Source organism: Rhinolophus hipposideros (genome assembly GCF_964194185.1).
Source record: "Rhinolophus hipposideros genome assembly, chromosome: 9".
In the NCBI taxonomy this organism is placed as follows: domain Eukaryota; kingdom Metazoa; phylum Chordata; class Mammalia; order Chiroptera; family Rhinolophidae; genus Rhinolophus; species Rhinolophus hipposideros.
Genome location: NC_138055.1, coordinates 9,116,805 through 9,172,621, shown reverse-complemented (window position 1 = coordinate 9,172,621; position 55,817 = coordinate 9,116,805). Strand labels below are relative to the sequence as shown.

General features: G+C 54.6%; 5 protein-coding genes across 8 annotated transcripts in view; all 5 read left to right on the top strand.

Annotated features, from left to right (window-relative positions):
* The first annotated feature begins 5,474 nt into the window (after positions 1-5,474).
* SH3BP1 (SH3 domain binding protein 1) lies at positions 5,475-18,202 on the top strand. The gene is made up of 18 exons (XM_081059947.1): positions 5,475-5,631; positions 6,773-6,815; positions 7,054-7,158; positions 8,779-8,855; positions 9,160-9,271; positions 9,362-9,438; positions 9,978-10,122; positions 10,639-10,707; positions 10,859-10,949; positions 11,390-11,535; positions 12,256-12,367; positions 12,679-12,760; positions 12,849-12,929; positions 13,439-13,555; positions 14,261-14,358; positions 14,686-14,845; positions 15,861-15,955; positions 17,370-18,202. Exons 1-18 carry the CDS (start codon positions 5,573-5,575, stop codon positions 17,780-17,782), a joined length of 2,082 nt encoding a protein of 693 aa, XP_080916073.1. The 5' UTR covers positions 5,475-5,572; the 3' UTR covers positions 17,783-18,202.
* Positions 18,203-19,682: 1,480 nt separating this feature from the next.
* Positions 19,683-25,685, top strand: PDXP (pyridoxal phosphatase). Its single transcript, XM_081060285.1, has 2 exons — positions 19,683-20,480; positions 24,285-25,685. Exons 1-2 carry the CDS (start codon positions 19,907-19,909, stop codon positions 24,599-24,601), a joined length of 891 nt encoding a protein of 296 aa, XP_080916411.1. The 5' UTR covers positions 19,683-19,906; the 3' UTR covers positions 24,602-25,685.
* Positions 25,686-33,181: 7,496 nt separating this feature from the next.
* LGALS1 (galectin 1) lies at positions 33,182-36,420 on the top strand. Its single transcript, XM_081060263.1, has 4 exons — positions 33,182-33,273; positions 34,513-34,592; positions 35,751-35,922; positions 36,218-36,420. The coding sequence occupies exons 1-4, from the start codon at positions 33,265-33,267 to the stop codon at positions 36,362-36,364; spliced, it is 408 nt and encodes a 135-aa protein (XP_080916389.1). The 5' UTR covers positions 33,182-33,264; the 3' UTR covers positions 36,365-36,420.
* Positions 36,421-40,895: 4,475 nt separating this feature from the next.
* Positions 40,896-48,245, top strand: NOL12 (nucleolar protein 12). Of its 4 annotated transcripts, none has more exons than XM_081059531.1 (6): positions 40,896-41,045; positions 42,428-42,533; positions 42,795-42,843; positions 43,369-43,511; positions 44,402-44,499; positions 44,935-48,245. In XM_081059531.1, exons 1-6 carry the CDS (start codon positions 40,963-40,965, stop codon positions 45,098-45,100), a joined length of 645 nt encoding a protein of 214 aa, XP_080915657.1. In that variant the 5' UTR covers positions 40,896-40,962; the 3' UTR covers positions 45,101-48,245. The 4 variants fall into 4 exon arrangements, with proteins under 4 accessions (XP_080915657.1, XP_080915658.1, XP_080915660.1 ...); XM_081059532.1 differs by having other exon boundaries at positions 40,920-41,045; positions 44,405-44,499; positions 44,935-45,248; XM_081059534.1 differs by lacking the exon at positions 40,896-41,045 and adding an exon at positions 41,156-41,259 and having other exon boundaries at positions 44,935-45,248.
* A 1,706-nt stretch (positions 48,246-49,951) lies between these two features.
* TRIOBP (TRIO and F-actin binding protein) overlaps positions 49,952-55,817 on the top strand; it is a 51,650-nt gene continuing 45,784 nt past the window's right edge. The window contains exons 1-2 of the mRNA XM_081061543.1: positions 49,952-50,075; positions 51,030-51,190. Of these exons, the coding sequence (XP_080917669.1) occupies positions 51,077-51,190 (114 nt within the window). The 5' untranslated portion in view covers positions 49,952-50,075; positions 51,030-51,076. The remainder of the gene's footprint in view (positions 50,076-51,029; positions 51,191-55,817) is intronic.

The following is a 55,817-nucleotide window of genomic DNA, read 5'->3' as shown; positions in this document are numbered from 1 at the left end:
TGGCCGCTCAAGGCCTGCCAGGAGCCCCAGCTGCTGTAGACCCTGAAGGGGAGGCCCCTGGCGCCTCACAACTTCCGCTTTCTGTGCTGAGCCCGTAAAACACAACTAGGGTGCAGCACTGTCCTGAGGCCCCATGCCTCAGCTTCGCCTTTCCCCAGAGGCTGCTCCCAGGAAGCAGCTAGTTTCTGGAGAAGCCGAGGGACCCTGCACTGGGCCCCCTGCCTCTCCCAGCTGCAGCACACTTCCCCCTGGCTCTAGGAGTGTTTTCTCCTAACTGGGAGGCTGGGGTCCAGGCCTGGGGCGGGGCTTAGAGGCTGTAGCTTTGCCAACCAGTGCTGCGCTGAGCAGAGCAAGGGCAAGTCAGTCCAGGGAATTGTATGGTGGTGTGGAGCCAGCCCTGCAAGCTGCTCTGCAGGAGAGGGTTCCTGCTCAGATACGTGGGGAAGGCTGCCCGCCATTTCTCCCTGGCAGATGATGGGAAATCCTGCACTTAAGAAACCGCTTTCACTTTGTCTAACGTAGGGTTCCCCAGTCCGAACCTGGCCACAACCCCCTTTTCATAGGTCCTATTGAGATGTGCTAGAGAACAGCCTAGCACACCTGACTCCCCAGCTTCCCTTCAGCAAATGAGGGTGACTTCTGTGCCAGGAGACACTGACGTGCAGGAGGAGAGTTTCTCCCCATTGGCCACACTGCTGAGGGGACAGGAGCGGGAGCAAGGCCAGGGAGCCGGCACTTCCAGCTCTGCATCTACTGGAGTCTGGTGGCAGCCCCTGAACACTGCCTTCCTGTTCCCTCCCCCCTGGGCAGGATTCCTGAACACTTGTGATGTCTGGGAAAGACAATCTGTAGTTGGAAGTTTCTTCCTTCCAAGTGAAACAAAACCCCTATTCCCTCTAAGGTCCCCCTGGGGCCCCAGAAGTACGTGGAACACAATCATACTGACCAGTGAAGGGCTGCAGGTAGGTGTAGGAGTGTGCAACTGCCTGCTGGGAGTCAGGGCTGCTTCCAGTGGGGTCCTAGTTGGGAGTAGGGTGCTTCCTTCTCTGGCCTTTAGGTTCCTTGTTTGAAAAGGTGGGAGGAACCGTGTGAGCTGTAAGGACCCTCAGGCCTTCTGAAGAGTCTGGGCCAAAGGGTCCCCCCAGCCTGTCAGCTCCGAGTGTCCCAGAGGTTACATGGACAGGGAAATCCCTTCAGTCTTTCAGACCTCCCGTCTCCCGGGTTCCTAGCCTGTCCTTCCATCTGGCCACTCTGCCAGTGCTTCTTAAGCACCCCCTGTGCCAGGCACGGCCCACAGCCTGCTGGAACCTGAAAGCCAGGAGCTCAGCAGGACACGCCGAGAGCTGGGAGGGAGGGGGCCTGAGGTACCCAGCAAGCCAGGCATCTGTGACGGGCTGGGTCGGGGGTCTGATCAGAGGAGGGGACCCTTGGCCTCTGCTCCCTGGAGGAGTCATTCCCCAAATACAGTGTCGATCCAGACGGGTCTGGGGCCCTGTGCAGGAGACCTGGAATCCACAGGCTGGGATGGGGGGCAGGGTAAGGAGTGTTCTCTGCCTCTTGAAGGGTGACCCCCACACACACACCCCACCCCAGGAACAGTGGGACTTCCCAGACCTTGAAGCCACACTTCCACTTCTTTTTGTGTGGCTAGAAGCAGCAGCTTTATTTTGTTTTATTTTTATTTTTTTTTAGCAACCGCAGCACACTGCCCATCCGTCCAAGGCAGCCAAGAGAAACAGGCCACTGCTCGCCCGGGGAGCCTGTCTTTGCAGTTCTCTTGCTGCCCCTGTCACCAGTCTCTGTGGACCTGGCCAGGGAACAGGCACAGCCAGGCAGGTAACAGGAGCCAGCCCTAGGCCTGGCATTTTGCTAGACCTGCATGCAGCCTCTCCCTTAATCATCAAAACTGCCCCGTGGAAATGGGACACTGAGGCTGAGAGAGCACAGACAGGGCATTTAACTGCCATGTACTTTAGTGAGGTTGGTATAGGCCCCATTTTAGGGCCCAAGTCTGAGCAGCATTCCTGTGAGGTGTCCTCTGAGGGCATGTTGCCCCCTGCCTCCCCAGCCTATACCCTACCCCACCCCTACCCCCAGCCCTCTGTCAGCTGCCGTCCTCTGGGGCCATCAGCACTGTGCTGCAGTCCTTGTGCCTCAGCCCCACGCCAGGGTCTCCCAGGAAGACCTTTTGGCTTGAGGAGGGCTCCTTTGAGAGCCCCAGAAATCACACCACATGCCTCACTGCTCTGGGAGGAAGCCTCCACTCAGAGGGCAGCACCGACATGGCCACAAACAAGCAATGTGTCCGAGTGTCTAAAATGGATGTTGTTGCTCAGTCCTATGGCCCCACAGCTGACCCCTGCTGTGTCCGCCTCACGGCCCAGCCACTGGCCACCTTGCCCACATCCTGCTTCTGCTTCAGCACACACTTTACAACTGTCACAAGTTTTCACAGCCTGTCCTGAGGCCTCTGGGCCCCTCAAAGCAGCCACGGGGATTAAGATGGGGGCAGGGACCAGCATTTCTGGGTCTTCAGGTAATGCCATCTGGCACAGGAGGAGAGGTAGGGGCTTTGGAGCCTGTCAGATCCGCTTTCTATCTTCTACCACTTAGTCAGCTAGGACCCGTGGGCCAAGAGCCTCAGTCTACTCACCTGTAGAATGGAAACAATGATGCCAACCTCACTGGAGAATGTGCTAAAGCATGACAATAGTGCCATTGTCTCACGGCAGCAGGACACATTTAGGTGCAACTGAGGCAGGAATGGGGGTAAGGAGCCCTTCCATTCCTGACTTTGCAGGCTAAAGAATAAGAAACAGCCAGGCACTGTTCTAGGCACTTTACGCATCAACTTTTCAATCCTCACAAAAGCAGGACGTTATTATCATTAGTCCCATTTTACCGATGAGGACACAGGCTCAGAGAGGTGAACTACCTCACCAAAGGTCACCCAGCCAGCCGGCTCCATCCACACCATTAAGCTCTGTTCCTGCTTTGGGGTTGGGAATAAATGTCCATTGAGGTAATGTCTCCACTTGCAATTCCAGTCAGCTGTGGATTTTGAGCCCCTGTGACAATGTCCCATTGCTAGGCCCGGGAGGATTCAGCATGAGCCAGACAGGACCCAGGCTGTCCTGGGGAGGCGACCCAGCAAGGTCAACAAGCCTTCGCAGTGCAGTGTGAAAAGGTCTTGGGATTGGAGTAGGGGTTGGCTGGTGACTTCGGAGGTCCCCCTTCTGCATATGCCGTTCTAAAACTGCCATTTCAACATCCACAGACTGAAACAGATTCTGAGTCCAAAAGTCTCTGATTACAATATCCTTTGAAGGAACAACCTATGACCCAACCTTTGGGGCGTCCAACCTGTTACGATTCCAAATTCACGTGTGCTCGAGCTTCAATATACCCTAAAATATATCCCTCGCCCAGCCCAGAGGCACAGCAGCCCCACCCGGGCAGGACAGAGAAGAGCCTGTGACTTTCCTGTAGAGGCTCTTGGGTCTGGCTGGAGGGGACTCTGGAGCTCCGGTGGCCTGATCTACGGCTTGGGTTGTTTGCACAGCAGCTGTTGCTGCAGCCCCTGTGGACTGACCCCGCCTGAGGCTGGAGCTGGGGCTCAAGCCTGGACAAGCTTAGAAGGAACAGAGGTAGAAGCCAGGCCTTACCCTCAGGGACCTTCAGAACAGCTGAGGAAGTGGACAAGCCCAGACCCAGCATGGTCTGGGCTGCAGGCAGGGCTGAAACAGGGTGGGGACACCATGGAGCCTGGACATTTCCCAGACAGCAGGATGGTAGGAACCTGGTGTCAAGCTGCTGGCTTGGGAGTCTTCAGTTTCCTAATTCTGCACACAGTAGGTTGTGCCCATTGCAGAGATGGGAAAGTGAACCACCACGAAGTTCTGGAGTCTGGTCAGTGAGGAAAGTGGAGAGGAGAGGACTAGAACCCAGACATTGCAACCCCAACCCCACATGTTAAGAAGCCAGGGCTACAGTGGACTCTGGTGCCTCCCTCCATGGAGGCATTCTTCAAGCCCTGCCCCCCTTTCTAGAATCCCCACCAGGGGCCTTCCACTTTGGGGAAGGGGGTTGGGCAAGGGAACCTCCTTGCCTGGGACCTCCTCATCCTGGCCTGAGCTTTTGACCCAGGAGCCTCCCAATTTCTGGCCAGGACTCCACTCAGGTGGGAGCCTCTGGCTCAAGCATCACAGCTCGGGGGGGTCCCTTCTCCACCCCTTCCCACCCCTCTGGGGCCTACCTGGCTCTCCCTTTGGAAGCCAGAGACCAGCCAGTGCCAAGGCCCGTGCTGGGTGCTGGGACACTGAGATGCCTGATGCTGAGGTCCTGCCCTCAGGAAGTGCCCAGTCTGCCCACCCACACAAGTAGGTCAAATAATGCTCAAACTGTACTGAAACTCCAACAAATCAAAGTGCGGTGTGTGGGGCAGGATTTTACCCGACACCTCTCCCTCTCCCCCCACCCCTGGGGCTCCTGATACCCAAGGTCAGGGGCTCAGAGCAAGGAGAGCCAACTGTTTCCCAAAGGTTCTCTCATCTTGTATTAACCAGCAGTTATGGAGCACCTACTGTATGCCCAACTCTGGTGTAGGTGGATGGCCTAAGAGATTCCTACTGAGTTTGGAGGACAGCAGTGCCCACATCACTGTGTTACAAAAAGGAAGGGCAGGGACTGAGGAAGTTTGGCAGAAGGGGCTTTACAGATGGAGGAAACTGTCAGTGCTGGGGTTGGGGGAGAGCAGAGTGTCAGGGAACTGCTCTGGGCGTGTTCCCTGTGGCTGGAGGGTGGCAGACACCCCTCCCGCCCTTGAAGGGGCAACAGGAGCTGGAGCATGGCTGCTGGAGGAGTAGGCAGGGGTATCCACTCTGCGTCGAGCAGGGCCGGGACAGCTGGCGCATCGGGCCATTAGAGACAGCAAGTCCAGAGTTCCAGGGACTTGTCCAAGGGCACACAGAAGCAGGGTGGCCCCAGGAAGCCAAAGCCCCCAGCCAGTCATCCAGCAGGGGAGCAGGCCAGGCGGTCCTTTGAGGAGGGGGTCCGGAGCAGCCTTTGGCAGGCCCAGACGGGCCTGTCTTGGCCTCTGCCTCCGAAGCATGGAACCCTCTTTTCCTTTGAGAAGGGTGTAAAGGTTATTTATAATCAGGGCTGGCAGGTCGGTGGGTGGGGCAGGAACCCGGGGCAGGCGCAGTGGCAGGAGCGGGCTTACCTGCTTCCCGCCACCGGGACTGGGCGGGGCGGACGGGGAGGAGCTGCGCACACAACCTGTGGACAGCCCGGCGGCCGGCCGACAGACTTTCGCGGGGACGGGCCCAGGGCCGTGGGGGTCCCGGAAGACTGGGAGAGCGAGAACTCAAACTTGGATAGAGGAGTGACCTGGGGGCCGGGGGCGGAGCCGCGAGCGGGGAGGCGGGAGCGAGCGGGAGCGCGCTGGCCCAGGAAGCGGAGAGCGCCGCCCACCCATCCGGGGCGAGAGCGCTGCAGGCAGAGGCAGGCTGGGCCGGGGGCTGCCGGCCCTCGACCCCTACCGTGACCCTGCAGCCTCCAGTCCTCCCCCAAGATGATGAAGAGGCAGCTGCATCGCATGCGGCAGCTGGCCCAGACGGGCAGCTTGGGACGGTGAGTGCCCACCCCATCCCTTCCAGCCTTAGGCTCACCCCCACATGACCCGAGGGAAGGCGGAGGGGTCGGGGAGGCTGAGGGCAGCTGGACAGCTACCCTCTGACTAGCCTGAGCCCTGCGGCTCTTCCTCCCCTCTGAATGCCACCCGCACCTCCCAGCCAGAGCTGGAGGGAAAGGCGCTAGCTTTGGGGCGAAGAGGAACCCTCACCCCTGATCGAAGGGGGGTGCAGGGAGGATCAAGGATGCTGAGTCTTCTCTGACTCCATGAGCCTCTGAGTGAACGCTCCTTCCTAGCCTCATTTGTCCCCTCTGTACAATGGGGACAGTTAACCATCTCTGGTTGTCTGGGGGGAGGGGCGGTCAGGGCCCCAGACCTTGGGGGAGGGAAGGAGACTGGGTCCTGCCCCTCTCCTGCTGTGTGCCCCTCCTCCACCCGCCCGGAGGCCTTCTGCTTCTCTGTCCTGCTTCTCCTTTCCCAGCCTCAGGTGGACACCTCCCTAGGCCTCCCTGTACCCACACTCAGAGCTGGTGGAGGGGAGGACGGAAGTTTGGGGAGCTCCCTGGGCCTGTCTTCTTTCCTCTTCCCTCTACATTGGGATTTCCCAGGGGATGGGCCCAGGATCCAGAGACCTGGTTCTAGTCTCACACTGGCACAGATGCTTGTGTGGGCCTGGGCAGTCAGGCCACAGTGTCTCCCTGTGTCCCCAGGCAGGGGCCCAGGGCCTGCCCCCATTAGGTGCAGAGTCCTATGTGACTGACAGCCCCAGAGTCTGAGCTCAAACACTTCCCGTTCTTGGGGCCAGCCCAGGCCTCCTCTCCCCAGGGTCAGCAGGAGACAGGCTGGGTCCTGGGGTGCCTCCCACAGTCCTCCTTCGATTTTGTCCGCCCTCTTTCAGAAGTCCTCTTACAGAACACAGCCCTGGGTGGAGGAGGAAAAAGCCATGTATCCTATTGCCACCCCCATGGAATGTGCTCCGACTGGGATGAGGCAGGAGGCAGGCGGGCGGGCCACCCAGGGCGGGCCCCAACTGGGAGGGGCACTGGAAGCAACTAGGGTCCAGGTGCCCTGTTGGGGGGGCAGGAGTGTTCCTAAGCTGGACCAGCTCAGCAGAAGCTCTCTCTCCCCCACCCCCCACAGCACCCCGGAGACGGCTGAGTTCCTGGGTGAGGATCTGCAGCAGGTACATGCCTGGGCGGGCCAGCCACGGGTGGCAAGGCAGGCCTGTGCAGGCTGTCAGCAGAGGGCCGGGCGGGGGTGCCAACCGGGGGCCCGGCTTGAGTCATTCCCCAAGCTGTTGGCCATGGAGTCCCCAGGAAGAGGGAAGAGAAAGGTGGTTCCTGCTGTGGGGAAGAAAGAATAGGGTAGTGGGGTATAGGGAACAACAACCAGGCATCCATAACCCCCTTGCTCCCTCCCAGGTGGAGCAGCGGCTGGAGCCAGCCAAGCGAGCAGCCCACAATGTCCACAAGCGACTGCAGGCCTGTCTGCAGGGCCAGAGTGGGGCAGATATGGACAAGCGGGTGGTGAGTGGGGGTTCCAAGGAGGAGGGGTCCTGGGCAGGACACCTCTGTCCAATGGGGGAGTGAGGTCGGGGCTGGAGTTTCCCTGCCAGTCCGAGCCACTGGCCCCAGGAGAGTGAAGACTGCTCTGTCCCAAGCCCCCGTCCTTCAGCACCCCACTCATAATCCCTATGTCTTCCCCATCACCTTTTTTCTTTTAACCATTTTTTAAAAATATTTTTTTGGGGAAGGGGTATAGGACTTTATTGGGGAACTGTGTGTATTTCCAGGACTTCTTATTGGGGAACAGTCATGTGTTTTTCCCAGAACTCATCAGCTCCATCCAAGTCAAGTTGTTGTCCTTTCAATCTTAGTTGTGGAGGGCGCAGCTCAGCTCTAGGTCCAGTCTCCCATTGTTAGTTCAGGGGGCACAGCCCACCATCCCTTGCAGGAGTTGAACCGGCAACCTTGTGGTTGAGAGGACGCACTCCAACCTACTGAGCCATCTGGCTACCCAGGAGCTGAGCGGCAGCTCATTCATTTCATTCTAATTGCAGAGGGTGCAGCTCGCTGGCCCATGTGGGAATCGAACCGGCAGCCCCGTTGCCCAGAGCTCACGCTCTAACCAACTGAGCCACCTGTCCACCTCACATCACCTTCTTGACCATGCCCTCCCCCCCAACACACACACACACACACACACGCACGCACACACACACACACACACCAATCTCCTGAGCCAAGGCCAGACCTCTGACTGCACCTGAACTTCTCTGTCCAGTCAAGTCTTAGACCTGAGCAGGCCCTCTCCATTGGGGCAGTCTGTGAGGGCTTCCTGAAGGAAGTGGCATTGGAGCTGGATTTTGAGTGATAGTGATACTCACTGGTATTAATCAACAGCCAGTATTTATGGACTGATTACTGCTCATCTGTTGCTAAGATGTGTCAATGCATTGCCTCATTCAATGCTGACAACTACCCTAGGAGGAGATTCCCTTTATTAGCGCTTATACAGATGAGGAAATGGAGACTTAGAGAGGTAAAGTGACTCACTTAATGTCACACAGCTAGTAGGTTGCATAACTGAGATTTGAACCCTGGTATCTGAACAAAGCTGGTATTCTCCAAAAATAGGTAGGAATGGGTCAGGCATATTTTGGAATCAGTCAACAATTCAATGTGGCCAGAGCTCTGGTGGGGAGGGGCAGCAATAGGAGCTGTGGAGGGTTTGAGCCAGGCTCCGCAGTGGCTGGGTCAGCCACATGTGCCCTGGGGCAGGGGACAGCCAGTCCCATTCCAGCTCTTCCATTCCCTCTCCAACTGTGTGACCTTGGCGAGCCCGCTGTTTTTAGTTTTCCAGTCTGTGATGGGACTTGGTCATTTATTCTAACCCAATCAAGTGGCTTCTGGGAGGAAGAAAGGGGACCCCAGATGGGTGGAAGTTCTGTACATGGTCCCAGGGAGAGGTCACTCCCACCATACCTTGTCATCATCCTGCTTCCACTCTTACTTGTGACTGCGGCCCTCCTGGGTCCCCTCGTCCCCTGTCCACGCCCATGCCATGGGCTAGGGCAGGGTGAAGGGAGGCCCAGTGGGCAAAGCATGGGCACTCAAGCTCACAGCCGGCCCTGCCCCTCCCTGCAGAAGAAGCTTCCCCTCATGGCTCTGTCCACCACAATGGCTGAGAGCTTCAAGGAGCTGGACCCTGATTCCAGCATGGGGTGAGCATGGACAGGGGCCTCAGCCTTCACCTGGAGATGCCAAGGAGGGATCTGGGCTGGGAGGGGGTCCGGGCAGGGAGGGCAGCCACAGTAGAAGGGTGACCAAGCTGGAGAGAGGGTCTGGGCTGGGGACAGTGTCCAGATCAGTGAGGGCAGCCAGGCCTGGGAGAGTGTTGGCTCAGCGAAGATGAAGTAGAGACACAAGGGGCCAGAGGCAATGGGAAGGGAGGGTGCTCCACCTATTGTTTCCAGATTGGGGTGAGGCGCTGCTGCAGCCGGGACCCACTGGGTGACGTGTCCACAGGAAGGCCTTGGAGATGAGCTGTGCCATTCAGAACCAGCTGGCCCGCATCCTGGCCGAGTTTGAGATGACCCTGGAGAGGGATGTCCTGCAGCCACTCAGCAGGCTGAGTGAGGTGACCCTACGCCCTGCCCCCAGCTTCCCCAGCCTCTAGCTCCCACCTCCCCAGCTCACTGGTTTTCTCCCTCCCCACACCTGCCTCCAGGAGGAGCTGCCAGCCATACTCAAGCACAAGAAAAGCCTGCAGAAGCTGGTGTCAGACTGGAACACCCTCAAGAGCAGGTGGGAGCCACAGAGTCTGGGTGGGTCCATGCCTAGGTCAGCCCACAGAGGTGGCCACAGAGCCTCAAGGGGCTTCCCACACAGCCTCAAGGTGCTTCCCACACTAGGACGACAGAGTGTGTCCTACTGCACAGCCTACTGGGAACAGAGTGTGTACTTATGCACGTCTGGTTCTTAGGAACACATATAGTGGTACATGCGAGGGTGCCTCTGTGCGTGTGTGTGCACGTGCTTGTGCCAGCTGGGAGTGACCCCAAAGCCTGGAATGGCCGTAACTAACCCTCCAAAACAACCCTCCAAAATCACCGGATGGCAGGAAGGCCCCTACTCTCTACCCTGGAACTGGGGGGGAGGGGTTGTGACCGCCACGCCTACCACTAGGCGGCGCCCGTGAGCACTCACCCCCGCCCCTCCCCGTGGAGCTCTGGGATTTTCCTCTATAAATCCCAAAATGCTGTGTGGGTCAGGCATATGGAGGGGACACTTGGCCTGGACAGGCAATGGGGACAGTGACCACCCCACCTTGGGATCGTCCCCAGGCTCAGCCAGGCAGCTAAGAACTCGGGCAGCGGTCAGGGCCTGGGCGGTGGACCAGGCAGTTACAGCCACACCGCTACGGCCAACAAGGTGGAGACGCTGAAGGAAGAGGAGGAGGAGCTAAAGAAGAAGGTGGAGCTGTGCAAGGTGAGGGCGCACGTGGGGATCCCTGGATGTGTGGGGGTGGCAGGGGTGAGTACTGTCCTCGTTTCACACATGAGGAAACTGAAGCTCATTGAGGTGATGGGGCTTGCCCACGGCCATATAAGTAGGAAGCAGCAGAGCTGAGCTTTGAAACCAGGCAGTCAGGCTCCAAGGTCTGTGTACTAAGCCATCACCTTATAGCTTCTTCTGTGTACACCATGCACATAACACCCGGGAGGCAGAGACTTGCTCTGCTCACTGGGGTCTTGGTGTATTTGTAAGTGAGTGAATGAATGAATGGTGAATGAATAAATGGTGCATAACACAAGGCACTGGAAGGGAGGACTAGAAGCTGTAAAGGCCCCTCGAGAGTTTGAGGGGTTTCCTGTGAGCTGTCCCCAAATGCAAATCTTGGCAGAGAGCTGGCTGGGATCCTGCACATACAGCTTGGGCATGTCACTAACCGCTCCCCTCTGCCCCAACCTGACTGGTGTAAGCCCTTCTCTCTCTGTCCCCAAGGACGAGTACTTGGCTGACCTGTACCACTTTGCCACCAAGGAGGACACATATGCCAACTACTTTATCCATGTGAGTCCAAGATTGGGCTCTAACCACCCAGGGTGGACACCAGAGCCAGGGACCTCCTGCAAAATAGTGGGAAGGAGGGGTCTGCTCTTGTGGACCCCATGCAAGGTTCAGCTTCCCCCACTCCCCCCGGGGGTGCCCCTTGTCCCCACAGCTCATGGAGATTCAGGCCGACTACCATCGCAAATCTCTGAGCTCGCTGGACACGGCCCTGGCTGAGCTGAGGGAGAACCACAGCCAATCAGGTGGGGACACAGGTGGGCCCCCACCCCAGACCCCTGACCCCCCCTGTGCTCAGGGCATGTTAAGAAGCTTGCACTCCATCATGAAAAGCAATAGGGAGCCATAGATGAGTTCTGAGCAGGGGAGGGCTCACTGAGATTTGTGATGGAGAGATGGCTCTGGCTGCTGTGAGGAAGATGGAATGAGGTGGGTAGGACTGGAGCCGGGAGACCTGGTAGGAGGCAGAAGGGAAGTGACGGTGGCTTGGACGGGGGTGGAAGCAGTAGAGGTGAGCAGACTCGAGAGCTGTGTTAGACGATTTCAGGATGTGTGGCATGGATGGTCGGGTGGGAGGGGTGGTACCATTGGCCAAAGCTGTAGTCCCTTGAGGATGTCTGGGGGGTGCCCCTGGCTGACCATGGGTGGGAGGACCCTGGGCCGCTGATCTGTCTCGTCCCTGCAGACCCCTCCCCCTCGATGACGGCCGCCCCCTTCTCCAGGGTGTATGGGGTGTCTCTGGGAGCTCACCTGCAAGAGCTGGGCCGGGACATTGCCCTGCCCATGGAGGCCTGCGTCCTGATGCTGCTTTCTGAGGGTGTAAAGGAAGAGGTAGGACCCACTGGGGCCAGTGGGGAGGGCGCATCTGGGCCCTCGGTTCTTCCCAAACCGTCCCCATACTGCCTGTGCTGTGCCTGTAATCCCACCGTTAGAACACAGGTCCCGGGAGAAGGCATGGCCTCCTGTTGCTGAAGGGACACCACCTCCCACGTAGCCACATAGTGATTCTTCCGTGGGCTGGGCGCTGTGCTATAAGCCTTTGCATTGAGGAAGTTAATTATCCCAGTAACCTTGGAGGGAGCCGTCAGTGGCTCCATTTAACAGGGGGAGACAGAGGTCAAGAGGTAGACGTGCCCAGTGGCATATGAGAAGGTGGCAGTGAAGCCAGGGACTCAGGGTCTGTCACCACCTCACGCTACCCTCCAGCCATACCTTGCTAGTCCCTCGGCTGCTTTCCTGAGGACAGACCCTTAGTAGGCGGAACTCAAAGACAGACTGAGGCTTCTTGACTGGCCTGTGAGGCCTCCTTTCTCTCTTCCATGTGTAACCAGACACCTTTCTCCCAGCCCCTCCCCACTTCCCCCTTTGCTCAGAATCCTAGACCTTGAGAGTTGAGACAGTGCATGGACACTGGTGTCTGCTCCGCCTGTCAGGCCAGGGGGCAGAGGCCCAGTAAGGTCCAGCTGCCTACCCCAGGCCACTAGCGAGCCAGGGCCTCCTGCTCTGCTCACCCCTCCTTGACCCCGCCCCCCGCTCCCTCTCGCACCCCAGGGCCTCTTCCGTCTGGCCGCCGGGGCCTCAGTGCTGAAACGCCTCAAGCAGATGATGGCCTCGGACCCCCAGAGCCTGCAGGAGTTCTGCTCCGACCCCCACGCCGTGGCAGGTGCCTGCTCCAAGGAGTCCTGGGTGGAGGGCGTCCCCCAAATCTCTGCTACAGCTGCCTGAAATGATCCGTGACAGTTTGGTTTGAGGCCTGATAAACTGCTGAGGAGACATAGGGGTCCTTAAAGTGGGTGTTATGATGTACGGTTTTCTGGGAACAAGATCACTAGCCTTCAGCATTTTTTCTAAAAGGTCCATGGCCCAAAAAAATGAACAAGGGCCAGAGGCTCCTAACAGATGGAGAGAGTTGGGTACTGGGGTGGAGGTGGGGATTTGGGGGCTGCATCTGAGCCCCCACCACCACCACTGCAGGTGCCCTCAAGTCTTATCTGCGGGAACTGCCGGAGCCCCTGATGACCTTTGACCTCTATGACGATTGGATGCGGGCAGCCAGGTGAGGCTTAGGATGGGGGGTGTTGGGGAAGCCCAGGATGCAGAGGTGCCCCCCTGGGCTGGCTCACCAGTTCTGTTCCCCTCCCCAGCCTGAAGGAGCCGGGAGCGCGGCTAGAGGCGCTCCAAGAGGTGTGCAGCCGCCTGCCCCAAGAGAACTTCAATAACCTCAGGTGAGCCCCAAGCCAGCCCCTGGGACTCCAAAAGTCTGGCTCTACTGGGCCTGGATTTGAGTCCTGCCTCTTTGTCCTAAGCAATATTTCTGAAAACACAGCTTAGATGTACTAGTCATATTTTTTAATACTACACATTGAACTAAACATATACCTTGAACCTTTGAAGCCACACCACCTGGCTTCAAATGCCACCTCTGCCACTGTGTGGCCCTGGGCAGGTGACTTGATCTCTCTGTGCCTAGGCTAGAAAACACAAGAGTCTAACAGTCCCTACTCCATAGGGTGGCTGGGAGATTCTCAACGTAGCTCAGTACCTGACACGTCGGTGGCACTCAGTAGGTCAGCTGATTTAACTATTACAATTTTTAAAACCAGCCTGTGTGGTGTCTTGACCACACTCTGGAAACCGCAGGCTGGGAAAGTCTCAGGTCTCGGGGGCATCAGTGGGTGTTGGTGGGTGTTCGATGCCCCGCCCGTGACCCAAGCCCACCTCCCTGTCTCCCGAGGTACCTCATGAAGTTCCTGGCACGGCTGGCTGAGGATCAGGAGGTGAACAAGATGACACCCAGTAACATCGCCATCGTCCTGGGGCCCAACCTGCTGTGGCCCCCTGAGAAAGAAGGGTGAGGGGCCGAGGCTGGGGGGAAGGTAGCAGTCCCCACCCCAACCGTCTTCTGCGTGTTTTTCCCCCGGGCCTTGGAGTGGGTTGAGCGGCTCCTATTCTCATGGCTGCTGTGAGGGGCAGCCGGAAGGGTTCATGTACCCTCAAGGCTTTGGAGATAGGCATTCTGGGTAATGGGGTGCTCGGGAGGCTGGAGCCCGAGATCTGGTTCTAGCCCCACCCCACCTTCCAAAGATGGGTCTTAGGAAGTCACTCTCGACCTCCATTTCCTCATCTGTAAATTAGAGAGAAATGATACAAACTCTGAAGATTTTTGCTTTGGGAATTAAATGAGATAGTGCATGGAGAAATGTTTTACAAACTGTGAATTGCTGTCATATGCGAGGGGTCATTATTACTCCCCTGGCCATGACTGGGCAAAAGATTTCATTCATTTGCTGAGTGCAGCTATTTAGTAGAGGCGGCCCAGATTCGAGAATTGTGCGCAAAGTTGCCATGACACTGGTGATGCCTGTGGTGGGTGAAGGAAGGGAAGAATTTGGTGTGCGAGCGACATGTTTGCCGTCCACAGTGGTCTGTGAACTTTTGAGAACAGGGACTCGGCATCACTGATCCTTGTGTTCCCAGGGGCCAGCACAGGGCCAGAGAGTTGCAGTCACTAAGACGTTGCTCGATGATGACTCACTTGCCCTCCCTTTCGTACCAGGGACCAGGCCCAGCTGGGTGCAGCGTCAGTGTCGTCCATCCAGGTGGTGGGCGTGGTGGAGGCTCTGATACAAAACGCAGACACCCTCTTCCCTGGAGGTGAAGCTCCTTCCTGTGTACATGTGCCCCCTGGGGGACCCTCTGCCCCTTCAGACCAGCTTCAGTCCCTGGGAGCTCCACAAACTCACCACACAGCCTGGAGGAAATTGCTTCTCCACTCTGAGCCTCAGTGTCTCATCTGTGAAATGGGGATGATCCTGTCTGCCTGCCTGCCTGGTGGGATTGTTGTGAGGCTCCCATGGGAGCGGGCACCTGAATATGGTCCAGACATTGTCAGGGGAGAGGGGAAAGTGGTCCTGGCACTGGCTGAGCGGTGGAGGCTGGTGGCAGCTCTGAAAGCTGAGACCTGCTCTCTTCTCTCTGCAGATATCAACTTCAATGTGTCAGGCCTATTCTCAGGCCCTGCCCCCCAGGACAAGGTCAGCGACAAGCTGGCCGCTGAGGACCTTCCAGCCATTGCTGTGCCCACCCCGGTCACCGCCCCAGCTCCAGCCCCCACCCCAACCTCAGTGGTTACCAAGGAAAGGTAAGGACTGACAGATATGAATGGCTTCTGTCCTGGCCCCAAGGTGCCCACCCCAAGGCACCATCTCTCAGGGCTTCCAGTAGCATTTCAGGAAATGTAATTACTGTATTTCCATCCCAAATTCCAGGTTTGCCAGTTTGGAGTAGGTGGGGTGGAGACCCAGAGGCGATATTCCTCTCAGCCTCTGATGTATTTCCTCGTTCGTAGTATGGCTATTTCCTGAGCACGTGTTATGTGCCAGGCACTGTTTCAGGTCCTGGAGATTTAGGAATCTAGGGAACTGATCATTTTAGAATTTGTAAATACCTTCCATTCTTCTCTTTGATACTTTAAATCTGGAAAGGCTGCATGGTACCATGTTGCCTCCACACCAAGCAGGTATTGTTCAGTTGTCACAGACTGCTGGGGTCCAAACCATGAATTTCCTCAGATGAGCAAGACAGACGAATGCTATCCTTAGAGCTTGTTTTCCTGGGGGTGGAATCAACAAGTACACCGGTAAACGCACAATATAATGTCAGGCAGTGCGTGCCATAAAGGAGAATAGAGCAGGGTCGGGAATCTGAGTGCGGCGCTGCTTTAGCCGTGGGGTCAGAAAAGTGTCCCCGAGGAGGAGCCATTTGAGCAGAGACCTGGAAGGATCCAGGAATGAGTCATGGCCTCCCCTCTACTCCTCATCCACTCTGGCTTCTCGTGGCTCGAGCATCCCATCAAGATGGCGTGGAGGCTGAGAGCTGAGGCAGAGGAGAGGCCCTGCTTTCTCCCTGCCATCCTGGCCCCATGGGGAACCATGGACACTGTCGCAGTGTCACACCACAGCCAGGGGCTCATGGGATGCAAATCCTGGCCAATGCCAGAAGTGTCTTCCCAGGGGTTTCTAGTCCGGGGACAGATGCCAGGCCCAGCTACAGGTGAAGAACCCAAACTCTGCCTGTTGGCCTGGAGTCTCCCCAAGATTCCAGGAGATTTTTGGGAGATGCCCAAAGCTGACCCTGACCCTCTCCTTCCCTCACAGGACAGAGTCTGAGGCACCCCTCAGACCAGCTTCCCCCAAGGTCAGTAGGAGCTCCCCGGAGGCAGCTGCCCCAACAGAGGACATGGCTCGGAGGAGTGAGTTGGTCGTGGGAAGAGAAGGGAGACGGAGGGCAGGGATGAGGGTGGGCAATCCAGACCATCCCGTTTCTAGGCGGCCAGGGGAGGCCAGGAATTCAGGTTGGCTGCCTGACACTCTGGGTGCAGATCCCAGCTCTGTGACCTTGGGCACGTGACTTCGCCTGTTCACGCCTCAGTTTCTTCCTCTGTGTAATAGAACAATAACTGCACCTGCCTTGTCAGGCTATTTGGACAATTAAATGGTGCTGCCTCGCTCATATAGTAAATGCTTGATAAAGGTTGGCCATTAAGCGTGGGGAGCAGTGGAGTCCAGTCCCTCCAGAAGCCCAGAGGTGACAGAGTGAAGGAGTATAGAGTCTTCACAGGACAATGAGGGAGGGGAGGTGGTGGTGCTGGTGGTGGGAGGTGACCGAGGGCCTCCTCCTGAGCCCTTTGGTACACTTGCCTGTTGACTTGGCCAAAAGCCAGGCAGGTAGGAAGCTGAGGGTTCAGGTGGGAAGTCTGCCAGGGTGACTAGGACACTTGTGAGGCCCCGCTCAGCCCAAGAGGCTCTAGAGTTTTCCGCCTGGATATACAGTGTAGAGCCAGAAGTAGAGGGAGCAGCTGCAAGAGCCTCCGGACCAGTAGGAGCTGGTGGGCTGCCCAGGGAGCTTCATGCAGGAGCGTGCGTCTAGCCACCTTTCCGGTATGGGGGGCAAGTGGGATACTTGCTCACTGGAGCCCATGTTGAAGGACTGTCACGGCATCACCTGAGCTGGTCCTCACATCCGCCCTTGGAGGTTGCGGCGCTCATCCCATCTTACCATGAGGAAACTGAGGGCCCAGGAGAGCAAGTGATTTGCCCAATCCCCTAGTGGGCAGAGGCAGAGCTGGGATCAGAGTCCAGACCTGCTGACCCCACCCCGCCCTTTAACTGCCTCTCGAGGTCAGAGCTGTGCAGTGGGATCTCTGAGCCGGGGCGGCGTAGTAGTTCTGCTGGGCTTCAAGAGGCAGGGAGCCAGACGCAAGTTTCGGAACAGGCGGCATTGCTTCATCCGATAAGTGTGTACTGAACACCTGCTCCGTGCTCAGCTCCGTGCTAGTCAACCACACACAAGGTGGCCTCACTGAGTTTACGTTCCAGTGGGGAAAACAAGCAGCCAAATAAAAACTGGCAAGATCATTTCAGAGAGCAACAGGTCCTGTGGAGAACACATAGTGGAAAATGTGACAGTCACTGGGTCAGGGTCAGGGAGTACTCTAGCTGAGCGTGGGAAGGAACATGGAGAGAGGCCTGAGTGATGAAGAGCCAGCCATGGAAACTGCTCCTGGCAGAAGGAAAAGCAGGTGCAAAGGGCCTGAGGTGGGGTAAACTTGGTGGATTTGCCACAGACAGTATGGACACCTAACTGCCCCTTTCCTTTCTCTCCAGCCAAGCGCCCAGCACCAGCCCGGCCCAACATGCCACCCCCCCAGGTCTCCAGCACCCGCTCCTCCCCTCCAGCCCCACCCCTGCCCCCTGGCTCTGGCAGCCCTGTGACCCCCCGGGCTCTGCCCCGCCGTCTGGTTGGCAGCAGCCTCCGAGCCCCCACAGTGCCACCCCCATTGCCCCCCATGCCCCCCCAGCCTGCCCGGCGCCAGAGTCGGCGTTCACCAGCCTCCCCCAGCCAGGCCTCCCCCGGTCCACCCTCTCCCAGCCCAGTCTCTCTGAGTATGCCTGCACAGGTGGACCTGGGGACGGCCACAGAGGAGGGAGGGGGCCCTGAAGCTTCAGGCAGGGCATCCACTCCCCCAGCTATGCCCCCTCAGCCCCGGCCCAGGAGCCTTGCCTCAGAGACTGACTGAGCTGGTGGCTCCTCCCTGACAGTCCTCAGCGTCCCCTCCCTCCCACCTTGTCCTCCCAGGACACAGCCCTCACCCCTCCCGAGTGGTGGGGTTTTCCAGCCTTTGCCTACAAGTGCCTTGGTGCCTGCTGGGTCAGCCCCCACGGCAAGGAGGACTCAGGATAGTCCTCCATTTCCAGCCCTTTTCCCCTTTGGATCCACCCTGTGCTTGGGGGGCCCTCAGCCTACCCTCCACTCTGTAGCTTGGTCCCAGGGGAGCTGCCAGAAGGAAGGTGAGCTTGCCTGCTCCTACAGGACCGATTTTTCTCTTGCCAACGTATTTTTTGTAAGGCTGGCAAATAAATTATTTTGGACAAAACTGGAACAGCTGCCCAAAAGATAGCTTTATTTTCTGTACTCGAAATAAAGAATCCACTTTCACAAAGGGGGGGAAATTACCTATTCTTTGCCTCCTTTCCTTTCTCCTGCCTGAAATCACAACAACCGAAGTTTTCAGCACTTACTCTAGGTGACACACTGCGTTTTTCTGTGCACGATTTCCATTTAATCCTCTCTCAAGGAAGTAAATCCCATCAGCTCTTACAGATGAGGAGACTGAGGCTGAGAACATGACCTGCCAAGGTCACAGCGAGTGAAGGATGGACCTGGGATTAGGACCCAGGTCTGAATGATTCCACAGCCTAGGCCTGTCCCTCACATCCTGTGCAATTTACTTAATAACAACTTCCACCACACAAGTATTGTTCTGATGATTAAATAAGACACTCTTGTAACGTCCAAAGCACCACCCTTGCACACAAAAGCGCACCCAAGAATTGATGGCTGCTGTTGATGCCGGTTCCCTCAATCTGCCGTGTTCCAGAGAAGGCAGGGAAACACCCCCTGGAGCAGGGATGGATCGCTCTGCACCCTTCCCTGAGGCTGCTCTGCCAGAAATTGGGTGAGGTCCCCAACTCAGCCCTGAGAACAGACAGGCAGAACTGACAATTAGAATCAAGTATCATGGCACTGGGAGCCCATATTAGCCGTTTGGGGCAAGTCACTAACCCAGACTGGTACGTGTATGTGTGTGTGTTCGAAGCCTTAGAGGCTGGGTGACAAGATGTGATTCCTGTGGGTCAGACACGTCTTCATAGCCTTCTCAGATCCTCAGGATTGTGACACATCCCTCTTCAAGCGGGGACGTAGGCAGCCCCGTCATCCCATCACTGCCCTGGGCAACTGGCCACTGCTGCTCTGGCTCCTTCCCTCCCTAGGGTGCTTGGTGATGCGCTGCATAGCCCCAGGGCCTCTCCACCCTAGCCTCAGTACAATCCTTGGGTAATTAAAAACAAACCAAAAAATGCCAGGTCACACCCAAAACAATTAAATCAGAATCTCGGGTCCTACCATGCATTGGTATTTTTAAAAAGCATTTGTCAAAAAGTCATCAAACTTGACATTCATTTAAGATGTATGTATCTTATTGTATGTAAATTGTACCTAAAAATAATAAGTGCTCCAGGAGGAGTCTACATACGGTACAGCCAGCGTGGAGAACCACTGATCTAGGCCAAGGGCCTCCGCGCTCGACACCAAGTGCCTTTTCCCCCCTCATACCTACACGCTTCTCAGGACTTCACTGAGAATTTGAGCGTCCATGATTCAGAGGGCAGTGAGATTTGACCCAAAGACGACATCTCCTTTAGCATCTGTTTTTCTCCTAGCAACCACCTCTACTAACCTTCTGATTGGCTGGGGCCCGTAGGACTGCTATTCGCGCCACATTTTCTACTCGTAACTCGTTATTGGTCAAGAAAGAAGCCAGTCGCGATTAAAACTCGGCGGCGACTGGTCCAGCAGAGTCGGGAGGCGGGAAGAAGGGCCACGTTAGGTATCATTGGTCCCCTTCCCTCTGTGGTGGCCGCGACTCTGCCCTTTTCTTCCAACTCCGTTTGTTCGCGTCCTCGCTGCTTTCCGAGACTCTCGCCCCCATTGGCGATACCCCTCCTTGCCGTGACCGCACCCCCTGGCCCTTCCGGCTCACCGATTGGCCGGTGCGGGGCACAGGCTGGCCGCGGGCTAGCGCGCCGAGCCTGCGGAGGGAGAGCGGCGCGGAGCAGAGTGCAGGCAGCCAGCCGGCTGCATGGCGCGCTGCGAGCGGCTGCGCGGCCCGGCCCTGCGCGAGGTGCTGGGCCGGGCGCAGGGGGTCCTGTTCGACTGCGACGGAGTGCTGTGGAACGGCGAGCGCGCGGTGCCTGGCGCCTCGGAGCTGGTGGAGCGGCTGGCGCGCGCGGGGAAGGCGGCGCTGTTCGTGAGCAACAACAGTCGGCGCGCGCGGCCGGAGCTGGCCGTTCGCTTCGCACGCCTCGGCTTCGAGGGGCTGCGCGCCGAGCAGCTCTTCAGCTCCGCGCTGTGCGCCGCGCGCTTGCTGCGCCAGCGGCTGCCCGGGCTGCCGGACGCGCCGGGCGCCGTCTTCGTGCTGGGCGGCGAGGGGCTGCGCGCTGAGCTGCGCGCCGCGGGGCTACGCCTGGCGGGGGACCCCGGCGAGGACCCGGGCGCGGTCCCGTGCGTGCGCGCTGTGCTCGTGGGCTACGACGAGCACTTCTCCTTCGCCAAACTGAGCGAGGCGTGCGCGCACCTGCGCGACCCCGACTGCCTGCTCGTGGCCACCGACCGCGACCCGTGGCACCCGCTTAGCGATGGCAGCCGGACCCCCGGTGAGCACGGGGCTGGCGGGGAAACCGAGGTGGGGAGAGCGACCAACGCTTTCACCTCCATGCATGGGGGTGAGGGAAGGGGTGTCTCCAAGTGACAGGTGGGGGGAACAGAAGGGTTGCGAGGGCGGCCGCCACCCAGCAAGAGCCTAGGGTGCTTCCGTGATAACGTCTTGCAATTCCTGCAGCCGCCACACTGTGAGGGGCAGCAGTGGGGTCCCTGTTTGACAGATAAGGAAACTGAGGCCCACTGTGGCTTCGGGATTGCAGGTGGAATCCGCGGACTCGCAGCCCTAACTTTCCTGAACCAGCCTCAAGGACTCTGTCATTTTGTTTCACCCACCATCGGGGTGAGGTCGCAGATTTGGGAACAAAGTCTGGAAGAATTGTCCTCCTGTTGGAGGGTTGAAACACCATTTCCAGCAGCAGGTTGTAGGCAGGTGTGGGGGAGTAGAGTAGGTGGCTGGATTTTGATCCAGCTCTGTAATCTTGTTACGTTACATAACCTCAGAGCATCTCTGTCCTGGCTGTAAAATGGAAATGCTAACCATGCCAGTTTTATCCGACGGGAGAGTAATCTGGTCACATAGGTGCTCAGATGATGTAATTTGTACCCAGAGCCCTGTCATGTTGCAGCACCTTGGTGTCTGTTCTTATTTAGTTTCCAAAAGACTCTGGAAATGGCAATTATTGTCCCATTTCTCAGTTAAACTGAGGCTAAGAGAGGGGAAGTGAGTGCCCAACAGATTAGGGACCTGAGCTTGGCCCTTGTGGCTACCCTAACCCCCACCTCCTCCATTCAAGGCACTCTTCACGGCTGTCATTCGGGCATTCAGACCTGCAGAGGAGTCAGGAGCAGGCGGCACCTCTACATCTTGAAGGGTTCAAGTTAGACAGGAGCAGATGGTAGCAGAGGCTGACGGTAGTGAGTGTGGACAGGTCCGTGCGCCAGGCAGTAGAGGGCAGGGAAACTCTCCATCACTCTGCTGGTCACTGACCCAGACAGTCATTGATACCAAATCCTGGTGGGACAGGATGGTATTGATTGAGGAGTAAACACAGTATTATGATGGGATGGCAGGGAGCGCCTAGAGCTTGAGGGGATTTGGGAGGGCTTTCTTGGAGGAGGCATCTTGCCGAAAAGGGCACTAGGGGAACTGGCAGAACCAATTCCAAGCTGGGAATCTATAGTTCTAGGCTTGTCCTAGCTTTGTTGCTGCATGACCACTTCAGCCTCAGTTTCCCCATAAATCTAAGGTGAGGGCTCTGGTCAGGGCTCCCAGCTGCAGCAGCGCCTGCCTGCCTGCCCTAGACTACGTTACAAAAACTGAGTTCCTCCCTCGAGTCTTCAAAGCTCAGGTTAAGGCTGTGGGTTAAGAGGCCCCCGGGGCTCAGGAAGGGGAGTGTGGAAGAGCCCTGCCCACGCCTGTCCCTCCCGTCTCAGCACCCACTGGGCTGTGCCTGCCGGTCCAGCTGGTCATTCCCACAGCCTAGAGGGGGAGGCAGAGGCTTAACAAATGCAGCGTTACTGGCGTGTTTGTACATTGAATGATGCAGCTTTGACACAGTGGTATACAAATATTAATAAAGGCCCCTGTTATGCATAAAATCTGAAATAATGCAAACCTCTCACCCCAATTTCCTCTCCTCCTGCAGGTTCCTAAATTGTGTGTTTACCTTGTAACCACAGGGCAGCCACTTGAGCTGGCAAATAGAAATGCCTCCTGTCTAAGGAATACGTCACCACCAAAACATGTGACAGTCTTGGATCATAGGATGTGGAGAGAAGGGGATTGTGGTGGTCTGAGGGCAGAGTCATGCGCATAGACTCCCCTGCTAGGAAGCTTGCTCCCCCAGCGTAGGACCTTAGTTGAATTCACTGCTCTCTCCCACTTCCTAGCACCGTGCCTGGCGTGTAGTTGGGCCTCAGTAAATATTAGCTGAGTGGATGTAATGGGACATGGTGGGGGCCAAGGGTGATGAGCTCTGTCCTGGGGGGAAAAGAAGGAGCTGACGGCTGAGACCTTGAGTCAAGAGAAAAACTGAGGAGACTCAGTTAAGTCGTTCCCATCCTGGAAGTCCTTCCCATCCTAGAAGGAATCTCACCAAGTGGGCAAATGGCTTTTCTTCTCCACCCAGTTCTTATGAAAACAAGTGGGTGAGTTCTAAGTCAGATGTCAGGGAGAACCTCCCAGTGGGGTTGCTGTGGGCCAGCTCTGCCCTGGTCCTGTGACACAGAAGTCCATCCTCCTCTGGGACCACTTGACCCTTCTGAGCCTTTGGCTTCCTATGCTGTGAGGAGGGAAACAAGGCCAGAGCACTTGGGGTCAGACCAGTCGTGTAACTGACAAATGTATATGATTTGGGGAGCCATGGTTTATGCCATTTGTCAATCAGTGTCCGTGGTGTAAATACTCCCACCCTGGCGAATTTTCAAGCTACCAACCTGAAGTTACTGAACATGGAGTTAGGAAGATATATGCATACCATTTAGTATTTCCATCAATACAGACATACAAGTCATCTCAAGAACATAGATAACGGTAAAATCATTAGGAAGTGATGAGCTTTGAGAATGCGTTACCTTTGTTTTAAACGTAATTCATTTGATTGTAAGTTTATATAAGTGGACTGAAATAGCGACTTTGTTTAACCACCAGCTCCCAGAATTCCTGAAAATGAAACATTCAGCCCTCCCAAACCAGTACAAGCTGGCCCGGCACACGACTGGGTCAGACCCAGCTGAACGCATATCCGTTATCTACCTTATTAAGCTGTGCAACTGTGGACAAGTTACTTAACGTCACTGAGTGTCAGCTTTCTCCTCTGTAAAAAACATGGGCACCCAGCACAGCGCGGGCACGTTAGAATGTGCTTAGTAAATTGTGATTACATCATCATCATCATCGTTTGTTCAGGGACATTAGTGTGAAGGCAGAACATTCTGGCACAAAGATGTGCCTGTGGGACTGGACAGTGAACTCATTGTGCGCGGCGGGAGGGTACTGGGCCAGGAGTCAGAACTGTCCTTTTCTGAACAGTCCCCCAATTGTTCAACGTCTGGGCGCGGTTCACAATTAGAGGTAGTACAGTTACCTTGGCCGCGGACATCTTCAAGCATGTAGCTTTTTGTCTCCAGTCTGAATTCTCTCCTTGTGACCACGGTCCCGGCGGAGGCCGACTGGGTCAGAGGTGCGAACATTTCTGTGCCCTGCTCTGTTCCAAAAGGGCTGTGCCAGTTTCTGATTCCAGGAGCGCACATTCTTGTGGCAAAAACCACATCTGCCGTCTGGGAAGTGCTTTTCTGTTTCCAACGCACTTGCCCCTGTGATGCCCACAGCGCCTCTTTGAAGGTAGACGTTACTTGGATCCTACTTTTCCAGACAGTCCAAGGAAACTCAGAGAGGTGGAGTGGCATGCCTGAAGGCACACCGCTGCCAGGGTAAAATAATGGACCTCAGGCAGGACTGACTGAGCCCGGCCCAGTGACATGCAGTAGCGCCTTCAGTCCTTCCAATACCCCTATGAGAGAAGTGCTATATTAGGGCTGGGGACACTGAGGCACCAAAAAGTTAAACAGCCTGCTTGAGAAAGCTGGAGATGGAGTCAGAATGCAGGCATTGGGTTGCAGTCTGGACTCGTGATCACTACGCTAAGACTTGAAAACAAGCCTTTTGACTCACTTCCGTGCCTAATTGTACCCCCCTGCCACGCTGCTTCCCTGAAAATTCCAATTTCGGGGCCAGGATGCCTTCCCTGCTGCCCCCTCCCCCTCCCCACACTGACTGAGTGTCCATCTCCCTGCAGGCACTGGGAGCCTGGCTGCTGCAGTGGAGACCGCCTCAGGACGCCAAGCCCTAGTGGTGGGCAAGCCCAGCCCTTACATGCTCGAGTGCATCACGGAGCACTTCAACGTGGACCCCGCCCGTATGATCATGGTGGGCGACCGCCTGGAGACCGACATTCTCTTCGGCCACCGCTGTGGCATGACCACCGTGCTCACGCTCACAGGCGTCTCTCGTCTGGAGGAGGCCCAGGCCTACCTGGCAGCCGGCCAGCACGATCTCGTGCCCCATTACTACGTGGAGAGCGTGGCGGACTTAATAGAAGGGCTGGAGGACTGAGCCCACCTGACCTGCAACCACAGCCCCACCTCTTCCCCACCCTGATCCCGTAGACGCAGGTGACGGCCAAGAGCTACATTAAGCACCACTGGCTCTCCGGCTCCAGTTTCTACATCCTGGTGGGTCTGGGACCCAGGGAAGGTTTTAGGACCCTTGCACTCTCTCCCAGCTGTGGCTGGGTACTCTTTGCTGTCCCAGAAGCTCGCCCCTTTCTGCCACCTGTTTGCCCTGGCCTGACCCAGCCAGGTGGCCTTATTTCCTGCCCTGTGACCTCCCCTTGTTGAAATCTGGGCCCTGATGCCCGCTGAAGATTTCCCCCAACCCTGAGCACTTAATTCTCTCACCCCTCCCTGGGGCCTCTAGCGGTCTACCTACTCCCCAGGTCTTGGCCTTGGGTTCCTGTTGACCAATCAGAGGTCTAGGTAACCACAAACATTATTGTCCTGAGCCCTGAATGGACCAATCAGAAGGCTAAGTCATAGTGATTCATTGATGTTGGGTCCTCAGTAGACCAATTGGGAGCCTAAGTAACAATGACCCTTTGATGTCCTGGAGCCTGAGTGGACCAGTCATAAAGCTAAATGACAATGACCCTTTCCATGTCTTAGATCCTGGGTAAACCAGTCAGGACAGCAGATAATAATGACCCACTGATCTCTTAGATCCTGAAAAGAGGAATCCAGTAGTCTGACAGACAGTGGCTTCTTGACTGGGTCTGACTGAATCAACCAGGGGTCCAGATTTTTGTTGATAAGTAAGGGTCCACATACTAAAGGCACCCCTTCACAAAGATTGCTATCCAGGGGGCTACTCAGTGGCTCTGGGGGGCTTCTATAGCTGAGAGCCCCGCCCTCCCGACCATAGTACCAGTCCAATGTTGGCGACCACAGCTCGGAACGGGGGCATTTGCCTTCCTACCTGTGCTCTCAGTGTTTGCTGTGCCACTTCTCCCCCATACCTGTCCCAGCTATTTATTTATTATCATGTGCCAGTGATGGTGGGGGTGGGGGCTGGGCCTTCCCCGCCACTTCCGCCCCAGTTGTAACCAGTCTCCCGTACTTAATAAAGTGCAAGTGGGAGTGTCTGTGTGGGTTCAAGTCTGTCCAAGGCAGGGCCGGAGGAGGGGTTCCTGGCTGAGACTGATCAGGCCCCCTGCAACTCCCACGTGACGGGATCTATCCCCTCCAGAGTATTCTCTGCGCAGTAGTACCTTAATTCAGTAGTACTACATCATCTCCCGCTGAGTCTGTGTAACAGTTTGTTTCAGTCTCTCAGAAAACCCAGCAGGCTGGCATCACCTCCCATTTTACTGCTGTACTTGGGGAATCAGGATCGGAAATGCGTTGTTGATTTACACGAGGGCGCATGCACATCTAGAAAGTGTGATCACCTAAGGCGGGATTTGAATTCGTGTTGATGGACTCCAGGAGGCTCTTAGTAGAGACTGAAGGGAGACACGGGTCCTCGCCCTCTGCGAGCCTTGGTGGGGTGCTGCGGCATGCCCCCTTCAGGCATCCTTCTCACCTGGGCTGCTGCTGTGACTGTCTGCTCTGCTGGCCCCCAGCCAGCGCCTGAGCTACTCCAGGCCAGGCGCTTGTCGCTGTCTCCAGAGTGCTTCCTGCAGAGCGGGCACTCCACTGTGAGCAGGCTGCCGAGCAGCCCAGAACGGTACAGAAGCTGAATGGGGAGAGACCATGACTGTTCCCGGCCTGCCGGTCAGCTTGAGCTTGCATAAGTCCCTTTGCTCAGCCTGCTTCCTCGTTCGTAAAGTGAGGGGTGGGACTTGCAGGTCTGGGGACTTCTCCAGTGTGATTCTTTTTGGGAAGGAGTGCTTGACAGTCTGGAAGCCAGAGCAAATGTGCTCTCGTGGAGACTTGTGGCTGTGACAGAAACAGCTCACCCTGGCGAAGGCCTGCGGGAGTTTATGGCTGCCTCTGTGAGGTGGTGCAGCACTCCAGGTATGTCCTCCCCGCTGTGCTGCCTTCCAGATAGCCGGTGCCTTTCACCCGACCCATATTCCAGGCAGACTCCTTGGCCTCCCTGGGGGCCCATGCCCACCTCCATCTCAGAACCTGTGCCCTGGGGGATAGAGCACCACTATTGGCCAGCCTGAGTCATGTGCCCCCCAGAGGAGGGCAGTGCTTGGCTGCCTTGGCCCCACTCGGCCTAGCAGCCACTCCCCACCTTGCTGATGGAATCCTGATTTCCTTCAGGTGAGCACATGGTGGCATGTGAGTTAGAAGGGGGGGGCGGCATCCCAGCCCCAGGTAATGAATCGCAATTGTTTAAAACAAGAGTCTAAGCCAATCATGAGTTCTTGATTCCCCCAGCCAGTGCTTAGTTTAGCCATGGACTTGTGATACACTTCTGACCAACAAGACGGGAGGTCTGGGAGATTCTGGAAATGTTTGCCTCACTTTTAAAGAAGGATGTAGAGGCGGGACTCACTCTTCTGGGCTTTGAGTGTAGAAGCTGTCGCAGCATTCTGTGAACATGAGGCGTGACCCAACGTATTTCTCTTGCTACTTGACTCTGCTTCAGGTGACAGAGCAAAAAGAAGGCAAGAACTTGGAGTTGTTTCCCCCAAACTTTTAATTTAGAAGTTTCAAACAGAAAATGTACGAGAATGGCACAATGAAACATCCTTCACCTGGATTCCCAGTGATTGATATTTCAGGAGGCTGATGACCCCAAGCCACAAAATGAAACAACTTCACACTATATCCCCTGGTTTCAGTAGTTTCCTGGCTTTGCTTTCCCTCCATGTTCACTACTTTCTTGTTGACCAGAGGCCTTAGAGATACTTTCTGTTGTTCCTGAATAATTTTTCCCTTTAGGGATAGCTTTGAGACTAGTGGCCGAAGTTCAGACTCACTGAAATCTGAGCTTGGTATAGTGTCAAGGTCTCACCCAGCACTCTCTTTTGATTTAATTTTAGCTGTTACAGATAAATATAACCAAGGGACTATATATTTCTTTTTTTGCATTTCCTCACACATCAGGTAAACCAGCTCCCCGAGAATTGGCGCCATCTCTAAAGTCTGTTGATAACTTTCATCTTTTTTTTAAATTGGGGAATATTGGGGAACAGTGTATTTTTCCAGGACCCATCAGCTCCAAGTCAAGTCGTTGTTTTCAGTCTAGTTGTGGCGGGCGCAGCTCACTGGCCCATGTGGGAATCGAACTGGCGACCTTGATGTTACGCGCTCTGCACTCTAACCACTGAGCCAACTGGCCGCCCAACTTTTACCTTTAATAACAGTACAGCACAGCTGCTGCTGCACACCATGGTGAATCCGTGGCACCCAGGCATCAGAGGTTTCTTGTGACCCCCCCCTTTCTTCCTTCCCCTTCCCAAACCACATGTTTCCGTGAGTCAGGGATTCCAGCAAATCCCACTTCTCTGACACCAACTAAAAGGGAAAACTGTTCCTCTACCCACAGAATACTTTGACACCAAATGTGTGGGTTTTCTACATGAAGCAATTCTCCAGCTTTCTGCAGATGCTAATGGGGTGTCCCACAAGTGAATTCAATTCTGGTACTACCTGGAGTGAGTGCAAATGAACACCCATGGGCCCTTCACCTAGGCTCCCCGTTGTTGATATTTGCCCAATTTGTTCAATCACTCTTTATATATATTTACATTTTTCACTGATTCATTCAAAAGTACATTGCAGACATTAAGACAGTTGACCCCAAAACCTTTAGGTTGTCTCACCAAAGAGCAAGAACTGTCTATACAGTCATAACTCACGATCATACAATAACCCAGATCTTTGATGATTTCGTTGGGCCACCAGATTAACCTGCCATGGAAACCTCCTAGCTCCAGGCTTGTTATGTGACGATTTTCCTTCATTTTAAAGCAATGTCCATTAAGTTTTTCTGTTACTTGAAGCCAAAAACTCTTGATACACAGGCCCCCCAGGCACATCATAGAAAACATTAAAAATCACTCACATCCCACGTTAAATATATATGTTACCGAACTAAAGGGGGATCATTGGCCTGCGTGCTTCAGAGCCAACCGAGACATGAAAAGGCACTTTCCACAAAGAAAGGAAAGGTTCCTTTAGGGAAATGGTGCCAAACCCGGAGACACAGGGGAGCTAGCGCTCAACGATCTGGCTCCCCAATGGCAGGTAGGTTACAGATTCTATAGGGCAAAATCACAAGACAGCGTGGGTGAAGCGTTCAGGATCGTGGTGGGAGGTGAAGTAAGGGTAATGATCTTACTGAGGTTTCTTCTAGGGTCCCTCTGTTCTGTCTCATGGGAAAGTAGCCAGGGGGTCATTCCACCTTATGGCTCAGGAGCTGAAAGCTAACTTAGGTCAAGATGTTATCTTTAGTCAGCCAGAGGTCCTGACCCTTCACCATTAATCAGGTCCACTATTGTCTTCTGCCACCTCCGGGCTTGCTGATTATCTAGGGGAAAGGCTAGGTCTCTGAGGGGCTTAGGGAGAGAGGGATATGATTTCTAGAACTAGGATTTGAAACTGAATTTAATCAAAGTCATAAGGACCCTCCATTTCATATGTGGAGGGTTTTGGTTTTTGTTTCTCTTGCTATATACATTTTTCAAAGTATTTTTATACTTTCGTTTTACACATTATTTGGCTATGGGAAATCTAATTTAGGAGTAACCAACCTTTAGGAAGATTTGGGCCCATTTTTGAAGAAAATTCAACCTACAAAATTGTTTTCAAATGTAATACGATTTTTATGACTACCACCTTTTAAGTTTGAGCACATTTATTAATTCCAGCTTTGCACTTTTAGTACTTTGGAGCCAATACTTTTTTTTTTTTCTACTTCAGTTCTCAAATATTTTCTGAGCTCTTAAAAAGGGCTTAGCTTCCTATGAGTCTATAATTATGACCCAAAAAAATGTTAAAAAAAAAAAAAAAAAAAAACTGAAAAAGACTCCTGCCTGAGCCCTGGGGCTCTAATGAATGACAGGGCCTGGAACCCAGCCAGACTTCATCTGAGAAGAGGGGCAGTTCCCCAAAGGTGAGTTGGGGCCTGTGATCAGAGGACAGATACCAGGTGGGAAGACAAAAGTGACAGACCTCCACAGTGTTTTGGGAGGTGGCTGTCTAGGTGGGAGACTAGCACAAAGGCAGGGAGACAAGAATGGATGAGCAAGGTCAGTGGGGGGCGGCTCCTGTACAAACCAGTTGGAAAAGTGCCTAACGTGGGAGGGAGTGGGGGAGGATTCCCCTTGCCCTGCCACCAGTCCTTCCTACCTTCATGGAGCAGGATCCAAAAAAAGATCATTATTTGAAGTCAAGGTATCTTACGTCCTTCGTGTTCTTTCCTTGGCTCAACAGATGAAAGGGCTTCAGCCCTAGCTTCCTGTGTGACCTTGGTCAAGAGGCCACCCTCGCTAGGTGGTTGCTACGTCATCGAATGAGGGAGCAGTTCAGGAGTGGTATTTGGGGTCTCTCCCTGTTCTGACTTCTAGGACTCCTGGCTCTGACTACTGCCAGCTGCACGAGGCACAGCCTTCACCACGGGGGAATGGCAGGCCAGGGTAAGCTGGGAAGGGCCTCCCTGGCCTGGATCCCCTGGGGGGCGAGCTGAGCTCATCTCTCATGCAGCGGCCAAGGTTCAGCCTGTAAGACGGTCTGTACGTTGGAGGAATTTCAGAGAGCCCACTGCCTATGCTAAAGGACAGTGATGGAGGAAGGAGAGCCCCCGGTGAGGGGGCCTTGGCCTTGGGGGAGGGTGCAGGAGAGAGAACTAATGAGCCCCTCACACATCACTAATCCTCCAACCAGCCAGCGAATGGGTAAAAACTGGGTAACGTTCCCACTTTCCAGGCATGAAAACAGGTTCAAAGACTTCAAAAACTTGGCTGCATTCACAGCCAGGCAGCCCCCAAACCAGGACTGGCCTCTCTTCTCCCGATTCTAACATCAGTTTCATTTCAGGGCCCAGAGCGGCTTCCCTGTGCAGTTCAGCCCAGTTGGCAGACAAGAAGAGGGAAGGTGAAGATGAAATGAGATAGTGTATGAAAGCGAGGCACCGGGCACAGGGCCTGGCAGATAAGTGGGCGCCACCACACAATGCACCTTGTCCCTGTCCCTCCCCCAGGAAAACCACCATCCCTCTTATCAGGGACACTGGAATCTGAGAGACTCCCCGCCCCAGGCAGGAGGGACTGATGGAGATGAAGTGGGGGTGGAGGGACCTCCCAGAGGTGTTGACCCCAGGAAGGTAAACAGCCTGAGAAAAGATGCAGAAACCTTCTAAGACTACATATAAAAAAAATCATCTATTTAGTACAGCACACCAGAACTCCACCCCCTACTAACCTTGTACAGGACAACGGGGTTTTACCTCCCCAACGTACAGATGGGGAGACTGAGGCAAGAAAGGAGAAAGGACTTGACAGGATGCCTTGGGGAGGGCGTGGTAGATCTCCAGATTCCCAAAAGGGCCTTTCTGGGGGCCTGTTCACCACGTTACACCGGCTCTCTGCCATCCCTCAGCTGGCCAGATGTTGAAGAGGAGTAAACAACCCCTCACCCAGCAGCAAACACTCCCTGGTGCTGGGCTTGTCTTCTGTGTAGCGGGGAGAACAGAGGAGCAGCTGTTGGGGTCCTGAGAGCCCAACTACTGGGCTGGAACAGCCAGCCAGGCCCACCTGATGGCAGCCAGGCAGGACTGTGCCTGAAGTACTTCTGTCCTTGGTTTAGAACACCTCCTGAAATGCCCAATTCCTTGATCAGCCAGAGAGGGTGCCTGTGGCCCTGGGAAGGGAAGCACAGAGGAAAAGCAGCGGAGCGGGGCCCTACCTACCCCTCCCTAGACTGAGGTTTGAGGAAGGCCCTGGAGGAAAAAGTGAAGCTGCCGTGGTTGGTTTCTGAGGCTGCAGGCTCGGTCTGGCAGGAGGGGTAAGGGACTCATAGGGGGTGGGGCCCAGCCTCCTCTCTAGGCCTGCCTCACGGTCCCATGCACTCCCCACGCCTCCTGTGCCAGGGTGGGCTTCCTTCATCTGGAGGAAGGTGGCCTGTGCTGGGGGGTGGGTGCGGGTGGACAGTGGCAGCTGGACTGGGAGGCATCGGGGGCAGGGCGGGTTTGCTGGCTTAGCCCCCAGATGTGAGTCACTCCGGGTTCACATCCTCCTCCGTCTTTGGTTCTGGCAATTTCAGAAGGGCGACAGTGATGTTAAACCTCCTGCCTTGCCCAGTGCTCCCCATACCCCTCTCTCCACCTGGCTCCAGAGTGTGAGGTGAGCACACCTACACACACACACACACACACACACCACTGTTGCTACAGTAATCGTCCCTGGAGCCCAAATCCGGCCTCAATACTCACCCTCCCTATAACTGTCTGTGACTCCCCAGCACCCTCAGATGACACAATGTCCAAGCCCCTTCAATGAAACCCATCATGATCCAGGTACTGTTGGCCTCCCAGCCTCATGCCCCATCTTTCCCCAACATACCCTAAACTCCATCCATGCTCAGATGCTTGCTGTTCCCCAGATCTGCCCAGGCTGGAATGCCAGCTCGCCTTCTTCACGCTTCCTTCAAGACCCACCTTCACCATGATGCTTTGCTTACGACTTCCCTTAGGGCCAATATCATACTATTTCTTCATTAAGTTCATAGCCAGATTCTGCCCTAACAGCGGGCTACTTGACAGCAGGAACAGTGAGAGTCCCCGTCTTTGAATCCTCTCAGACCAGCTCAGGGCCAGGCACACAGCAGGTGCTGAATAAAGTATCTGCTAAAGAGACGGGGAAAGGAAGGGCTGTGCCTGACCTCGGAGGGAGAATATGAGGAAAGTGGACGGGGACGCACAGAGCCAGGACCCTAACCCCGCATGGCCTGGCTCAGCCTGGGCCCCCTCCCAGGCCTCATCCTCTTCAGACAGGCCAGAGGCTGTCAAGCAGGAGTTCTTAAGGGATCCCCAGTAGGCCCCTCAGGAGGGCCCAGGCCCAAGCCCTGAACCCTGGAGGCAGCCTCAGACTTGGCACCCTGCCCAGCCTTTCTTTAAGCACACGCGGCAGCAGCCACAATCCCTGCTTCCGGGGGAGGCCCGGGTGGGGCCAGGGCTTTGTGGTTGATGGGTCCTGGGCCCTCTGCAGAGGCCCACAGAGGGAGTCACACCCTGGTCCCTGCCAGGGCGCAACCTCAGGAACCCCAGATCTAATTCTCTCAAGGACCATGCACCCCCTCATTGGTCTTCTCTGGGTACCCCCTGAGCTCAGTCTGCTGGCCCTAGGCCCTTTTCCGCCAACTCCAGGGCCTAGCTCACTCTCAAACTATTTTCCATTGGCTTCCCCCAATCCCTGCCACAGCACAATTTTTGGTATGGGGAGGGTAGGGAAGAAACAGAATGGGAGGCGGAGTCTGGACTCTGGGGGAGTGGTTAAGAAGGAATGGGGGGGGTCACAATTCTGATTGGTCAGTTCTGCTCCAGAACTGGCTTCAAACTTCCATTGACTCCACCTCCAGTGGCCCCTATCCTTGTCCTGGCTTACAATTGGCTGATCTTTCTGGGGGCGGGACTCACGGGGGGGGGTCTGGTCCATTTAAAAGGATGGGAGTGGCCCAGGGCCCCATCTTTCGGGTGGAGTCTTCAGACAGCTGGTACCGTAGTTTCCAGGACCATCAGTTCCCAGGACCATCGTCTTGTCCTCAGCCATGGCTTGTGTGAGTGTGGAGACCCCGCCCCTAGGTCCCCGATGGCGTGAAGGCAGACAGCTGGGGGGAGTGAGGGCAGATGAGGATCGGGGTTCTGGTCCCCACGGTGTGGCCTTGAGCAAGTGCCTTCTCTTTTCTGGGCTTCAGTGGCCATGTCTCTAAGATGGGGTGGGCACCGTGGTCCCCCAAGGCTTCTTTAGCTTGAGAATTTTCTAGATTCCTCCAGAGTCTGACAGTACAGTTATTTCTGCCACGGTCTGAATTCTGCAGCTCTCTGAGGTAGGAGTAGGAAGGGTGTGGCCAACTGGGGGGCAGCACTTGGATGAAACCCAGGGCACTGCCCCTGCCCCCCCACCCTAAAGAGCCTCCTTTTCCCCCTCATGCCCCCCCCGCAGCTGTCCCCAGTCACCGGGCAGCAGCTGTCCCCAGTCACCAGGCCAGGGCAGTCACCCTCTGCACTAGAGAGCTCTGAAATGTCACCAGGATCTGAGACAGGCTGCCCAGGAAGGGGCCTGCCTGGGTTAGCGGCCGGAGAGTGGTTCTGTCCAGGCTGGTCAGGTGGGAGTTGGGGGAATTCCCCACCACCCACTCCGCCAAGCTGGGAGTGGGTGGTGCTAAGGGAGAAAGAAGAAGGCAAGAATCTTCCTCAGGTCCCCAGGGAAAGGGGTCAAGTTTCTGGCGCAAGGAACCACTTACAACCAGTTAAGCTGTGCGCTCAATCGTGTTAACCCCCAGCCAGCCAGGCTGCAGACTCCGGCCTAGGCCCGCTCTCCCTTCTGTAGAGGCGCCTGGCTGTGCTCCTTGGGGGTCTCCTCTCCAGCCCCTGCCTCTCTCTACTTGAAGGGGATAGTGGAGATCTGTCAGCCCCAGGCCCCTTCCTCTTCAGCAAAGGGGTAGACCCCTCCATTCACTTTCCTTTGCTACTAACTCCCTCACGCACCTTCTATTACATGAGGTTCTCTCCAGCTATTACATGGAGCAATGGGGCATAGTTCCCCACCTCCCAGGCCGCTCTGAATCCAAAATCTCCAAGCTGAACCGCAAACACTTCTAGATTTTGGCTTCTAGAACCCCAGTCTTGTTACAGACAGGAAACTGACTGTAACCGACTGGAGTAGGGATTTGCCCAGGACCACGCAGAGAAAGAAAGGCTAGAACTTACACCCGGGTTCCCCAGGCTTCCAATTGGCCTGAGGATCCACCGGGACGCGTTGGCTAACCCAGCTGGGCGGGGTCTTGTCTGCGCAGGGTCTGGTCGCCAGCAACCTGAATCTCAAACCTGGGGAGTGCCTCAGAGTGCGGGGCGAAGTGGCCCCCGAAGCCAAAAGGTGAGGGGCGAAGACGCGGGCGGTGGGCGGTTAGGGGCTGGGGTTCTGAGCCCGAGGGTCGCGTCCCCAGTCGGGTAGGGGCGTGGCCGGCCAGGCCCCGCTCCTCCCCACCCTCCGGCGGAGGGGGGAAGGGGTTAATTCAGGCGGCCGCAGAGGCTGCGTTTTCTGGGTGAGTCACTTCCTCCGTGGGATCTGGATGCCCCCACCATTGTCGCCCCCTCCCCTCCCTGCTGGAGCCTCTTAAACTAAACCAGCTGCGGCCTCATCATAGACCTTGGCGGGACCTGAGGCCGTGGTGGGGGCAGGGCAGAGAGAGGGAATGAGAAGGGTATCACCCCCGCTGCTCTGCCTCAGAGGTCCCTCTTTCCTGCATGCTCAACCTTTCATTCCTTCAGTCCTTCCTTCACTCATTCACTCATTCATTCAGCTAGCTGGTCAATTTTCTCAGCAGCCCTGTGACCTTGAACTCGTCAACCAACCACAATGAGCCTCAGTTTATTAATCAGTAAACCAAAACAAGGGGGACAGTGGTTGTATGGAGGAAGTGAGATGCTGGGTCTCTCAGAGCCCACGAGATGATCCGCTGACATTATCAAAGGGCTGCACACCTCCCGAGCACTATTCTTTCATTCTTACCACACCCTCAGGGACAAGGATTGCTATTACCTCCACTCAGCAAATGTTCGGTCTATCAAATGTTCATTCTCCCCACAGTTATTGAGTACCTACTGTGTGTCATTCATCATGCTGGGCACCGGTGGTACAGAGATATAGAACACAGATGGGACACTTGTCCTCCCAGAGGTCACCATCTGGAGGGAGTCTCCGACTTTGACCAAAGGGGCTGGGACACAGACCAACGTCTGCACAAGTCTTGGCTATCAGCACAGCAAGACCCATAAAGATCCTTCTTGTACAGTTCCCGTTGTGCAGATGAGGAAGCTGAGGCCCAGAGAGGGGCAGGTACTTGCTCAAGGTCACACAGCAAGGAGGTGGTAGGGCCAGAGCTAGAATGCAGGTTTCTTTTCTCCTGGCTCAATGAATTCTTCCAGTTAGATGAATTCTTCCAGTTAGATGCCCTGATGGTGTACTAAGCAGCACAGATTGCTTAGTCCAAGGGCGCTGCAGCTGGCTTCAATCCCACCTGTTACCCACTAGCTTTGTGCTGAACCTGGGCAAAGACAGCAACAACGTGTGCCTGCACTTCAACCCCCGCTTCGACATACATGGGGATACCAACACAATTGTGTGTAACAGCAAGGATGATGGGGCCTGGGGGACGGAACTGCGGGAGTCTGCTTTTCCCTTCCAGCCTGGAAGTGTCGTGGAGGTGGGCTGGGGACTGGGGACTGGAGCAGGGCACTGGGTGGGCTGGGGCAGAGCTGGGTTTAGTGGCTAGTCATCTAGGTCCCACCCTGCCCTTTCTCCCCTCCCCCCCTTCATCTGTGTTATCTCCCTCTCCCAGCCTCAGTGGCTTCACCCATGAAGGGGGGCTGTTGTCAGGGCTACAAGAGGAAAGGGCTCTGGGAGGGCCCCTGGCCTGTAGGCCATGGCATTGGCTGCACTGAGGCTTCTGCTTGGGGGTCCACGCTGCTCACTGCCCTTTTCGCACCCCCTCCACCCAGGTGTGCATCTCCTTCGACCAGGCAGACCTGAGCATCAAGCTGCCAGATGGATACACATTCAAGTTCCCCAACCGCCTCAATCTGGAGGCCATCAACTACCTGGCAGCAGAGGGTGACTTCAAGATCAAGTGTGTGGCCTTTGAGTGAAACCAGCCAACCCATGGCCCCCAATAAAAGGCAACTGCCTCTGTTCCCGTTGAACCAGCCTCGTGTATGTGTGTGTGTGTGTGTGTGTGTGTGTGTGTGTGTAAGTGGGTGGGTTCCACCAACTCCCCCAGGTTCTGCCCCTTCCTTCACTTCTGTTCACTTTCTTGATGTACACCTAAGTGCCAGTGACATCTTCCCCTGGGTCCCCTGGGTCCTCTGGGCTAAGCAGAGAGCTCAGTACACAGCAGGGGGCTTAGTGACTACTAAATAAGACCCAGTTGCTGTCCTCAAACAGCTCCCAATCCAGTGGGCCCCAGCACACAGTAGGTGCCCAAAAGATGGTGCAGAAATGAAACCAGGGGAAAAGAGGCAAGGACAGACTGAATCATGTCATGGTATCTGGGGCCCCTCTCATTTGTTTTCACGAAGTAGAAAGAGCTAGTTCAGATGGTGGTGCAGGGCTACCAGCTGTGTGGCTTTGTGTGTACTAACGGACCTCTCTGAGCCTTGGTTATTCATTTATATGAGGGGACTAGTAGCACATAGCCTGTTGTGAGGGTTAAGTGAGATATGTGAAAGAGGTCAAGTTTAGTGTGTGGCACATGGTAAAGGCTCGGTGAGCAGTGTTTTCCCATTTCTGCTGTACTACCTCTTGAGATGTTAGTGTACCCCTGCTTGACGGGGAGGAAACAGGCTCTGAGTGACAATCTGACTCCCTGGTGACAATATGACTCCCTGGTCTATCTGTATCAGGTCCAGCTCAGGCTTGAGTTGGGCGCCTGGCAAATCTCTAAGACAGCCAGCAACCACCTTGAGACCCTGGGTTGGTCTCTTCTATCCCTACCTTTCACTTCCTCATCTATAAAATGGGGGTCATATTTGCACCTGGGCCCTTTTGGGTGGGTGGGTCCCCTAGGGGGCACATTTCTATAAAAGGGCCAAGGAGCGCCCATGCTGGGGGCACCTATGAGCCACACCCAATCTCCAGGCTCTCCTGGATCACCCAAGTGGCCACCCAAAGAAATAGCTTTGGAAATCTGTCTGTGGACAGGCGCCCTCTGCTGAACATTGGAGAAAGTGTCCCCTCAACTAACTGTCTTGTCCTCAAGAGTTCACCCACATCGATGCTCCCTAAGCTGGCTGAATGCCCACAATACACCAGGACTGGCACTACCACAGTCCAGAGGAAAGCCCTGGAGAAGATAAAGAGAGAGACCCCCGGGTGAGGAGGAAGGAAACTGGGTTTGGAGTTAGATCTATGTTCAAACCCCAGCTTCAACACTGTGCTCTCGAACCAGTTACTCAACCTCTCTGAACCTCAGTTTCCTCCTTTATCAAATTGCATTAATACTAGTATCTACCCTGTGGGGTGTTGCAAGGTTTAGCTGAGATAATGTAGAGGAATGCATGGGGCCTGGCACATAGAAAGAGCTCTGTCAATGTTGGTTTCCTTCACCTCTTTTAAGACTCACTGTGTCTCAAGAGCCTGTGAAACTGGGTCCAGAGAAATTCAGTAGAGGTCTTCCCTGAGGCCACCTAGGCTCAGCACTTGCTCTACTTGCCTGTATGACCTTGGGCAAGTGACTGCACCTCTAAGCCTCAGTAAAATGGGGCTCATACCTCTAAAGAGATAATCATGTAAAGCACTAAATGAATAGCAAAATCCCTTTTGTTCATCATCTTCATCATTTCTATTAAGAGAATGTGCTGCCTCTTGCTGTGCCCAGCACACCGTAGGTGCTCAAGAAACAGAAAATTTTCAAAAATAATGCCAAAGTGGGTGTTTTAGATCGTGAGCTGCAGTAAAGGGCTCTCAAGCTTTTGGAATCTGGGTGGCATTGCCAATACCTTGTCTTTTTTCCTGGCAAGGAGACCACAAATTTCCTGGGAAGAGTTTGGAGCAAGAGTGCCTGCCCGAGGTGGCGGACTTCACTCTGCACTGGGAACTTTTGCAGGTGAGGGCTCTGAGCCCCAGCTCAGGCTGTAGGCCGCAAAGGCCAACTGCACCGAGCTCCCCATACAGGCTCCTGCACAAGCAGCTGGCTCCTTACTTGGCCTGTCTCTGCACCAGACTGGAACGTCTGGAGGGCAGTGGTCAGGGAATGGCTGTGTACACCACTTCCTAACTGGGTGACTTTGGTCAAGTCATTTCCCCTCTCTGAACCTCTGTTTCCTCACCTGTATCATAGGGATGAAAGCAGCACCAACTTCACAGGGAGTTTGTGAGGACTGAGATAATCCACTTGAGGCCCTGAGAACATACCTCAACACAGTGGGAGATTGAGTGAATGAACTGTGGAGAGGGAAGAGGCCCAGGAAGTGTTATGATTTATTACGTTCAGCAATGGACCCATCACTTTCCGTCTACAGCCAATCTGGGGGTGTGTGTGGGCGCATGGAGCCTGGGAAACAGCAGATGGTAGCCCAAAGACCCCGTGCCTGGGACTCACAGGCCTAGCTGCAGAAGGTGGCTCGCTGGGCATCTTTGGGGGGACATCACTGTAGCCAGGGCAGGGCTTCTACCCAGAGGGAGGGTACCAAGGTGGAGACATCAGGGCACGGCCAGTGGGGGGCAGTGCCTTGAAGCCCCACCATTCAGTCAACCCCCTGTTGTGCCCTGGATTTGAGGATAACTTCCTCTCAGTACCAACATGGAATCCCCCAGGCAGAGGACCCTCATGGAATGGGTTCAACATTCATGGAGAGATGCGCCTGTGTGTCTGGCTCCTTCCAAAACTTATGGTCAGGTCCTGCATTTTGTCCTCCAAAGGGGCCATGCTTGCTTCTCAGGGAGTGATCCCTCTGGCTGGTGATCCAGGATTCTGGGCCACGAGGCCAATGAACCGGTTCAAGTCCCAGCTTTGCCACAGAGTAGCAGTGTAACCCTGCACCAGTCACTTCCCCTGAGATAATACTCTGTGTAGTTCCCTTCTCTTTTCTGTGTGCCCGGCACTCAGCAAGCACTCAATACATGTGTGTTTACTTGCTCTCTAGGATCCAGTCACTTGTCAAAGGAGAGAGTTGGGTCCTAAGAGTCTTATTCTTCTGGTATTCCCACTGTCGGCCACTTCTGGGGTCACCTCCTCTGGGAAGCCCTCCACTGTAGGAGCCAAACCTGAGCTCCTGCAGCCTCCTGTGCTTCTAGCGGCAGAGGTATCATCCTCCAGACTGGAATAACCATTAACCTTGCTGGACCATCCAGCACAAATGAATTGAGAATGGGTCGCTAACCTAAGAATAACAAGACCTTTCAAAGTAAGAGGCAAACAAATGTTTGAGATCAATAGGAACAGCTATTTGGGAATCATTAATTCAGGCAAAGACCCAAATAATATTCCAATTAAGAGACAAAGGCAAGGGGTATTTATGAGAATAGGAAAGGGAACAATTACATCAGTAGAAGGAAGGCATTTCTATTGGTGCAGATAACATAACATACAGGTGTTAATTCTAAACAATGTTTTTAATTTTCAGTCCAGTAGTCATCAGTCCAGTAGTCATAACTGCTTTGTTATCTTTGCAAATAGTTCCTTAGGAAACAAGGTTGCTTAGGGCCAGTCCAAAGGTTATTTTGCCCAGTTTTAACATTCCAAAGATTTGAAGATTGAGGAATTAAGATGTGTAAGGCAGTTACTCTGGGATGGCAGCTCGCACTCCATTTTAAAGTGGCTCCATTTACATTATTGTTTACAGGGAGATTCAAGTACACAATCCCAGTTGCTAAAATTCCCCTTCAGGTGTTGTCTTACAGAATACCTTCACATTCCTGCCCTCATTTTCAGTAGAGGATGAGTAATTACAACCCTATTCATACTTGGGAGAGAAGTGAGGGGAGATGGCTTGTGTAGCAAACACGTGTGGTATGCATTATGTTACACACACATTACATAACTCACTTAGCTCTTCACAGTCACGTTCTCCAAGTTTGGTTTGTGGACCGGCCACATCAAGAGTTAGAAATGCAAATTCTGGGGCTCACTCCAGATCTGCTAAATCAGAAACTGTAGTGGGGGCCAAGTGATCTGGGTTTCAGCAAGACCTCCAGGGGATTCTGGTGCACACCAAAGTTTGAAAACCACTGCCTTACAATAACCCTAGAAATCCCCATTTTACAAAGAGGGTAATTCAGTCATAGCAATGGCAAATGGTCCAGTATCACACAGCTGTATTTGGGATACTAAGATTCTAATCCAGGTGGTTTGTTTCCAGAAACGTGCTCTTGCAGACCACCACCAAGCTGACATTAGACTCAAAAGAAGGATCAGCTATTTTTGGCCATTCACTAATAACTCCCGCATTGAGCACCTACTGTGTGCCAGCCATTGTGCTAGGCGCTAGCACACCTAGCTAGCTCTCACCGTTGCTACGTAGTCGTAGCTAGTCGAAAAGGAGTGGGGCTGAGAGTCGCTGGGCAGGTATCTGCCAGTGACATCCAGAAGGGAGTGGTGGGGAGACGGGCTGGAGCGGTCCCTTTAAAAGATGGAGCCTGATGAGCGGAACTGCAGAGCACTGTTGCGAGGCGCGCCCGGAAGGCCGAAAACGCTACACCCGGAAGTGTTATAGGCGAGCAGGAGACGCGCCGCTTAGGCCTCATCGTTATGGGCCGCAATAAGAAGAAGAAGCGAGATGGCGACAACCGGCGGCCGCGGCTCGTCCTCAGCTTTGACGAGGAGAAGCGGCGGTGAGTGCTAAGGCTGCACCAGATCCCCTTCGGCCCGCAAGGCCGAGGCGAGGTCCCTTCCGGCCCCGCCCCCTCGGCGTGGCCTAACCTCCCCTTGGCTATTCCCCCCCGCGGAATGGAAGCTGCCGCTGTCGGCCCCTAGCCTGTGAGATGGAATCGCCCGCCCCGCCCTTCCGTGGCTGTTCTGGGTGCCCCAGCCCGCCCAGCTGCTGCGGTGCGTGTGCTCCGCCAGATTGGCGGGGGAGCTTGGGTCTCTGAGCAGTGGTGTCGACCTCCTTAGCCCAGCCCAGCCCAGCCCAGCCGCCCCGCACGCGGTACTCTCATCTGTTTATGATGAGTGAATGAAATGAGTGTCTTAAGTTCATTCATGTAGTCACCAGACGTTTGTTTACTCCCTCGTCGTGCGTGCCAGACGTAGGGATCCCTGAGCTGAGCGCCTAAGCCTCGGCGTCCGGCCGGTCGCGTGCTCCCTACTCAGGGCCACCCCCGCATCTGGTGGTGGGGCACAGAAAACCTGGTGTTGGGCCCCAGAACCGACGGGAGCGGTGCAGTCAGCACTGCAGGGCTGAGAAAGGGCGGAAATGCCGGGGCATCCGCAGGCCCTCCGATACACCCCGGGGGCAGGTGTCCCGCGGAACATGTGGCAGTCTGGGTGCGGGTGACCTTGAAAGCCCCGCCAGAAGTGGTTTACTTCGCTGGGGAATGGAATGTGGTGGTATAGACGGGGCGCCCACCTGTTCTAGGTTCGGAGGCCCACAACCTGTGCCTATCACCCGGCCCGGTTGTTTGAAGCTGAGAGCCCTGGAGGGTAGTAGGTGGAGAGAAGCGTATTTCCCCCTTTTTCGTAATCTCCCAGTCTCAGTGATCTTGGACAAGCAACCTTTCTCCTTTCCCTTCCCTTTCCTTCCTTTCCTTTCCTTTTTCCCGCCTTTCCTTTCTTTCCTCTCTGTGCCCTCAGTGACCCCATCAGTAAAACAGGGTTGATGCCTACCGTGTTTCCCCAAAAATAAGACCTAACCGGACGATCAGCTCTAGTGAGTCTTTTGGAGCAAAAATTAATATAAGACCTAGTATTATATTTATATTATATTTATTATATTATACTTATTATATTATATTATACCATACCGGGTCTTATAGTAAAATAAGACCGGGTCTTAGATTAATTTTTGCTCCAAGAGACACATTAGAGGTGCTCATCCGGCTAGGTCTTATTTTCGGGGAAACACGGTATTACCCAGGTTGTGAGGATTACAAATTTTGTAAATTTTTGGAATGGGGCCTGGCATGTATAGTGAGTGCAGAGTTAGCTGTTTTTCTCTCTTTGGAGCAAGGCTTTCTTTCCTAGTATCTCCTGATTCTCCCTTGCTTCTTTCCTGTAGGGAGTTCCTGACAGGCTTCCACAAGAGGAAGGTGGAGCGGAAGAAGGCAGCCATTGAGGAGATCAAACAGCGGCTCAAGCTGGAGCAGAAGAAGCTCCGAGAGGAGGTGCAGAGCGGGAGGGCAGGAGAGTCTGACTCCCAGGGGACTTGCGTGGCCTGAATAGGGGCATCTGCAGGGATGAGGAGAGGTGTGAGCAGGCCTGGGGAACAGTTCATACGAGCAGAGACACCTTGGACCCAGGTCTAGGGAAGGTTTAGGGTGAAATCTTCTGGTCTTTCACTCACTCACCCTGGAGGTGAGCAATGCCCCACCTGAGGTGGGGCTGAGAGGCCATATTCATTGTGTTCTCTAACCTTTTGGTTTCAGCGCCACCAAGAATACTTGAAGATGCTGGCAGAGAGAGAGGAGGCACTGGGTAAGTCCCATCCTTGTCCTGACCTGGAGGATAGCCAGTGGGCTTGGGTTTCTTTATCCCCTAGTGGGTGGGAGGGGAGGGGTGTGAGTGCTGCACAGAAGCTGACGTCCTTAGCTCTAGGGGTCTGGGTGGTGATCTGGGGGTCAGGGTCGTCCTCAGGTACCTGTAAATGTGAGTGGATCAGAGACCAGGAGGAGACCCAAACCTCTTGGTAAACCAATCCTGAGAAGACAGCCCGGTTTGGAGGCCTGGAGGGACTGGGGCTAGCGGGAAAGGGGCGGAGCAGCTCCTGGCGTCTCACTGGGCTTGCCCTAGGTAGGGACCAGGTGGTCTGAGGTCTCCTTGGAAGGTGCAAGGAAGAGTTGGATCATTTACAACTTCTGCTCGCAAGCAGGCTCTGCAGCCGGTGACTGCCTGGATACTCTCCCATAGAGGGGGGCCATTACACTCCAGGATTGGGAGGAGCTGGAGCCTGGTTACTTGGGATTAGGGGCTGAGGCCTGGTTCTGTGTCCATCCTTCACAGAGGAGGCAGACGAACTGGACCGGCTGGTGACAGCAAAGACAGAGTCAGTGCAATATGACCACCCCAACCACACTGTCACCGTGACTACCATCAGTGACCTGGACCTCTCGGGGGCCCGGCTGCTCGGACTGCCTCCGCCTGAGGTGGGTGTCACTCCCAGCCTGGGGAAGAAGGGACACAGGCAGACTGGCTTATCGGGTTGTTAAGTGCTGGTCCGTGTCATGGACATTCCAGTGCAAGGGGCTTCAGAGCCCAGTTCCATCGCTGAGCGGCTGTGGGAGGTTGGGCAAGTCTCTTTGCTTTGCCTCTTCCCTTGATCAGTAAACAGTGTTCACTGATGGTAGCACCTGCCTTGTCAGATGACTGTGAGATTAAAAGAACCCACAGGAAACACTTACAATAGCTGTTTATTGTAATCACTCCCATTGCATAAGCAGCAATAACACAAGGCACGTCTGTGTGCACTGACAGTGAGTTTTCAACCTATTAGGTTGGTGCAAAAGTAATTGTGGTTTTTTGCAATTATTTTTAACCTTTTAAACATCAATTACTTTTGGACCAACCTACTATTAGCAGGTTTTGACCAGCATTTAAAAAAAACAAAAAACAAAAGAAAAGAAATAGAGCAGACTGTCACTGAAAATATTGGAAAGCATCCCCGTAAGTTGTTTCAGTTAAAGTTGTGTCTGTCTGGGTTGTCTAGGAATTTCTATACATGTATATAAAGTGTTACAAGGTAAACCATATTTCTATCATGGGTAGTTACAGTGTCCTTCAGTCCTGGAGCAACTGCTCCTTGTATTTTGTACTCATTCTTCTGAAAGGTCTGATGCAAAGAAGCCTTGTCCCCATTTTAGAGTTCTTTCATCTGTGCGTGTTGAGTGTCCATTGGAAGCCGAGGCAGCGGAGGACTCTGAAACAGCTCTCCCCTGCGGAATCCCTGCTCCAGGGCACACACAGCCTTCTCTGAGCCCTGGCCCAGGCCTCTGGGTCCACTGCTCTCTGTGACAGTCCTTGTTCTGTGCTTCTTTAGCAGGGGGCCAGGCACGGGTCTGAGGAAGAGCTGTCATCCATGGAGAAGCCGACCAGAGCCTTACCCAGGAAGTCCAGAGACCCCCTGCTATCTCAGCGGTGAGCCCTGGCCTGTCCTCCCCTACGACTCTGCTCTGCAAGGCTGGCATTGGTGACCCAGCCTGCAGAGCCACTGCCCTCTGGCTTGTGGGGCATGGTGTGGGGCCCGGAGCAGCCTTCTGCTTTGCCTGTCATGTGGTCCTCAGCCCCTCCTCACAGTCCCCACCTCCACCCCCCAAAAACAGCCGACCCTCGGTGCCTTTTGTGCCTTGCGTAAGAGCCTTTCTGTCTCTGAGTTGAGGAGCTTGGCAGGCCCTCTGGGGTCAGAGCAGGCTGCCTCTGGAGTGGACTTGTTACTGCCAGTATTCACAGCCTGTCCCGACTTCCCCTTCATGAACTGGGCCATCAGTCACCCCCAAGCCAACCTTTCACTTATGCCCTGTTCCCCAGGGTAAACTGAGGCCCTAGCCTCACCAACCTCCCACCCTCCCACAGGATCTCCTCTCTCACAGCATCGCTGCATGCGCACAATCGAAAAAAGGTCAAGAGGAAACATCCCCGACGGGCGCAGGACTCCACCAAGAAGCCCCTGAGTGCCACTCGTACCAGCAAGACCCAGCGCCGCCGGCTGACTGGCAGAGCCGGGCACAGTGGAGAGTGAGCTCGAGAACCAGACCAGGCCCCAGCCTAGGCTGCAAGCCTGTCCTGTCTCTGCTTGGCTGTCCCCATAACCCAGCCTGCACCGAGGTGGGAGACCAGGTTGGGAGACCAGCACCTCTCCGGCCTGGGGCTTGGACCCCAGAAAGAGCAGGCAGCTGAGATCTGGCCTTTCTCAGGAAGAACCTTCAGGACCAAATTTGGAGCATCTTCCCAAATGTATACCCCACTAGGCCTTCATCAGATTTGTGAAACTAAGTGCAAAGTGGTTGGTTTGTCTTTGGCCCTGATGCCACGTGCCAAGGGCAGGCTTCTGGGGTAGTAGGGGAGTGGGTCCGTCCTCACCCTCCAGCAGTTTTCACTGTGGGTATGAAAAGGCAGCATCGGGTCTGGGCCGCCTAACCAGGGGTGCAGACCGGTGTAACTACTGGTTGAATCCAGAGTCCACTGGTGTTTTGAAAAGCGGGCAGCTGGGGCAGGTGGGTGAGCAGTGCCAAGCTCTGCCCTTTACTGACTTGGGGCCTGTCTCTTCTTCTGGGCCTCCTTCATCTCCTCAGCGGAAATTGAAATGGTGGAAATGGTGAGTCCTGGAGCATCCTCACCCTCAAAATGGGGCAGTTTCCCAGGCTTCCAGCAGCTCCCAGAAGCAAGGAGTGATTAATCCTTTTTAAAGAAGATGCAGCTTGTCTAAAAGTGGGGCCTTTTCCGAGCAGACCCCTCAGGAGGCCTGCTGGTGATCTGCAAGGCTGCCATTTCTTCATACTCCTTCCAGATCTTCAGGCGTGGCTTCAGGGCTGTTGAAAACCAGCCTTGTCCCTTCCTTGTCCCAGCTGATGAGTGACCCATCTCACACACCCTGCCGTTCCCTTACCAAGCAGGGCCGTTGGCAGAATCCGGGTCCGCCTGTGGCAAGTAGATGTGGTACCGCAAGGATAACCAGAGCACTGTTCTGGGGCATCGGCAGAACACCCACCCCTTGCCACTTACTGGTTCTTGTGATTCTGGGCCAGAGCACAGGGATTGCCTGTTGCACCCTGGTTAGGGGAGCTGTGTTGGGCCCTAACACTAGGACGGAAAGGGATGTAAGATGTGCTTTCATCCTGGGCAAAGCTCATGCACTAGTGAGAGGCATGGTCTAGGCGACAGGAGAATGCTGTGACGGGAGCACAGCTTTAGGGTCTCGGAATGTGGGAGACTCCTGGAGGAGGGAGCTGAAGTGTGCGGGGCAGGCCTTTCCCTCACTGACCCCATGGAGGACCTGCCCGGAGCAGTCCCGCCCCATCCTTGGGCAGGCTCAGGAGGAGTGGCTCTGTTAGGCTGTGCCTGGGGGTGGGCACGTGATCTCCCACGTCACCATCAAACCCACCATCTGGTGGTAGCTGACAATGGCTGGTGCGGGTCTGAAGGCCACACCTGGACACGGGAATGCGAAGCTCAGGGCTTCTGGCCAGGAGGCCCCGTGACTTGGCTTCTCAGCTCCTCCCACCTTTTTTCCCTGCTGCTTCCTGGTTGTCCTCCCCTGTGCTTGGAATGAGGTGACTCACCCCACTGGGCTGCCTCCACGCAGGGCAGAGGGTGGGTTACCAGGCTCTCCAGGGGTTCTGGCAGTCAACCCAGGAGAGCTGCGTGGAAGCAGGAACAGAGCTGGGCCCGGGAGATCAGTGCGCAGGGCTTGGGTTTGAATCCTGGCTCTGCCACTTGCTCATTCTGTGAGCTCCTCACTGTACTGACTTCTCTGTGTGTTCCCCATATGTAAGATGACATATGACATCTATCTTCTGGGACTGCCCACAGCAGAAATGAGACGTGTATGAACCACTTCCTGTGGCACCTGCCATTCCCCCGTGTGCCTTTAGTGTACCCGGCTGCGGCTGACCATTGAGTCATCTGACCTGGGTCTCCTCCCAGCCCCAGTCACATGGGGCCATTTATAGCTGACATCTACAGTTTGTAACGTTTACTGGTATGAAATTCTCATCTGCTGTTTTTATATGTGCCACCAGTTCTTGAAGCAAACCCAGGAAATTGAGTCACGGTGGTTTTGCCAGTCCTAGGATCAGGAGTGGTGAATCAGGACCCTCTGGAGAACTGGTTTTCTAGGAGCCCCCCCCTCCATGCTCCATACCTGGATTCTTGACTCCTGCTCCCCATCTTGTGGGCCCTCTGGGTTGAGGCCTCTAGGAGCTTTATCAAGGCTTGAGTGTCTAAAGGGGTCAGTAAAAGCAAGCCTGGCCACTTTGGGTCACTTTGCAGGGTACCCCGTGACCGAAGCCTGCCCTGGTGACCCTTTTAGCGCCTCATGCCTTCCTGCCCCCGCTCCACTGGGCCACCGCCCCTGTGTCTCTTATCTTGCCTGCCCGGGGCACTTGATTTTCCGACAAGCCCATGGACTGAGAGGGCTGGGATGACTTTTTCCACTTGACTGAGAGAAAATAGGCTCCGTGGGGTAGAGTGGGACTGCAGCTGTCAGTAATAGTTCTGCTTCCCCAGGTCTCTGAAGAGGGGTGTCTCAGCCACAGGGAAGGGCATGAACAGAGGGGGAGATGAGCAGGCAAAGACTTCAGAGAGTAGAAAGGGGGATGTGAGGCTAGGACTAAATGGTGGCAAGTGGTGACTCTTCCCTGGCGGGCGCCATGACACCTTTAGCCCTGAGCCAACCTACAGAGGGGTGCAACCAGGCAGCTCCAGCTGGGGAGAGCACTCGGGACGACCCACCAGCCAGCCCCTGACTCTTCCCCTTGCTCCCACATTCTTTCCATTCCAGTCTCACTGCTTCTGTCCCCTCAGCCTGAGACGCTCCTCCCCAGGACCTGCAGACTCACTGCCTCATCTTCTCCAGGTCTTTGTTCACCTGTCGCCATCTCAGTGTGGCCTTCTCTGAACACCTTATTTAAAACGTAACGCCCTACCTACACCAGCCACTTTCAACCTCCTCCCTGCTTAATTTTTCTTCTTAGCACCCATCACCAGCCAACATACTCTACAGATTATTTATCTAGTTTGCGGTCTGTTTGTCTCCACTAGAACGTAAGTGCTATGAAAGCAGGAAATTCGATTTTTTGTTCATTGATGTATCCTCAGCATGCACGACTGTTAAAGTAGGGGCTCCATAGTATTTAATGAATTAAATTGTTGGCAGGGCCACTCTGAGTTGGCTCCAGGTTTTATTGATTGGTGGGGTCTGCAGAGGGCTGGGCCATATCCTGACCTTCAAACTCAAACCCAGTGTCCACTCCAGGCTTCGAGAGGTCAAGTAACTTTCTCAAGATCATACAGCCAGGAAGTGCTAGAGCCAGATGTTGAACTTGAGTCTCACTACTTGTTTTGCTTACAGTAATTGGGACCAAGCAGAAAGCTCATTATTGTTATGCAGCTATATTTTTGCCTGTTCCGTCCTGGGCCAAGATGACCTATTCAGAGGTTGTCTCTCGCACTGGTCAGTGGGCTCCTCATCTCAGAAGGAGCCACATTTTATTCATATTACCATCTCCCCAGCGCCCAGCTGAGGCATGGCATATTCCGGGTACATGTGGATATCTTGAGTGAATTAGTGAAGATGCTTTGTGAATGCGGGTGGAGTTGGACACACCAGGGGTTTTAGTCTTGCCTCTGCCACTTACTAGCTGTGTGAAACTGGCAAGTTAGTTAATTTCTCTGATCCTCAGTTGCTTGAAATGAAGATCTTGGTACTTAATTCTCCAGGTCACTATGTCCTCATGAATGTAAAGCTTTTGGAATAGGAGCTGGCACATAGTGCAGAATATATGTTAGCTTAAAGTAGGGGCCAGACTTTTAAAACAGGGAGAGCCGTGAATTCTGTGAGTAAGCACCGTATCAGTGGAAGTGTTGAAAATGGACGTTGAAAACCGGGCATTTCATTTCATCCTCACAGGTAGTAGTATGGTACTACCCCCATTTTACTGATGAGAAAATTGAGGCACAGAGAGGTTAAATCTCTAGACCAAGGTCTAGGCGAAAGCCAGTTTAGGGGACTGTAGCGGGAATTAACCAACGGGAAAGAGATCAGAAGGAGCCAGAGTCGCCAGTGCAACCCTTGTCAAGGTCCCCTGAGGGACCCGGACCGACTGCTCAGGCTTAAACGTGCGTTAAGTCCCGCGTTCTGAGGCTTGTAGGCACCGCCCGCCTCCGCCCCGCCCCTTGTTCTCGGATTGTCCAATTCCATAGTCCTCATGTAAATGAAGCACCTAGACCGGCCTATGGGGAAGTGGCAGGGGCGTGGTCTTTGTTCACCCCCCTGGACGAATCAGGGCAACATTCTGATTCATTGTTAAAATAAAGAGGCTGTGACCTCGGCACCCCACCTCAGCACCCCCTGTGCGTGGAAACCCGAGCCGAGGTTGGTTCTGCTTAGCGGAAAGGGTGGTGGAGGGTGGAGGTGGGGGGGAGCATAGGGAGGGAAAGGTGGAGGGGTGAGGGATACGGGGAGGGACTGGTTGACTGGATGGAGAGAGGTCCAGGGGTCCATTCTCTGGGTGGGGCATCCGCCGTGTCCGCTGAAGGTTTTTCATTGTTATATCCACCCCTAAAGTGCGTTTCAGAGAAGGGTTCTGCCAGTTGGTTGGGAGTGGGGAGGAGCACGAGGGAGCAGTGAGGGGCAAGTGGAGTAGAGCCATCCTGAGTGGCGGTCTCCTTTCGAGGCGTTGTTTCTTTTTGTGGCCGGACTTGGAAAGAACCGCCCTGGCTGGGCGGGACAGATGCGTGCCCACTACCACTGGGAGCAGGGAAGGACGCGGGAAGATGACTGCCCAGAGAAGATCGGAGACCTCAGGGCCACCGAGGGGCCAGTGGATGCCCCCTCCACACACACTGTGCCCTTCCGCCTCTCCAGGTCTGAAGGTGGAGCAGCCAGGAACCTTCTCCCTGGATGCCCCAGGGGAGGACATGAAATTCCCCAGCTCTCCGGTGAGATTGGCAGCACAAGCCCGATCCTCTGGAACGCTGTGGAGGAAGCTCTCCAGGTGAGGAGGGGTATGGGCAGGGACCTGGGGGCACCATAAGAGGCATGCGTGTTTGGGAATATGGATTCCTCTCATCCCCATCCCCTCCTGGGGCTCTGTGTGGGTTAGGAGGGCATCTTCAAGTCACTCTTCTGTCAGGGCTTTCTTGTGCCCCCAGACAGGGCATTGGAGCCCTCAGTGGCACAGAAGGGACAGCCCTATGCTCAAGTCAGAACACCCGGGTTTCTCTTTGGCCGAGCGCTGCCACAAACTTGTGTGACTTTAGGTTGTCCGCTTTCGTCCATGACTTTGTCCTCAAACTCTGAAAATACTTGGCCAGCCTTGTGCCTCACTCCCAGTGTTTCAAGGGACTGTGTGAGTTGGCAGTGTGATTCCAGTGCCCCCCACTACCACCTCTGGGGTGGGGAGAGGGGGTGGGCACAGACCTGGCTTTGAATCCAGTTCAGCCACTGGGAACTTCAGCAAGTTATGGAACCTCTGTGAGCCTTCGTTGCCTCATCTGAAATTGGCACTCATTTTATCCACAGTGCAGGATAACTGTAAAGCAAGGGCATTCCAACTTTGGGGTACACTGGAATCCCCTGGGAGACTTTTATAAAATTTCACACCCCCAGGCCTCACCTCTGGATAGATTCTGACTGGGCAGATCTGGGGAGGGAACTGGGAATAGGCATGTTATGAGCAGCATGGCTGAGTCTAATGCAGGGTCCTCGGAACGCACTTGGAGCAATAATGCAGTAATGACTAGAAATCACATGTGAAATGCTTGGCAGAGTGCCTGGTGCTTAGTAGGTGCTTAATGAGTATTTGTTGATTGAATAAATGAACAAATGAATGAATGGATGGATAACATTATTTCCTCGGCCCTTGTAGGTCCAGGGGCAAACTGGGGCTGGGGTCCGGGTGGGCTGCCAGCTAGTCACCTGTTCCTTGCCTCACCCCCATTCTTCCCAGGCGCCACCATCGGATCACAGGAGCTGCCTTGGCCTGACTCAGCCAATATGGAGGGGGCAGCTGAGAATGCCCCCTGTGAACACTACGAGGTCAATGTGCTGGCCCAGAGCTGCTGTCAGAACTGCTTGCAGCCTGAGGAGGCCCACAGAGCAAGGCACCAGGTGGGCCGGCTTTCCCGAGTGGTCAGCGTAATTTGGGGTGGGGGAGTCCGTGATGGGCTGACACTCGCTTGCAATGGAACCCAGACACTGGCCTTCCTCCTGGGCAGAGCCTCAGTTTTCCCAGCTGTACAATGGGGTGGTGGGACCACGTTAATGTTTCCTAAATGCCAGTCATTCTCCTGCTTTTATGATTTCTTTGCCATCACCTCATGTAATCTATTATTTACTTTATTGTTCTTTAACTCACACCCTTTTTTCACTTATACTAAAACAGAACTTTACATCACTACCACAAATAGAAAACCAGGATCGTATCCTTTATAAAGAAGGTTAAAAAGAGAAAGAAAAGGACAAAACCCAGAAATATCATTAAATTCTAACTAGAGAATATTATTGGCTGAAGGCTCTGAGCCTGAGTCCTGCTGTCTGTCTCTCTGTTAAAAAGGGAAATTGGCAGGTGTTAAAAAAGCGTTAAAAATACCCCAGCACCCACCGAAGACTTTCCCCTTGAAGGTACTGAAGGAGTGAAAGGGAAAGGGAGGCATTTTCTCACTTTGAGCTCGATGTTCTGATACGTGTAAACCATGCACGTAAACCCAGAGTGCAGATGCACACGCCATGAGAAGCAGGGGACGTGTGAATCTCCATGGGCGCTTCCAGCCGTGCTGCATTATGGCTCTGTCATTCCCAGAGGGTCCTGAGGCCTAAGGCTCTTCTGGAGCCTGGCAGCCAGTGCCATGCAGGGGGTTAGGCGCCAAGAGGTGGCCATTGAACGGGAGTCACTGTTCAGCTTGGGAGCCAGGCAGGCCAGAGCTCCAGTGCTAGGTTTGCCATTTCCCTGCTGTGTGACCTTGGATCATTTACCCTCTCTAGCTTCCCTCTCTCTCTTTTTTAAACATTGGAGAGGACATTTCTATCTGAGAGTCACCGCTCCATTTATTTATTTATTTAAATTAATGAATGAATAATTAATTAAGTAATTGATTTTTTTAAGGAGGGCGCAGCTCACAGTGGCCCAGGCAGGGATTGAACCAGCAACCTTGGTACTATTAGCACCACGCTCTAACCAACTGAGCTAAACTGGCCACCCCTCTGGCTTCCTTCTTTTGAAGAGTAAAGTGGGGCAACAAGGCCTTCTCACTCAGGGCATCTGGCACTGCTTAGCCCAAGTCACATGTAACTAATTCAATACACGTTAGGTTTCTCTTTCCCTTCTTCCTGACCAGAAAAGCAAACTTGGGAGATTCCTTTCTACTTGTCTTGACACCTGCAGTAACAGCTCCCCTACCCTCACCCCCAAGTTCAGGGAACAGATGCCTGAAAGCCCTATGAGTCCATGTCCCATATAAATGACCTCTCCCAATGGATGGGGAGATGACAAGTGAGGAACAGGAGGAGAAATTTGGATTCATACAGGTATGAGTTCTAGTCTCAGTCCTACCACTTCGCAGCCGAGACCTTGGGCCAGCTCACGTGTTCACACATATTAAATAGGTGCTAAAAATGTGCAGGCATTATGCTATGTGTTGGGGAAACAGTCCCTGGTCCATGGGGCTTGTACTCTAGCAAGATAAATGAAGACTAAGAAATTAATCATGCACATAATTATGGTTGTGATAAATGTTGTAAGGAACAGCAAGTGGCATGAGGGTAAATAATAGGTTTCTCCAAAGAAATGACATTTTAGCTGTTTGGTGAAGCTTGGTAATTGGCCAGTGAAGTAGGGAAAGAACAGAGGAAAGGGATGGTAGGTGCAAAGTCCCTGAGGCAGAGAGGAGGAGGCATATAGGAGGATGGAGAGAGGCCAGAAAGAGGGAGGGGCAGAGGAACTCCAGGACAAGATGGAGAACGGGGTGGGGGCTGGTCTCTCCAGGCCTTGGTTGGGGCCTTGTGGACATGCTGACTTGGGACTTTTTTCCTGAGAGGCATGGGAGTCACTGAAGATTTTTAAACAGGGGAGTGATGTGATCAGATTTGCATTTTCCAAAGTCACTCTGATTGCAGGGCAGAGAATGGAGTGCAGGGAGTGAGAGTGAATCAGGGTGACCAGTGAGGAAAAGGTACAATTACTCATGCCAGAGATGGCGGAGACTTTTAGATGGAGAGACATGGACCCGTTTCAGAACTAATTGAACTGGGAGAATCTAAAGGATTTAATACCTGAGGAGCAAGGAGGAGGTGGAACATGGCTGACGTCTAAGTTATTTCCTGAGGCAGGTACTTGAGATAGGAGATCCCTCTCGAGTTGTGTGGAGTGGTGAGTGAGGTGCCTGTGGGCCACGCTGGAGATGAGGGAATAACTGCAGATAGAGGCTGTCAGGTCCTCAGGATCTGGTGCTGATGACCGTCTTGCTCATCGTTGAGCAGTTTCAAGCATGTGGAGTCACAAAATCTGTGTGTTACAGAAGCCTCCCCCAGCCTGAATGGGCCTGTTCCGTTCCCAGCTGGATTCCTAGTTACACCTGGGCACAACCTCTTTCCTGAGGGCCGAAAGGTATCTCTTGGGGGTGGACATCTTTACCTACCCTGGAATATGCAGGAATGGCCTAGGTCCCAGGCCAGACCCCTCCCCAAAGCTTGCTCCAGCTTCCCCGGGATCTTGTCTCTGCTCTACTCTCAGCTGAGTCTCCCACAGACTGGGGGTGGGGAAGGGATTATCCCTGGAAATCACTTGGCCTTGACTAGGCACTGGCCAAGTTCTGGATGGAGGGCCTAGGTGAGAGGACCCTACTGTATGTCAGGCATCATACATCCCTTTTTAATGTATTTATTCTTAAGTGTATTTAGTATTCTATCGATTTAACACTAACCAAATTCTATTTGATTTTTTTTACATTATCTATTATACAGGGGGTGCCAAAAAAATGTATACACATGACTTGTATTCAACTTTTGTTATTGGTATATATTGAGTATTACAATTTTAATACAGGTTTTTCCTTTCTTAAAATATGCCTACATTTTCTTGGCTCCCTCAGTATTTAAGATGTACAGAGCAGGCACTGTTCTAAGCCCTTTACAAATTTTACCTCATTTAATTCTCGCAGCACCTCTAGGAGGTGGGTCCTCTTATCATTCCAGTTTTGTAGAGGAGAAACCCAGGCTCAGAGAGGGGAAGCCACTGTTCTGAGATCACCCAGCTGGGAAGTGGAGGTGCCAGGATTGGGCCTGATGTCCGTCTGAGGCCAGAGCCTATGCTGACCCGCCAGACAGAAATCAGAGCCAGGGACTAGCTGCTGGGCCCGCTCCTGCTGGTGGTGGGCAGCGATGGGGGCTGGAGGTAACAGCAGGGAGGAGGTGCCATGACAGGTGACAGGCTGGGGGTCCTGCTGGGCCCAGCTGGCCTGGGACCCCTTGGTAATGCCCCGTGAACTGCTCCTTCCTCATTCATGCAGTGAGGTCCCCAGGGCGGCTAAGGCGCCAGGCCGGGCTGTGGATCTGACACCTCCTGCTGCCGAGCTCTGATCAGAATCTGGTTCCAGGGCAGGGGGCGAAACTGAACCCAGACGGGCTTCTCTGGCTTGGATGGTGTGGCAAACACCCCCGCCCCACTCCTTGGCCCTGCCCAGGTCCTGCTAGTGGCCGCCTTCCTGGAACCCAGAGAGTCTGTGCCCACCCTGGGGCTGTGGCCAGGCTGTGGCCTCGGCCCTGAGCGCTGGGCTCTAGGGTCCCCAGGGAGCCCATTCCCAGGCCCCCGCCCAGCCAGCTCTCAGGTGAGCTGTGGAGATCAGGTTCCTGTGGTTTCATGTCCTGCATTGTTCTTGGCTGGGCCCCGGCTTATGAAACAGTAATGAGGGGCCCCTGCTCCCGCAGCCGGCCCCTCTAAGGTTTCTGCTGCCTCGGCTGCCGCTGCCACGGCCCAGAGTCGGGGCCTGGGAGGGCGGCAGCATGGGGGCCTGAGCCGTAGCCCCCCGGGGACGAGGGTGCTGACAGCCGCCAGCCGCCACCGCCGGAGCCCGCCGCCCAGGTAACCCGAGAGGGTGCAGGGTGCTGTGGCCGCTGTCTCCCACCAGTAAGGGAGGGCCTTGCCAGCCCGGGGGGTGGGGAGGATTGGGGGGGCCTTGCTGGAGGTGAGCAGCCGTTCCCCCTGGGTGAGCCCAGCACCAGCCTTCACAGGTGTGGCCTTGCTAAGGGCGGAGGAAAAGAGAAGCGGGCAGTCAGCTCAGGGCCCCTGCCCCTACCCCTAGGGCCTTGACCCTCCAGCCTTGGAGCCCCCTGCCTCTCTAATGGGGCACATCTCTCCGCTCCTCCAAGGCCTTCTTTTCCCATCTTCTCCTCCCTCAGACTACATCTTCCTCCCTCATTCTCCAAGCCGTCTTCATCCTTTCTCCTCACCCTCCTTCCTCATCCCGTCTTCTAGCTACAGAAGACCCTTCTGGGTCCTTTTGTGTACTTAATATCCTCAAGCACACACACCTACATATGTGCCAACACACACAGATAAACACACTTACATGCATTTATGCAAACATATGCACTAGTGTACGCCTGGCCTGGAATACACATGCATGCACGCGTGCACACTTGCACTCAGGCCTATATATGCACACATACCTGTACACACATGTGCATGCACACGCCCTGTACCTCTGCCAGCCCCCAGCTTGGGTCCCCAGGGGCGCTTCCA

Bases quoted from the DNA above. Each gene is read 5' to 3' on its own strand.
- SH3BP1 (XM_081059947.1), top strand. From the start codon at position 5,573: ATGATGAAGAGGCAGCTGCATCGCATGCGGCAGCTGGCCCAGACGGGC. The intron at 9,439-9,977 runs GTGGGAGCCACA...GATCGTCCCCAG, and splicing joins TGGAACACCCTCAAGAGCAG to GCTCAGCCAGGCAGCTAAGA. The intron at 14,846-15,860 runs GTAAGGACTGAC...CTTCCCTCACAG, and splicing joins TCAGTGGTTACCAAGGAAAG to GACAGAGTCTGAGGCACCCC.
- PDXP (XM_081060285.1), top strand. From the start codon at position 19,907: ATGGCGCGCTGCGAGCGGCTGCGCGGCCCGGCCCTGCGCGAGGTGCTG. The intron at 20,481-24,284 runs GTGAGCACGGGG...ATCTCCCTGCAG, and splicing joins CGATGGCAGCCGGACCCCCG to GCACTGGGAGCCTGGCTGCT.
- LGALS1 (XM_081060263.1), top strand. The intron at 34,593-35,750 runs GTGAGGGGCGAA...GTTACCCACTAG, and splicing joins GTGGCCCCCGAAGCCAAAAG to CTTTGTGCTGAACCTGGGCA. The intron at 35,923-36,217 runs GTGGGCTGGGGA...CCCTCCACCCAG, and splicing joins AGCCTGGAAGTGTCGTGGAG to GTGTGCATCTCCTTCGACCA.
- NOL12 (XM_081059531.1), top strand. From the start codon at position 40,963: ATGGGCCGCAATAAGAAGAAGAAGCGAGATGGCGACAACCGGCGGCCG. The intron at 42,844-43,368 runs GTAAGTCCCATC...CATCCTTCACAG, and splicing joins AGAGAGAGAGGAGGCACTGG to AGGAGGCAGACGAACTGGAC. The intron at 43,512-44,401 runs GTGGGTGTCACT...GTGCTTCTTTAG, and splicing joins TCGGACTGCCTCCGCCTGAG to CAGGGGGCCAGGCACGGGTC.